At 37.7% G+C, this 60948-nt stretch overlaps 1 protein-coding gene across 1 annotated transcript; it reads left to right on the plus strand.

Moving 5' to 3' along the window:
• Positions 1 to 3816: 3816 nt before the first annotated feature.
• On the plus strand, positions 3817 to 60605 carry tp53i11b (tumor protein p53 inducible protein 11b). Its single transcript, XM_028042262.1, has 7 exons — positions 3817 to 3927; positions 39053 to 39190; positions 47383 to 47441; positions 47544 to 47592; positions 48761 to 48857; positions 56156 to 56257; positions 57409 to 60605. Exons 2-7 carry the CDS (start codon positions 39062 to 39064, stop codon positions 57540 to 57542), a joined length of 570 nt encoding a protein of 189 aa, XP_027898063.1. The 5' UTR covers positions 3817 to 3927; positions 39053 to 39061; the 3' UTR covers positions 57543 to 60605.
• The last annotated feature ends 343 nt before the right edge of the window (positions 60606 to 60948 follow it).

The following is a 60948-nucleotide window of genomic DNA, read 5'->3' on the forward strand; positions in this document are numbered from 1 at the left end:
CACTATATGGCGGCACCGTGCTTCCAGTACAATCATTCGTGTGTTTGAAAATAAACTATCAGACTCCTTCGCTGAATTAAGAACAGAATAAGGCAATTTGTGAAAGGAGTGTATGACTTTTTGTACAAATTCTCCTTTCAGGCCCCTTTACTTTGATACCCCTAAATAATGTCCAGCTCAACCAGTTGCCTTCAGAAGTTGTAAATGTAGCAAACAGACATTTGCAACTTCTGAAGGCAACTGTATAGAAGTCGCCTTTTAAACAGTACTAAACACTAATTTAATCTCAGCATAATTGCACTTCAGAGGTTTGTCAGGGAACATTTGTCAACAAATTGGTCATTAAGGAAAAGAACAGAGAGGTAATTTGTAAACTTGTGCAGCGTTAGCTTGTAAATCAACATCCAAAGCTTTAAATATCTCTCTGCTCAGTCAATCTAGCTGAGCAGAGAATGAAAAGAGTTGGTCTTAATTTTAGGTCTACCAAGAGCATAAGCAATGCAAATATGTGGAATAAACTGGGTGGTCAGAGGACACTAAAACTAAATGTTTTATGTGTAATGTGAGGAAGAAAATTTCCTGAACAGGAAAAGATGGTAGTGGCAACATTATGTTCATTCTCACTGATTGAACATAATCAGTGTTGCATAATCATGCAATCTCAAAAATCTTGAGCTGCTTTGAGTTCCTATTTTGACAGATTTGCAGAGTGGGCAAACCTTTAGAGTCATTCACCATCAGCTAAATTCACCTGCAAACCAATTTTTAATTTCTGCTATTATGAAAACAAAAATACAGAGAGTACTTTGTCCCAATAAAATACACAGAAGTTTGAGGCTGTCATGTGACAAAATGTGATAAAGTTCAAGGAGCATGAATACTTTGCAAAGCACTGTTAAATATTAACCATCAAAGCTACTGTGTCTCCAAGCTAATTTTGTAATGAAAACTTTCCAACTCAGGATATTTATGTTCTAAAATTTCACCTATTTTCCTCCTTAAATCTGTTTTGTTCATCTCCAGCATTTATCCATCTATCCACCTTCTAATTTTTCCTGCTTTGCAGGAACTATTCTGAAATGAGAGAGCTTCTTCTCATTCTCGTGTTGGACATCTTTGTTAGAAATATTGCCCAAATAGCTTTTTGACAGAGCAACATTCAGGTGCGACCCACTCAGCCACAATTCAGAAAAACGATCCTGCATCTCCCTCTGAGGACAGTCTTCATTTATCAAAACAGATGACGAAAGAGTGAAAGAGATCAGAGCGCAAACTGGCACACAAAGATATTTCCTTTTGGTCATGGCATCAAAAAAGATCCGAAAATATACATGTGCAAAAAAAACAAGATTTATTCCCACCTCCACCTGCAATTAACATATACTGAGAGCTGTTTTGCCCAGAGAAATCTATTTATGTTGCCATAGAGCTGATCTATTTAATGTGAGCCACTTCATCTCGCTGCCAACATCCAGCAAATCCTCAGTGGTATTTTCTCCAGCAGTAAAGCAGCAGCCCTTCACGAAACTGTGCAGCTTGTTTTATTAGCACCTGGATGCTGTTACAAACACAGGAGATCACAGAAAAACCACTCCTCCATTCAATATAGATATATTTTTTAACTTTTTACTGTTGCTTCAAATGTTATGTGAACTGTTAAAACATAGAGTTGTCCATTTTTAGAAATGTCCTGTAAAACATTTGAAGGTGGTTTAACTTGAAAATGAAAGTCCACCTGCTGCCTTGAAAATGCAATTTAAGTCAACAAGAAAATTGTTTTGGTTTTAACTCAGAAATTAAAGTTCATCAAGTTGATTTAACAACAAGACACAAGTTGTCTAAACATTGTTTTTTAACTTCATTAATCTTGAATTGTGAGTTTTAACTTAATGCTGCAATTTAAACCAAATAATTATTTCACAATATGCAAGAAAAAAAAACTGTCCTCACCCAGTTAAAGAGCCACATTTCTCTGTTATTTTACCCACAATATCAAGTTAAAATAAATTCTTATTTTACTTTAGAATAATTTAAATTCTTGTTTCAAATTGCAGGAACCAAATTTCTGATCTGATAATGAATTTTATTAAACATCCCAATGAATTCAGCTCAGAAACATTTAGTGTGAACAGGACATTATCCTCAAGCTTTGCTAACTGAGAATTGCATTAAAATGAACATTTGCCTTAATAAAACACAAGAGTCAGATCAATGTAACGCACTTCCATCTCAGGAGACAAAAACATGCCGCTAAGCATTCTGGGAAATAGTTCCCACTCCTGTCTTTTTCTTGCTAACCTAAAAACTCTAGTTTATTCAACTCTTGGAGGTTTGACTAAGTTAATAAAAAGTTAACTCAACTTACTGCTGTAAGTTTATCTTTCACAAACTCACATTTAGGTTCAAAATCTAAAACTGGATCAATTTATTTGACTTAAAGAGTAGAAGATAGTAGACACAACTAAATGTGGCCCAAATGTTTTATAGTGTAAGAAGTTGCTGACTGTTTTATTTTTCTCACTTTGTAAAATTGTCAAGACCCCTTTACTAAACATCCTTCGATCAATCTTGACGGTTTATGAGATAATTAACAAAGGAAAAGTATCGTCATGTTCAGTTAATCTACGCGGTCTCCCCTACACAGGCTTTATCCAAAAATTAGGAGGTAAGTATGCTGTGATTTATTGCATTGTGGGCAGGAGAAGTGGCTTTGCATTTCATCTTCTGTTTATTCATCTCTTTAGAGTTTCTAGTCAACCAGTGCCAGTGACCTGTTACAAGTCCACACTAAAACCTCACCAAACAAAAACAATAAAACAAACATCTTTTATTACATTTCTTTGCCTTTACACAATTGATGAAGAAATAACTTACATTTATATGGTTCAAATATAACACATTAATCAAACAAATATAACCAACAAATTAAGTGTCTTTGCACAAAGTATGGCATTGGTATTACCGACACCAGCTTAAATTTGACTTGGTATTGTAATATAAACCAAAAATTAAAATATTAAACATGACATTGAGCTAATTAATGTAGCTGATTCTAACCTCATTATGTGGAGTACCAGCCATTTCAAGTCACACATTTTAATAGGAATGTCATGACATGTCAGTATCAGGTCCCACATCTTGCATCTTTTGATTTAGCCATCGGACCATGGAAGATCAAAATAAGGAAAGTCCATAGCAGATGAAAACATGTCAGGAATTATCTGGATACACAAACTAGTATTGTCTCCGCCGTTGTTACAAGTTCTACATGTCAACTGTTTAAATATTAAATTATAATTTCCAGAACACTCTGTCACCTGTACAAGCATATAAGTTCATGTTTTTTAATTTTTTTATTGACAGTAACACAAGGGCTACCATTTGGAAGCCCTGTTTTAATTATCTGAAGAGATTTTGTTAAGTAAGTGATTTCGTTTTTTGTGCTTAACATATGAAAATTTTACTTGGATAAAATAAGTTCTAGACTTGAAGTTTGCTTTAAATATTGATATTCTAGTTTCTAGTATATATTTACTCATAATAAGTAATATTTTCTTAGCATCAAGCTTTTATATCTTACTGAGATAGTTAAGTAAGAAAAATATTCTAACACAAAAACATCTTGGTGAGAAAAAATATCTTGTCAGAAAGAAAACAAGCATAAATCTCCTTAATTTAAGATATTTAATCTTACTAATATTTCGGTTTTTGCAGTGTGATTTGTGCTTACACTTTTTCCTGTGCGCACTTGTTTTTGTTTTACGGTAACAGCAGGCAGGTTTGTTCCCGCGCACTGCTGTGTTGTATTACGGCGGTGTATTGTTTGCTGCCTCCACGAGCTTCCCCACAAACTGCTCGCTCGCGCTCCCGGTGAACACGGATAACGTTCCCGTCGGTCAAACTCCGGATCCCGCCTCGCTCCCCGCCGTAAGTTACTCTTTTTCCCATTCCGTTTGTTTTCGCCGTCTTTATCGCTCTATTTGCGTCAAACTACACTTTTAATTTGTGATGCTTCGCGCTTTTGTTTATTGTCCGTCCATATCTTTGTGGTTAAATATTAAACTGCTCCATTTAAAATGTAACTAATGCGGGATGTTTGTGGCTGGAAAGTCGTTTAAAGGTGGTTTTATTTGCATCAGGTGCTCGGAGTTGTTTATTTGTGCTCATATGATTTTTAATAAAATGGAAAGTATCAGAGTAACACAGCTTAGTGATGGAACTTAACCGAGAGCAGTGAGGCTCCGTTTGATTTTTCTGAATATCAGCAGCAGATTATCGATAATTACCAACACACACAACACGGACCATGTTCTCCACGGTGCTATTTTTATAGCTTTGCTTTGAGTAAACGCCTGTGCCGCCTCAACCCCCCACTCCACCCAACAAGTGTGAAGTTATAATGGAGCCAAGATAAAAATGTTACCCGGGATACTCATCATTTTCATGCCCAATTAAAGTCTTTCCTCTCCCTAATTTCATCTCTTCTGCTTCATTTTTTAAATGTGTGGCTTAAAAGATGAAAATAACTGAGTTTGCTAGTGCAGTAAAAACTAAAAATAAATTCGAATACTAACTACTTTTTATCTGATTCATGGTAGCCAATTAGCTGCATTTTAAAATAAATTGTGACCACACCACCTGCAGGAAGAGGGGAGCTCTGCTTATCTTTGCTGCTGCGGTGTTTATGTTAAAATGACATGATCTGTGTATGTTTCTGCCACTTCCCCTCCTAAACTTGGCTTAAAATGACTTTTAAATAAAACACACAGGACTATACATTGAGTCCAGGTTTAGGAGTGGTAATTCAGGCTGTTGTTGTCAGTGTGCAACACTTTTCCTCCCCAACCTTTGCTGTGTCGAGGCTTGTTCGTTCATGTTGTCAGGGAAGATTTCAGATTTGTTTCTTGTGGGCCAATCTGTTTAGGCGTTTTCTTCCTGAGTTTTTTGTTGCTAAGGTAATTTTATTTACATAGCACATTTTCAATAACAAAGTAATTCAAAGAGCTTTACATGAATTAGGAGGAAATACAAACAAAACCAAAAAAACCCAGTAAAGTACCAAACTACATATTGGTTCCCCATGTTTAATAAGAATAAGTAGTCCATAACTTATAAGCTATAACTTATGGACTTATAGCTTATAAGTTATAAGTCCATAAGTTATGGACTACTTATTAAGTTTTCTGGCTTAACCAGTTTCCCCAGAAAACCTGTTAAGCCCGTTGGTTGGGTGGCAGGGCAGTCATTCATCCAGCAGCCCGTCGTGTTTTTGAGTAAAAAATGTTTAAAGTTGGCAGGAAATTTGGAAATATCACTTGATAATTACGTGTAATTGGAAGATTAATCCCTGAACACCAACTATAAAGTCTTAAAAAATGCAGACATTTTAAAAATACTTGAATAGTAAAAGTAAAGCTTAGCCTGGTGGGGGCACAAGTAAAGCCTGGTGGCCCGCCAGGCTTATATTACACTGGGAGAAACAGGGGGTTTCTTAAGCTTGTTCTGGATTAGTGAGGTAAAAAAACAAAATATTGGTGAAGTATAAAACTACATGTTGGTTCCAGTTGTTCTGGGCTGAGTTCTAGATTTGTATAAAGCTAAATGTTGATTCTCCATGTTTGATTCTTGTTCTGGGTTGCTAAGTAACAAACTAACAGAAGTTTCTCCAGGTCTTGCTCTGATATTGAAAGTATAAATCTAATCACATTACAAAACCTTAGCTGAAAAAAGGATGTGAATTTCCTTCAACAACTCTACAGTAATAATAAATATACATTTTCAATGACAGATTTCACATCAACTCTTAATTAGTTTTTTAAGCTATACTTCAGTGCACTGAATGTTAATTTCACTAGTGTTAGAGGTTATTTATGAGGACTAATAAACAAAAACAATAATGGCTGACAACTAGAATTAACACAAAGTTTCAAGTGAATTTTGTTAGTTTTTGTAAACCCGACGCTGAAGAGATTTCTAAACAAGCTCTTTTTAATTTCACCAAGATCTTGGACATCCTCAAAGGGCCGGTTGTAGCTAAATGTATTGATAAAGCTACTATTAATAAGCTGTTAAAGTATTGTAGCCATGGGAGAAATATGATTAATTTCTTCACCCCGGTCTTGGTGGTGTAGATTGTTCTGCAGATGGATGGGACTCCCTGGTTCGACTCAGTCCGTCTGGAGATCGCTCTTGATAGCTGTGGCGGATGGTGCGATTGCTTCGCAGCTCCCAACAGGATATGGAGTTTAAAATAAAATAAAATCTCACAAAAAAAACAAAACTCTGCTTCATGAATTGCACCCAAAATACCCGGAAACCTACGTTGCATTGTCACTACAGCATACAAATACGCACCATTGACGAACACTTTTGAATTAAAAAAATATTAAAATAATAATAATAAAAAGTAGACATATTAAGATCTGTATTTGTTCCAATATTGAAAAAAATTCTAGATGAGGTTTTGTGACAATACCTCATTTATTCAGTCTAATTCTATACTTTAAGCTCTGAGCAATGTCATTTATTTTGCATTAGAATTCCTGATTGCATATTTTTTGCCATTTGGAAGAAGATATAAAGCAGTTTACTTTACATATTTGTAAACTGTAACAGTATGTCAACCTATTATTTTGTCAGTTTATCTATTTTACATTGGCTTTTATACTCCTAAATTCACTGACTGATCAAATTGAATTTGTTTTGTTTTTACATATTTGACCAAACTTGTGAAACTATTGGTTTATGTAAGTGTACTTTACTGGTGCAGAGTTATCAAATAAATGTGTAATTCAGTTCATTTATGTCTGTTTTTTTTTTAAAGGGAAATGTTTTAAGTCCATTCAGGGCTGTTTTTCTGTATCGGATCGGTATTGACCAATAATAAACCTCTGATATCGGTATTGGTATCAGAAGTGAAAAAAGTGGATTGGTTCATCCCTTAAAAACCAAAAAAAAAAAATTAAGTCTGTTTCATAGAAAATGAGCTATGTGAGATCAATATTGAAGCAAAGTCTGTTTTAAATAAGAAGAATGATGCAGTTCTGTCAACCAGTTCACATTTTTGCATACTTTTCTTGTTCTTCATTTCATAACTCGTGCGTTATTCTCAAGGCGGCAGTAACACTTTGTTCCTCCAGTGAAGAAGTAGAATAAGATCCAGGTTGCGTGGGTGGGCAGAGGTTTCTAATTGGATGAAGAAACGGCAGGAATGAAGCTGAGCTCCCATGTCCGTTCTCCCTGCTAATAGCAACAAAGTTCTGATGTTTGTTGAAACTGCAGATAGTCGTCATAGAGTGAGCTGAATATTGCTGTCTGTTCGTGTTACTGTGGTCGTGTTGATGTAGCTTTCAGCCTTTTCTCTGGCTTGGGTATTTCAAAGGCTGCTCTGTCCTTTCAACCATTTTAACCACCACACTGTTTTATGTTTACACTGCTCACATAGTGATGAATGGGAACAATAAGAGGTCGTATTAAACACAAAATCTCACCAAGTACTTTTGGTCAAGTTTCTAGTGCAAATATCTTAGTAAACCTGAAATAAGACAAACCAACTTGCAAGTAACTTTTTAGCAAGATATAAAGGCTGGTTTTAAGCAACTAATTCCTTAATATTGATGAAAAAGCACTAGCTTCTTTGGCAGAAACTTATGTCACTGTCAACGGACACTTTGCCGTTACCTAGCAACCCCAGCCCTGCCCAGGACGTCACCTAGCAACCCAGTTCTAGTTCCACTGGCAGATAATTTCACTTGTAACAAAACATTTCTCCCATGTTATAAGTTAATTTATCTGCCAATGGAGCAAGAACTTTTTCATAAATATTAACGAATTACTTGCTTAATACAAATCTTTATTTCAGGGATGTCAAACTCATTTTAACTTTGGGTCATATCAAAAATCTGGATGTTCTTAAAGGGCTGGTGGTGCCAAAATGTATAGAAAAAACCCATTAAATTGTTAGTATATAAATAAATAGCAGCTTGTTTCAGCATTCAATACGTGTTTCTTAAATCTTTTCACACTGATCAGTCCATCCAGGATTTTGATGTTTTTTTCCAAATCAAAATCAGATTTTGTGGTGCTAATTTAGAAACAGTAGTAAGGAATTTTTACAATATTTGTGCTAATGTATGATGTTAAATGTGACTTTTTATCAATCGCTGTATCGGTCACAGATATAACTTGACATCAAGCAGTCACTTCAACCCAAGGTTTTGGCCAATTTTGAGAAAAATGTCAGGAAAAGAAAATGTGGGTATCTGTTGAATTTTGTGTGTATTTTACAGATTTATGAAAAACTGGAGGGCCTTAACTGATGTAATTTGGAGTCTAAAGGGCCACATAAAAAGCTACGGCGGGCCAGATTTGGCCCCTGGGCCTCGAGTTTGACATGTGCCCTATTTCTTGTTATTTTGTTTAATTTCAAGTTTACTTGTATATTTGCACTAGAATTTTGATCAAAAGTACTTGGTAAGATTTTGTGGTTTTGCAGTGTATCAGGCTGGACTCGGTGGTGACATTTTTCGGCTTGTTTTCTCTCCTGGTTCGGCTTATTAAATTCACATTTTGTCACCTTCAGAAACCCTGTAAAGGACCTCCCTGCTTTTATCCCAAGTTTCCCTCTGATGGCGCTAATGTGGAACAAGCTTAGGAGTGCCAGACAAATGGAAATGTATTATGACCTCACATTTGCTGCACAAAGTATTGCATGTGGGCATTGCAGCACACTGGATTGAGGGTTGGGCCTCTTGAGCCGGGCAGTGAGGCAGAAGGACCCCTCTGAGAGTTACAGTAAGCCGTATAAATGGAGATGCTGTTTGGTTTTGATGCAGGACTGAATTCAGCCTCAGCGGGTCTCAGGGGTCCTTCACACTTTTTGTTGAGCTGGATGACAAAAGCAGATGGTAAACCCCTTTCAGCTGTAGATCCTTTTGAAATAACACAGTGCAGGGGCAACACAGCGGACAGATGCTCACCGAAGTACATGCTATGGCTTAGAAATATAATCTCCATTTTTTCATACCAAGTCAGATTTTAATAAATTTTTTGGTAAACATTTTTCATAAAAAAAATTTACAAAAAGTTTATTTTACTAAAAATAGTGTTTTGTATAAGTTTTTCATTTAAAAACATACTTTTTAAGGTTTTTTCTTTACTAAAAAATGACAAATTACAGAAAATATTTTCACAAAGTGGTTTTTATTTCAATCATTATTTCTCTAAGTTGTATGATGGTGTCTTCTGGTCAGGCTACAAAATTTTAATTTAAATACAGGAACATATTAGCAGAGAAAAATGGGTTATTAGTATCTTAATGATTTGACTTTTTTATTTTGGTAAATCACTGGAGCTGAAATTAAGTACGTCTTGGTTATGTTTTGTTATTTTCTGAATTTTTTATAATTTCTTCTTTGCATCAAGCATAATTTTTGTTTAATGATTTATCTACCTGTGTCGTGAAGCACTTTGCTCGTAAATAAATAAACTTTGATTTGACTTGAGAATAAACACTCAATTTTACCAGAAGATCGTTTTAAGATTATGATAAAAAAAAAAAAAGTCATTTTAATGAGAGATAAAAAGCTTTGATAGTGTCTGACATGTTCAGTGTTTGTGGTTATGTGCTCAAAACAGATTCGTTTGCTCCAGAGTTTCAATATTACTCATAATTAATTGATGCTCATATGTTTATGATAAGGGCTGCACAGTGGTGCAGTTGGTAGCACTGTTGCCTTGCAGCAAGAAGGTCCTGGGTTCGATTCCCGGCCCGGGGTCTTTCTGTATGGAGTTTGCATGTTCTCCCTGTGCATGGTGGGTTCTCTCCGGGTTCTCCAGCTTCCTCCCACAGCCCAAAAACGATGACTGTTTGGTTAGTTGGTCTCTCTAAATTCTCCCTAGGTGTGAGTGTGTGTGCATACGGTTGTTTGTCCTGTCTGTCTCTGTGTTGAGCTCAGGGAGAACTGTGTTTTAGAGTCTTCTGGGGTTTGTTTTCATACTTTCACTGGAATATTGTCATTGTTTTGGCTGCTGGCTTGTGTTTGGCCCTGCAAAAGCTCTGCCAATGTGTTATTACTTGTCTTTTAAATGCTTTATTCTCCAGAGATTACTAGTGTATTTTGATTTTAAAGATTTTACTTTTGTGAAACAGTCAATAGTTAAATGAGCATGTTACCAAACAGAGTCCCGGTAATAATGTGACATCTGACCTCAACAGTGATTTTATATTTTCTTTAAATCATTTTACCTTTTTTCTTTCATTTAGATGAAATCTTTTTCCTCTACACTCATCTTGCATAAGGTATGGACTCCTTGCATGTTGTTGTTCTATATCTGGAAATTTTGCGCATGTGCACAATGCTGGAGGGCAAAAAGACGATTCACTGCCGTCCATAGCCGCGCTGCCACGGTAGAAAAACTCCGTTAACTAAATGAAACCTGGAGATGTTGGTATTATTAATTTATCGCATTGAGACACAGCAAAGGGAAAAAATAACGTAAAAAACAACTCAGAACCACTTTTTTCTCACTCTCTGTGTCGTCTATGCAACGTACAGACTCTTTGCCATAGAAACTGACAACGCCGCCACTACATGTTTCAGGATTCAACAGAACAAAAGAACAGAACATTCAGTCCGTTACAGTTTTATGTTTTTAGGCTTCATTACTTTGCGATTAAGTGATCAGTGTGCTATATTAGCTGCCGCTGCTATTAGCTGAGCCAACGCCGCGGTGGTTGGTTAGCTAATTTAAACACCTGCACTACTGATAATCTGTCAGAGTTGATTAGGTCGCCAATTTTTTTATTTATTTTGTAGCCGAACTGAAACGCACTGAATTCCACATCACATCTACATGTTACGGTTGTCAAAGTCAAGCTACATTAACTGAACTACTTCCCTCTTCCTCGTTATTTGTTTTCGTAATTAAAACTTTTCCTGACCTTGTTATCTAGTTGTCATAGTATTGATAATTAGTAGCAAACCACGGAGTCCCCATTTCTTTTATATATCAGGCGTGTATTTAAGATTTAGCACGTTATTTTGATAACTTAAAAGCTAAAATCAATGCTAGTCACTATTAACAAGCAGATATTTGCCCTCCAATAGCGAGATGGGGGCGGGATCTTGCAGGCTTGACGTCACGCTGCAAGGGGTTCATACCATTCTAAACATGTACCTGGTTTACTTGGTTTGTTTATTTCAGGGAAAACTTTTACTGGAAGGTTTAAGACGGACACAACAAAGAAAGAAAACATCTCTTGTTAATTGTTGAAATGTTTCCCAGGGAGCCACTCACTGGCTGAAATCCTTCTCCTTCTCTGACTTAATTTTTAAAATAAAGAACTCGCTTTGGTTTGTTGTTTTGAGAACATTTAGTTCCCACTGAACCCACAACTTTAACTCGTTTTCTTTGTGATCGATCGCCTAAAATCTGTATTTAATTAAAGGTTTCTATTAAGTAGTTTCCTACTAATTGACCTGGAAAACTACAGATTTAATTTGAAAAGCCGAAAAATGCATCACACTCTTGTTTGTGTGATGTATGACCATGAACTAATCTGCCTTTGTTCTACACTAGATTGCTATTTTTAGCAGGCATTTTTTAGGTGAGCTTGTTGAGGTCATGGAGGTCATTGCTTTTTAATCCAACATTGAACCAGCTGGAAATGAGTCTGTATGTAGTGGATTAACTTTGAGAATTAAGGGCTTGCTGCTGCAGACGAGTAAGAGATTAAAGTGTTACAAACAAGGCCCAAATTATGACAAAAATCATTAGACTACTGTGGATTATGACTCAGTTGGTTATTAATTAACTACAAGCACACAATCATGCTTTAATTGGTTTGAAATGACAAAGAATTAAGACTATTATTGACAGAAAAAAATCCTATATGGACTTTTCACACTGGACATCCTTTCAGTGTGAATAGATGTTCAATAGTACATTTATTGTTTGCTGAAACAGCTCTTTATTGGTATTTTGGCAAATGAATAAGTTACATCAATACATTCTGGCCCTTTTAAGAGCATTCAGATTTTTGATGTGGCCCAAAATGAAAATGAGTTTCTCACCCCTGAAATCGATAATATGTCCAATAACACATTCAACAATTTCACTGAACTCCAATCCAGAACCGCACAGCATTCTGGGAAATGTTGGCAGAGGAAACACTAGCTGAACCTCTCCTGGCTAGCTAGGATCAACTCACTCGCTCACTCTATGGTTACCTAGCAACTCACTCATTCTTTGGTTACCTAGCAACTCACTCATTCTTTGGTTACCTAGCAACTCACTCACTCTTTGGCTACCTAACAACTCACTCACTCTTTGGCTACCTAGCAACTCACTCACTCTTTGGCTACCTAGCAACTCACTCACTCTTTGGCTACCTAGCAACTCACTCATTCTTTGGTTACCTAGCAACTCACTCACTCTATGGTTACCTAGCAACTCACTCATTCTTTGGTTACCTAGCAACTCACTCATTCTTTGGTTACCTAGCAACTCACTCACTCTTTGGCTACCTAACAACTCACTCACTCTTTGGCTACCTAGCAACAGCCTGTTGAGTAACTGGCGCAGCAGCAGTTTATGGTTCATCTATCGTTCCTTGTAACTGCTTATAGATAAAAGACAGGCCTGCAGGATCTTCTTTTTTCTGTGTGGTGCATTTTATTGGAAAATGCTCTGTCTGCCTGTAAACTACACTTTACCAAAAATCAAATTTAAAAATGTCAAACGTTTGAGGAGAAAATAGTTATTTCAAAAGCGGCACATAGTTTCTAATCTACCAGAAAATGCTCTTGGTGTATAATTGTGTAATTATTTTGGACATTGAGTAATATTTTTTTCAAGCTGAGGTTCTGTCTAAAACCATTTCCATGACTGGAATTTTCTTTTAGTTTTTTTTGTTGTTATTTTTACCTTTAAGATTTTCACATGTATTTGTGTAATGGGTTTGTTTCTATAAGCCTGAAATTCCTATTGGATTATAGCTACTATCATGATATGAACCCCGCAAGTGTATTATTGCAAAAACACAAAATATTATTAAGTATTTTTGGTCTGGGTTTTAGTGAAAATATCTTAGTACACTTGAAATAAGACAAAACTAATGTACAAGTAACTTTTCAAGTTATATACATATATATATAGAAGCTTGTTTTAAATGAACAATTCTTGAATATTGATACAGTACTAGTTACATTGGCAGATTATTTAACATATATCAAGACATTTTTCCCAATTTATAAGTGAAATAATATGCAAAAGTACTTTGCATCAGTTTAAAAAAATACCTTTCTTAAAATAAGCTCCTATATCTTGCTGAAAAGTTACTTTAAGTTACATTTGTCTTATAAACTACACCAAAAATACTTGATAAGATTTAGTGTGTTTTTGCAGTGGGAGAAGAAGCAGAATTAAAGAACGAATTTATCAATTACTACTTTTTTTTTTACTGATCACATATTCATTCAGTTTCTCAACCTTGATGAATGAATCAAACCTGATATTCAGATAAAAGAAAGCATATTTTTAAAGTAATTTTGTGTAACAGTGAAGAACCAATTTGAGTTTATTCTGCTGTGACTGTTTGATAATTGGTGTGCTTTAAATTATTTTCTCATGCACAGAAGCAGAGCGATCTGCTTTTTGAACTTCTGTTTGGCTGCACTGCTTTAATCAAGTTACACAACTGCTGCTCCGCTTTTGTTGTATTGATTTCTCTGATGGAAAGCTGCTCTGAAATTGCATCTCTTCACAAACGATTCAGGGTCTTCTTAGCAGCAATTATTTATGTGCCTATTCACTTTTCCCCAAAATTAACATTTTTTTTAGATCAATGATGTCAAACTCAGTTTGATTTTGGGCCATATCAAAAATCTGAATGTTTGTAAAGGGCCGGTTGTGCCAGAATGTATCGATAAAACCCATTAGATCAAGAAATAGCTGTTTGTTTCAGCATTCTAAGTGTTTCTTAAAATTAAATATTGAACATCTTTTCACATTGATCACTCCATCCAGGATTTTGATTATTTTTTGTGTTTTTGTTTTTTTTTGCAATCAAAATTGCAGATTTTGTGGTGCTAACTTAGAAATATTTGTAAGGAATTTTTACAATATTTGTGCTAATGTGTGATAAATGCAGCTTTTTATTAATCGCCATATTGGTCACAGATATAAGTAAAGCTGAGGCAGCAGTCACTTAAATCCAAAGTTTTTGGCCAATTTTGAGAAACAATTTGAGTAAAATCAGAAAAAATGTGAGAATCTGTAGATTTTGTGTGGATTTTGCGAATTTGTGAAAAACTGGAGGAACTTATTGATGTAATTTGGAGTCTAATTTGGGCCACATAAAAAGCTACGGCGGGCCAGATTTGGCCCCCGGGCCTCGAGTTTCACACATGTGCTTTAGATGAACATTTTATATTTCACGCAGGAAAAAGTATCTACCAGATTGAATAATATACAGTATTTTTTTGTTTTAAATGAATATTAGTGCTGCTAAATTGCTCTGTATTGTCTCCTGTTTAATAAAAACGAGGAAAGCTGATGTTTTTGTGTCACTTGGTGATGCTGCGCTTTAATTAAGACTCCAAGCATCCATATACAGAAGTAATCCTGCGGTCACGGGTTTGTTTGGACCAATGTGATTCCCACTGTAGATAGTAAATCTGTTAATCATATGATCAACTTCCCACCCTAGAGGCAGTCTGTGTCTATTAATGCTTCAGGGTGTTGATGAAGATCACTTCTGTTTGTGGTTTTTATGTGAATCTTTGCTCAAAACTGTAAATAAATAGGTGGAAATTTTTTGTTATTATTTTAGCATACAGTTTTTCAGAGTGATAGAAAATTACTCTGAGTCAGTCACACAGTAAATATGCTGCGGTTTTCTTTCCACCAGACATAATCAGACAGTAAGCTTTATGTGCCTTCGCGTGACAGTTTCTTCCTTTCTTTCTTTTTTTTATGGTGAAGGAGAATACAGGACGCCATGTTGTTTAAGAGCCAGAAACCCCTAAAGCACATGTGTCAAACTCGAGGCCCGAGGGTCAAATCTGGCTTGCCGTAGCTTTTTATGCGGCCCTCTAGTTTCCAAATTACATCAATAAGTCCTTCCAGTTTTGCACAAATCTGTAAAATTCACACAAAAGCAACAGATTCCCACATTTTTTCTGATTTTACTGAAATTATTTCTCAAAATTGGCCAAAAACAGAGTTTGAGTGACTATTGCCTCAGCCCTATTTGATGTCAAGTTATAGTCCGTAATTGATATAGCGATAAATAAAGTCACATTTTAATCAATCAAATTTTATTTGTATAGCACTTTTCAGAAATAAGGCATTTCAAGGTACTTTGCATCATAAAAACACAAAGCCAGCAACTGAAACATTACATTTTGCCACCATTACACATCAGATTATTGATTAACATCACACATTAGCGCAAATATTGTAAAAAATTCCTTACAAATATTTCTAAATTAGCACCACAAAATCTGTGATTTTGATTACAAAAAAGCTACAAAAAAAATCGCAAAATCCTGGCTGGACTGATCAGCATGAAAAGATGTTCAATATTATTTAATTTTAGGAAACGCTTGTTGAATGCTGAAACAAACATGTATTTATTGATATTTTAGCAGCTTAATGGGTTTTATCGATACAATCTGGCACAAGCGGCCCTTTAAGAACATTCAGAGTTTGATATGACCCAAAATGAAGATGAATTTGACACGCTGGCCCTAAAGGAACTAGATGAACATGAAAATGCATTCAGGCTGAGTTAAAGGAGATCAGATGAGGACGCAGCCTTTCTTCTGATTAGGTGTTTACTTCTTGGGGCTTCAGCACCAGCCGTTCAGGCACTGATTTGCCACCAGGCTGAGGTCGATTGCATCGTTTGTTTCCGTGTAAACTCTGGATGGCATTTGAGCTGCATGGTAAAAACCCAATTAGCAGGCTCTCATTTGCCGAGAAGTGCCTCTGGAATGTCTGGAGATACGGTAACTAAATCATTTGTGATCGGGGAGGAGAAGAGCTCTGACATTTTTGTTTAAGAGAGAGCAGGCACGATATGTTCTGAAGTAATTAAAGCTCTGCAGAACTGCTTTACTCCTATCTGACAGCAGAAACCCAGAATAACTTTAATTTCCAGCGTACATGCATCCATATGTTGGTTAGAGCTGGGCAGTAATGTGGGATATGAACCCACATTACTGCCCAGTACCAGCAGAACGTTTCTAAACACATCATTGAATTTTATCTTATGAAGAGTACGTCCTGTACAGCTCTTCCTCTGCTGCGTTTTTCTGTTGCCTACTGTCAAAATGGACATCTATAAATGTAACAAATGGATGTAAACAAACAATCCACTGCATTGATTACACAACTCTCTGTTTTATAGAAAGACACAGTGGTGTCACTAGGACCATTTTAGGGTGCCTGAGGCCCAAATGAAATATTCTGAAACCTGAAAAAATATATGGAAAAAAATTATTATATATATATATATATATAGATAAAATCTTTATTGTTCTTTTTTTAAGTGTGACTTTTTATTCATCACCGTATCGATCACAGGCCATATCTTGACATGAAGTAAGGCTGAGGCAGCAGTCACTTAAACCCAGTTTTTTTGGCTAATTTTGAGAAAAAATGTCAGTAAAATCAGAAAAAATGTGTGAATCTGTTGATTTTTGTATGAATTTTGTGGATTTGTAAAAAACTGGAGGGACTAATTGATGTAATTTGGAGTCTGGAGGGCCACATAAAAAGCTACGGCGGGCCAGATTTGGCCCCCGGGCCTCGAGTTTGACACGTGTGACTTAAGGTGTAAATTGAATCGTCTGCCACGGAGATTTCATACAAAATGTGCATCACTTATCTGGGCGGCATTTCATACCTGCTTTGAAAACCGCTAATTTAATTTAAATAAGTTTCCAGATTCTACTCAGTTGAACGAAATACGATCGCCTACTATGTTCATACAGGGAACAGGTGCCCAAATAAATGGAAAATATGGTGTAAGGCAAAGTTTTCAATTGAATTATAAGTGAGATTTGACCATTTGTATTAGCATTTTATATAGAAGTATTTAACTTTGAGAACAATAAACTATGATGCACTGGCAGAAGTAAATTGGTGTGAAATATTTTTGGCAGAAATGGGCTGAGTACAAAGGTTTTTGATTTTATTTATTAAAGTATTTTCAGTTTTCTTGCATTTTACGTAGATTTTAAGTGTGAACAGCATATTTAAGCTTTCGTTTATTATGTTATTAATCTACTAAATGCTGATTTAACTGCCCGGTATTACATTATTCCCAGCTGCTCTTAAAATTATTTATTACTGTAACACATTTTGATACGTTTATCTTCTCTTAATGAAAGCACTAATAATAAAATTAACATATTACATCATAATCCAGCCCGAAGTCACTTAAGAGATTAATCTATACCTCAAACACTTAATTTATTAAGAGAGTTATATTAAAGTAAAATGTTATAGATGTAAATCATCTATTAGTGCAGCTATAAATGTATGTCTACATGCTATTTAATGCATTGTCCAGCAGACATATTAACATAAATAAACAGATTAAAAGGCTGATGCTGCACTGCAGCTCTCTGGTTCTCCTCTGGCTGCTTCAACACAGAAACATTCACTACACAGTTTACTTTATCGCTAGTTTTGTGTTTACATTTCTGCTTGAATGAGATGTCGGCTCAAACCTTTTGATTTTAATCCAGAAAAACCAAGATGTCTCATTTATTGTTGTTAAAAGTATCTTAAGTGACTCTTTATGTCAGGGGTGTCCAAAATTGTGTAAAAAATAGAAATATTAAAATAAAATAAAGCAATGCAAGTTGTCTTATTTTGATGTTTTTGGTAGAAAATTGATATTATTCATTGTAGATCGGAAATTACTTTTTTTCTGTATTAAAAAAATTGAATTTAGTTTTCAGGTTTTTTGGCGGGCTTGATTGAACAAAAAGAACTGAGTCCGTTTTATTTCAAAACACTATTTAGCCAAGTTCAATAAATAAATAAAAGTCCCTACATAGTCGTGGTTCTGCTTGTTATGAAAGAGACAAATACGTTGTGCTATACTTGACATTTTCTATTGTAAGACATTTATGTTGGTAACAATTATAATTTTACCCTAATTAAAAATAAAAGGTTTGCATCTGGCCAAATGTGTATCATTCTTGAATTGTAGATGGGGGCTGCACAAAATCACTCCAAGTGCCACAAATGGCCCCTGGGCCGCACTTTGGACAACCCTGCTTTACGCCATGAGAATTTTTTTACTTTGTAAAATGAAGCGAATCTTTTTGATGTACATATCTGGCCTGCAGTTTATTTTCTAAGTTTTGTTAAAAATGGTAAAATAAAGCTGTCAATAAGTCATTAACCTCCACCTGGTTACTTCGTCTCCTTCAGATATCATTAATTATTAATGTTCACTCTAAGAAGTTTACCATACTTGGAAAGATTAAAGCAAACATCAATTACCTCAGCTCAAATGTTTTGCTCTGACCCCAATTACCTTCTTTTTAAAAGTATTTCCCTCCTCATAATGAAAATAAAAAGCGATTCAATTAGCTTTAGTCTTCACACTCTGCTGAGGTTGTAGGCTACTGAGCAAAGTCTCCACAATTAAACTAAGTGGCTGTTCTTTTCCTAACACTTTATTAAGGCTTGAACGCGCCGTGACATTCCTGCATGAAAGGCGTCACGCAGGCGCAGACGTCAGTCAGAGTTTTGGAGAGCCGTTGAGGTTTGGGAGTCTGGCTGGGTCTTTCTTTGCTCTAAGTTTAAGCAACTCAAGCACCTTTTGAGTGCGTTTATGCCTGTCTGCTTGAGAAGATGAACGTGTCTACTAGCTCTGGAAAACTACACTTCCTGTACTGACCCTTTGCACGTGACGTCATGCTCTTCACGCCCGCGCCGCCATGACGTACGTCCTCTTCCGTAGAAGTTTGCGGTGGTAACGTAACAAAATGTGAAGAAGCTCGGTGATTATTTCTGCTTTTAAAAGGCTCTGGATGGAACACCATAGGAACATAAAAAGTGATTAAAATCGATGCGACTGCGTTGGCCTCGGCTTTCCACGGCGTGTGTGACGCTGCGCTTTAAGAGAAACCCGTAGTACCAAAACAGCAGCCACTCAGAGGAATCCACCGTTAATCTTTGCTATAATCACGTTTCTCACATTATCACAGAGAAACGCAGACATGCTGCCGTCTCATTTTTATCCTTTAAGCATCTGCTGCTTGAGGACTAATTTTCTCCAGTTTTACTCACTCTGCTCTGCGAGATTCACAGAACTGCTGGGCATTCAGCAGTTCATGCTTTCAGTCAGTCAAATGACGGGTCCGTTCAGTGTGCGCTCAGGCCGAGTAATGATGTTGGACGAGCTTTAGCTCTGCAAATGGCTCTGGTAAAACCAATCACAGTGATGTGTGGCAAAACGCTTTGAAGGAGGCAAAGCTTTATTTTTTCATAAGCTGAGGTAACGGCGTGTAAAATCAGCTTTAATTGTTGATGCATTAAAAATGTTAGTTCTTAATGTTAAAACTCCTGTAATGCCTGCATTTTAAGGCATTTCATGTTTTTGTTATAAAAAAAATGTAAACAATTTTGAAAAAGTTACAATTTTAATTTAAATTAAGGTGAAAGAGAACCAAAAGTACAAGCAGTATATAATTGATATTTATATATTGTATAATTTTTTTGAACAAACATTTTTTTTTTTCCCAAGTTAAAATTTTTATTTTTAAGTGAAATTAAGAACCAAAAGTATATACTTCCCAGAAGTTTATTATAGTAATTTTAGTCAAAAGTCAGGTAATATTTCACATACAGTGATATGTAACATCACTGCAATATTATATTTATTTAATATTAGATATAAACATAAAATTAAAACATTTTCCCAGCAAAGCCCATAAACACATGGGCAAGAGAAGATTTCTCTTCATATAATGCAAACATTTAAAAATATCCAGACATGTGTAAGTCTCAAGTAGGCTCTGTTTTCTAAACTAAAGTTTTTAAATTTAAACGTTAAATGATGACACCACCACTCATGTTTAAATCAGTTCTGTGAAAATAAAAGACAAATGAGGAAATAAACTGATGCATCTGCAGCAGAGGATTGAACAGCAACTACTCGCCTGTTCTGGGGTCATCCGGACCACCGTCATGCAACGGTTCTGCACAAGATGTTTACATATCCAGGACAGGCTGTTTCTCAAAAGGAGAATAAAAACAGAATAGACATTGAAAAATATCTCAATAAATCACCATTAAGCTAAGTTTTTTTCTGCAGTCCTTTTTGTCTCTCTGTAGACAAAAAGGATTTCTTTCTGTAAACTGGTTGATACTTGAAAGTCCAACACAACCAATAAAATTTCTTGCTTTTAGCAGTAAAAGTTGACTATTTTTTTGTTTTAAAATTTTTTTCTCTTGGAGTTAGTGTGCCAAGTTTGACCAGACCCTTAATAATTATTGGCTGGCTGTCTAGTTGTTTTTTTGTGCTAATTGGTTAAATGTTTAAAGAAATACTCTACACCTTTCTTTTAAATCGCTTCCACTCATTTTATTTTAATTTGAGGGTTATTGGTCCAAAGTATGCTATATGTTAGAAAGCAAATGATGGTTTTTATAGGATGAGAAAAGGAAAGTATTGCACTGCAAATTTTCATTTTCTAGTAAGACAAAGAAACAATGTTTGAAAATCATGTTTACAGAAATAAATAGGATTTCAGTTTGGTGTTTGCTGTAGGTTTTAGATCCTGGTTACTTTTGTTTCTCACACTGCAAAAATATAAAATCTTACCAAGTAATTTGGTCTGGTTTCTAGTGCAAATATCTTACTTCACTTGAAATAAGAAAAAATTAACTTACAAGTAACCTTTCAGCAAGATGTAGGAGCTTGGTTTAAGTCAGTTTCTTAATATTGAAGAAAAAATACTAGTTTTGTTGGCAGATTAATTCACTTATAAAATGGGAAAATTTATTGTAAATCAGTCTGTCAATGGAACTAGTAATTCGTCATTAATATTAAGAAATTATTGACTTAAAACAAGCTTTTATATAAGAAATTTGCACTAGAAACTAGAACAAAAATACTTGGTTAGATTTTCTTCCATTGCTGATGAAAGTCTGAATAAAATGGACCATTTCTGATCAGTTCTGCTCCGTTTTGCTCCACATTTAGCCCTCCATTCCTGTGAGGTCAGGTGCAAAAACAGTCTTCTGTTAAAGTGGCCGACTGTCACATGTCATGTCGGTGAATGCATTTCCTGTTGGAAGGACTTTTTGAACTCAGTTTGGGGAAAAATACAGTCAAAACACTTAAATCAAAGATTTTGATTATTGTACGAATCAGTTTCTGCTCTGATGGTGTGACATGTGCGTGCGTTGTGTGCGTGGAACATTATTTTCATTTCCTCCTGTTAGGAGATTAGAGTGACCGCGTTGGCTCTGGGTTGGTTGCGCCTCAGCTGCGACTCGTTGCATCCAGCCTTTCACTGAGGACGGCTTCAAGATCGTAGTTCCTGCTTAAAAGATACAGATTCAACATTACATCATATCTCCATTGTAGCTTCATTAGGTTGCCAATATCGAACAGATTAAAGATGTTACTACCCACTATAATGATGAATGTAATTAGATTTTTATAACTAAGTGTGACTGGCCTCAAGAAAACAACCTGTGAACTCCCTGCTCTCCACTTTTCAAATCATGTGAAACATGAATTACACACTTTTCAGGAAATTTCAGGGTCATAAACATATGAATTGATATTATAAACGCGTTGAGGGCTTTACTGTGACTCCTGCAGTGCAAAAAATACTTTGAGGTAGAAATGGATGGAAAGAAAAATTAGGATAACATAGGATAATATTTCTCAATAAGAAATAAATCAATTAATCGCATGATAAAGTAAAACGAGCAACATTTTTTCCATTTGCATGATTTATTGTTTTTCCCTCTTCTGGCAGAAACTTTAACATGTTGATTTTGGTTGTAGATTTTAATGTGTTTAAAATGTATAAAAACAAATCGCCTTTACAAAAGTCCGAAGCTGAAACTTTTTTATTCTGACATTTCTGTGATTCTGACGCACAAGCAGAATCCGCAATCAGCAGCAATGGACGACATTCTCTTTGCTCCTTGCTAACGGATTAATTTTTGCTTCAAAAAAACGATCCGATGGGGTTCTGGAAAAGACCACTATGTGCAAGTTGTGTAAAAAGGAGCTGAGTTATCTCTGAAGCTATTTATTAGTAGGCGTCTTTGAGAAGAAACCTTTAAAGGGTTGAAAAGTGCTGTACAAGTCTGTCGTTTCATTCATTTAATTGAAGCTTAAAGTAGCATCTCGGTGCTAAACATGTTGCAGCAGCACAAACGTCCCCAACGTTGATATCAGGGTCCACAGTTCACGTTTTTAAAGAAGTATTTTTTCAAAGAAGTTACTTAAAAGAAACTTAATGTGTATAATAACACTTTGCTCTAATCTGATAGTTGGATAACCTGAAAAACATTTAAAATATCTGTTGTTGAGGTCAAGTGTATTTATTCAATGATTTAGCTGCAAAAAGTGTTTTTGAATTAAAAATGTTGCTTATTTTATCTGTGGTTTTTAAGACCCTGTATTAAAATTTGGATCAAGTCCCATTTAATCTTAATTAAAATCATTCTTCATTTTCCTTCCACTTCACAATTGTGCTATATTGAGTTTGCAGTGTTTGACTTCTAAAATCAAGACAAAAAAAACCAAATTGAGTTTGTAAGGTGGCAAAATGTGAAACATTTATTTTTACATGACACAATCTAGTAAAGGTTTCTCCTTTTCAGCTGTAATGTAATTTCCTAACTTTTGCAAAATGTTTGAATGAAGTGCCCTCTGCTCATTTTTTATGCATCTTGTTAGGAAAAAATTACCTTGCATTAATTGACAACCATTTGTGTACACGATAAGTCAATCAAGTGTAGAGTTTCAAAACGGGCAGGTTTTCGTCTAGATTTAAAGGAACTCAGTGTTTCGGCTGATTAGCAGTTTTCTGGAAGTTTGTTCCAGAGTTGTGGTGCATAGAAGCTGAAAGCTGCTTCTCCTTGTTTGGTTCTGGTTCTGGATGCAGGGCAGAACCAGAAGACCTGAGAGGTCTGGAAGGTTGCTATGACAACAGCAGATCTTTAATGTGTTGTGGTGCTGAGCCGTTCAGTGATTCATAAACTAACAAAAATATTTTAAAGTCTTAATAAATCTAAGCATGCTTTGGCCATCCATCACATTTGCCTTTCAAACTGACTTCTAAGTTTAGTTAAACATTAAATTTAAGGCAGGATTGTTGTTGAATGTATATTGAACCTGTTAAGCTTTACTAACAGTGTTAGCATGTGTACTTAGCATTTTAGCATTTGCTAGCTTGTTAGCTTTCCTTCATTTGTAGAGACTGCATCTGACTCAGAGGACACCTAACGCTAGCATGGGAGCCAACCTTCTTCCTCTGAGATTCTCACCAGTTGACCATTATCACATGCTGACATCACACACACACACACACACACACATTCTGGTGTGAAAACAGGTCGACAGACAGACAGGACATTTTCTTTAGCGGCTTTCAGTGCTGCATAATGAAACTTCAGTGACAGTCGGGCATTTAACGTTATGGGAGCTTTGGAAAACTTTCTAATATTCATCTTCAGTGTTCCTGCATAAACAACGTGCAGTTATCCAGTGTGAATGTATCGACATCCTTTAAGCTTTTTCAGGTCTTGTTACAGCCATGTGTGGTTTATTGAGATTTCATTTTTCTTTTTCCAAACATAAAAAAGAAAGCAAATTCAACTCAGAAGGAAATTAGATTTTTTTGTGTTTAAAAAAAAAAAAAAAAAATTAAAAACGGTTCAGATGAAAATCTGCATTTTAATTAAACCTTAAATCACTTTCTGCATTTAAAAGACATTTTTAAGTCATTATGATGTAGCAATATAGCATTGAATAAGTTATTGTTGTAACTTTTGTGTTTATGTCTAAAAGGGTTTTTAGCTGAATAGCTAATTGGCTTTTTTTGTGAATATGGGGCAAATATTATGTTTACACTTCTTTCTACTCCTTTTCAGTCACTATTTTTTGTGTCAAACTATTGATATTTATTACTGAGTGACTAAAATAAAAAATAAAATGAAAGTAGACTGAAGTGAACTTTTTTTTGCCAATTAAAATCTGAAAGGTTTATACATTTGTGTTGCTCTGTACAACACAAGTTCTCTTTTTGCTACCAGTTTTAGACGTGAAGATTGAACTTTACATGTCGACTTATATTGAACATTAAGTATCAAGTCTTTCCTCAGAATGATGATTCATTTAATTTGGAACTCAGTGTTTCGGCTGTTTCACAGTTTTCTGGAAGTTTGTTCCAGATTTGAGGTGCATAGAAGCTGAAAGCTGCTTTTCCATGTTTGATGCTGGTAATGTCAGAGTATGAACTCTTGCTCTAAGATCTGCCTGCAGGCCTCTGTTATGTAAATGCCGTCATTGCATGTGTGTGTGCCACATCCCAGTAATGAAACACTAACCCGGATTCCCATTTGCACATTATGCTGGTTGCTGATGCTGTCACAACTTTTGTTGGCTCATTTAAATCCTATAGACAATAGAAGCGCGTTTATCTCCCTCCAAGCCTGCATGTGTGTGTCCATTAACCAGGAATTACACGGCAGATCTTCTCTCACGCCTTCAGGAGGAGAAAATGGGACGCCGCAGAGGGCGACTGGTGATATGTCATGAAATGAACTCAATGTTGCCAAATGGCAGACTAACCAGAGCAAATAACAACAACCCGTCGGTTATTTTAAGGATTTCATTTTGACATTTTCCAAGCAATTAATTCCAGCAGAACGGTGACATGAGCAGCCGGGCCCTAACTGAGCGCGCTCCATTATCGAGCTCGGCTGCCTGGCAACCAGGTGAAAGCTTCGGCGCGCAACACAACCTGAGACAGGAGGGATCAAGTTAAAGGCTAGACGTAAATGTCCTGTGAAGGCACCTGGGGTGTACAGCTTAATTAGCTCTCTTGTTTACGTAAAAGTTTACCTTTTAGGTTACATAGTGAACAAGCGTCATCCAGAGAGCCTCTGGATGCATGGTACTTCTGTGAACAGTGCCTCTGCGATGTTTCATGTAGTAGGGATGTGCGATTATGGCACAAATTTCATTTCACAGTATGCATTGTAATTGGTGGCGATAACAATACATATCACGATATGATTTGTATAAAACGAACAATATAAATTAAAAAAATTACACTTATTGAGTGGGATGTGTATATTTTTATGTGTTAAAACTCATCTAATACTTGTTTTTGTTTATTTGTATGTAATACTTGTAACTGTTTTTATGAATTCCTTTAAAAAATCGCATTTTAAGGGAGACCTGGCAGCAGACTCCAGTCTCCAGCTTGTTTCACTGTGCATCTCTAACTTATTTTATAAGTTATATGTAGATTAAAAACCAAAATGTGTTTGTTTGAATTTATCATGTATTGTTCCGATTGAGGCCAGATATTAAACATGCCTCTTATGTTTTTTTTCTCTCAGGAAAAAAGAAACAATCAGTTTACAGTTGTAGTGGTTAATAGACTCCAAGATGCAAATGCAGCCAGAGTGCAGTCACATAATGATAATGATTTCTGTGCTTTTTTCCACCAACTAATTTATCTGACAGCACTTTCAAAAGCCTCGGTGTCAGACACTGTAGTGAATTAGTTTGTCCCCACATTGAAATTAAATTGCACAGTAATTTGACCCCTTTTTACCGTGATGGTGTTTGTACTGAACGGCATGTCGGAGCTGAAAGTCTTCTGCAGTGCGCCGGCAGTCATAAGGGAAAAATAATTGTATGTAGAGAATTTTATTCACTAATAATGATGTGTTGTGCATCATTAAAGCCTGCTTCATTAGATGATTTAATTAGCCCTGGCTCAGTAGTTACCCATGACAACAAGCTCTGCCAGTCGGATATGTCAGGATACCTGTGGCTCCATCATGGCTGCTGCAGCTTTTGGCTCTTTCACTTCAAGCTTCGGTCAGATTATGAGGCCTGGAAACTTGAGGGTTCAGCACAGTATGTTAGCGGTTAGCTTTCCACTGGAACAGGGAGTCTGGAAAGATTTGATAGGAGAGATAAATGAAGCTACTTGCAGTGGAGTTCTGGGGAGAAAAATGACTTCAGAGGCAGCAGAAAACTTCAGACTAGCAGAGGTTCACCTGTCAGACAAGCAGGCAGAGAAATGGAAGAATATTTCATATTAGACAGATTTCTATTGCATTTCAGATGTGACTAAAATGTAGGAAGTGAGCCTTTATGTACAAGTTTGACAATGTGCTGCTAGAGAAAATACACAATGAATTAAAGGTTGTGCATCCAATTCTTGTTTTTTCTCTCTCTGAAATTGTAAATTGGAAAAAAGAACAAATTAAATTCACCATTAAAATCAATCAGGTTAAGAGTAGAGATGCACCAATCCAATATTAATATCAGTATCGTTTCAATATTAAAAGAAATTCTATATCGGGTATCAGTAACAATATGCCTGATCCATAAAGACAAATCTATTCAGTCTAATTATATGCTTTTTGCTCTGAGCGACGCCATGCTTTATTATTTATTTACATTATATGTAGAATTCCTAATTGCATTTTCCTCCATGGGCTGCCACCTTATCGTGGTGGAGGGGTTTGAGTGCCCCAATGATCCTAGGAGCTATGCTGTCTGGGGCTTCATGCCCCTGGTAGGGTCACCCAAGGCAGACAGGTCCTAGGTGAGGGACCAGACAAAGTGCAGCCCGAAGACCCCAATGATGAGTAAAAACATTGGACTTGGTGTTCCCTCGCCCGGACGCGGGTCACCGGGGCCCCACTCTGGAGCCAGGCCTGGAGGGGGGGCACGATGGCGAGCGTCTGGTGGCCGGGCTTTTACCCATGGAGCCCGGCCGGGCTCAGCCCGAAGAGGAAACATGGGCCCCCCCTCCCATGGGCCCACCACCCGTGGGAGGGGCCAAAGGGGTCGGGTGCATTGTGTGATGGGTGGCGGCCAAGGGAGGGGACCCTGGCGGTCCGATCCTCGGTTGCAGAAACTGGCTCTTGGGACGTGGAATGTCACCTCTCTGGTAGGGAAGGAGCCGGAGCTAGTGCGTGAGGTCGAGAGGTTCCGGCTAGAAATAGTCGGTCTCACCTCGACGCATGGCTCTGGTTCTGGAACCAGTCTCCTTGAGAGGGGCTGGACATACTTCCACTCTGGAGTTGCCCAGGGAGAGAGACGTCGGGCAGGAGTGGGCATACTTGTTGCTCCCCATCTCGGCGCCTGTACGTTGGGGTTCACCCCGGTGAACGAGAGGGTAGCATCCCTCCGCCTACGGGTGGGGGGACGGGTTCTGACTGTCGTTTGTGCTTACGGGCCGAACGACAGTTCAGATTACCCACCCTTTTTGGAGTCCTTAGAGGGGGTACTGGAGAGTGCTCCTCCTGGGGACTCCCTTGTTCTGCTGGGGGACTTCAACGCTCACGTGGGCAACGACAGTGAGACCTGGAGGGGCGTGGTTGGGAGGAACGGCCCGCCCGACCTGAACTCGAGCGGTGTTCTGTTGCTGGACTTCTGTGCTCGCCATGGATTGTCCATAACGAACACCATGTTCAAGCATAAGGGTGTCCATATGTGCACTTGGCACCAGGACACCCTAGGCCGCAGTTCGATGATCGACTTTGTCATCGTTTCATCGGATCTGCGGCCGTATGTCTTGGACACTCGGGTGAAGAGAGGTGCGGAGCTGTCCACTGACCACTACCTGGTGGTGAGTTGGCTCCGGTGGTGGGGGCGAAAGCCGGTCAGACCTGGCAGGCCCAAACGTGTTGTGAGGGTCTGCTGGGAACGTCTGGCGGAATCCCCTGTGAGACGGAGCTTTAACTCCCATCTCCGGCAAAACTTCGAACACGTCCCGGGGGAGGTGGGGGACATGGAGTCTGAGTGGACCGTGTTCCGTGCCTCCATTGTCGAGGCGGCCGATCGGAGCTGTGGCCGCAAGGTTGTCGGTGCCTGTCGCGGCGGCAACCCTCGAACCCGTTGGTGGACACCTCCGGTGAGGGATGCCGTCAGGCTGAAGAAGGAGTCCTATCGGGCCTTTTTGGCCTGTGGGACTCCGGAAGCAGCTGATGGGTACCGGCGGGCGAAGCGGCATGCGGCTCGGGCGGTTGCTGAGGCAAAAACTCGGGCGTGGGAGGAGTTTGGAGAGGCCATGGAGAAAGACTTCCGCACGGCTTCGAGGCGATTCTGGTCCACCATCCGGCGTCTCAGGGGGGGGAAGCGGTGCAGCACAAACACTGTTTATAGTGGGGATGGTGTGCTGCTGACCTCTACTCGGGACGTTGTGGGTCGGTGGGCAGAGTACTTCGAAGACCTCCTCAATCCCACCAACATGCCTTCCACTGAGGAAGCGGAGCCTGGGGACTCTGGGTTGGGCTCTCCAATCTCTGGGGGCGAGGTCGCCGAGGTGGTTAAAAAGCTCCTCGGTGGCAAGGCCCCGGGGGTGGATGAGATCCGCCCGGAGTTCCTTAAGGCTCTGGATGTTGTAGGGCTGTGTTGGTTGACGCGACTCTGCAATATCGCATGGACATCGGGGGCAGTTCCCCAGGATTGGCAGACTGGGGTGGTGGTCCCCCTGTTCAAAAAGGGGGACCGGAGGGTGTGCTCCAATTATAGAGGGGTCACACTCTTAAGCCTCCCTGGCAAGGTCTATTCAGGGGTCCTGGAGAGGAGGGTCCGTCGGACAGTCGAACCTCGGATTCAGGAAGAGCAGTGTGGTTTTCGTCCTGGTCGTGGAACACTGGACCAGCTCTACACCCTCGGCAGGGTCCTGGAGGGTGCATGGGAGTTCGCCCAACCAGTCTACATGTGTTTTGTGGACTTGGAGAAGGCGTTCGACCATGTCCCTCGGGGAGCCCTGTGGGGGGTTCTCCGGGAGTATGGGGTACCGGGCCCTTTGATACGGGCTGTCAGGTCCCTGTATGACCGGTGTCAGAGTCTGGTCCGCATTGCCGGCAGTAAGTCGGGCTCGTTTCCGGTGAGAGTTGGACTCCGCCAGGGCTGCCCTTTGTCACCGATTCTGTTCATCACTTTTATGGACAGAATTTCTAGGCGCAGCCAAGGTGTTGAGGGGATCCGATTTGGTGGCCTTAGGATCTCATCTCTGCTTTTTGCAGACGATGTGGTCCTTTTGGCTTCATCAGATCGTGATCTGCAGCTCTCGCTGGAGCGGTTCGCAGCCGAGTGTGAAGCGGCCGGGATGGGGATCAGTGCCTCCAAATCCGAGGCCATGGTCTTGAGCCGGAAAAGGGTAGAGTGCCTTCTCCGGGTCAGGGGGGGTGTCCTGCCCCAAGTGGAGGAGTTTAAGTATCTCGGGATCTTGTTCACGAATGGGGGAAGAAGGGAGCGGGAGATCGACAGGCGGATTGGCGCAGCGTCTACTGTCAAGCGGGCGCTGTACCGGTCCGTCGTGGTGAAGAGAGAGCTGAGCCAAAAAGCAAAGCTCTCGATTTACCGGTCGATCTACGTTCCCACCCTCATCTATGGTCATGAGCTTTGGGTCATGACCGAAAGAACGAGATCGCGGATACAAGCGGCCGAAATGGGTTTTCTCCGTAGGGTGGCTGGGCTCTCCCTTAGAGATAGGGTGAGAAGCTCAGTCATCCGGGAGGGACTCAGAGTAGAGCCGCTGCTCCTTCACATCGAGAGGAGCCAGTTGAGGTGGCTTGGGCATCTGGTCAGGATGCCTCCTGGACGCCTCCCTGGTGAGGTGTTCCGGGCACGTCCCACCGGGAGGAGGCCCCGGGGAAGACCCAGGACACGCTGGAGAGACTATGTCTCTCGGCTGGCCTGGGAACGCCTCGGGATTCCCCCGGAAGAGCTGGAAGAAGTGGCCCGGGAGAGGGAAGTCTGGGCCTCCCTTCTGAAGCTGCTACCCCCGCGACCCGACCTCGGATAAGCGGAAGAAGATGGATGGATGGATGGATTTTCTGAATCGTTTGAAACAAGATTTGTTGCAGTTTATTTTTCCAAAATAAAGTTGAATAAACTTGAAATCCTAGTGAAAATTTAACACTGGAACTGGAAGATATTTTAAATATTCCAAATAAACAAAACAATAAACAGCAAATAAAATGAAGTATGCAAACAAAATAAAGATATTTGAGACCAAATCACCAGACTGAAGGCTTCTGTCATCCAGGTTTTGGTAGAAAGAAAAGAGAAACAATAAATCATCCAGACGGAAATGATTGAGTTCGTTTTAATTTTTCATTTATTTAATTTATTTAGTGCTTTTTGCTACAGACCTACTTCAGATTATTAATTTCTTTCTGCTAAATGTTAAGTTTTACATACAGAAGCGATTATTGCTGACATTTTTATCATGTATTGGAAAATCTGAGTGGAAAGGTACACAGTAGGCTCAAAGCTTTACAGTTTTTTATTTTGTTTGGCCTTTTCAAAACGTTACAGTTAAAGTTGGAAGCCCAATTCTCCCATTTGTGGTTGATTTGTGCTAATCTCATGTTGTTATCCCTCTAAAAAGACCTAACTCATGTCCCAGCTGTGTGTATGCACCATGTGCCAGGTTTGCTTTACCTCAACACACCTTTCCTGTTCCTGCGTTGCCTTCGCAGAGAGCCTGCTGTGTCAAGATGGTTTCTAAGATGGAAACATGAAACAAAGCCTGGCAGCCTCTGACTTCAGCCGCTCCATCTAAATCCCGTCCTCCACAGGGGCTCAGTGCAACAGATGGCAAAAATAAACTATCCCTCTACGTAGACCTGTACCAGAAACTGTGAAATTACACGCAGGAGTGTTTTAGACGGGGATGTCCAAACCTTTTTGTCATGTGGGCCAAAACAGTCAAGTCAAAAGTACTTGCGGGCCAAAACAAAGTTAAATAAATAAAGCAAAAAAGTAAAATAAAATCAAGCAATTGAAAAACTTTCAAATGAGTTTACATGTTTTCTGTAAAAGAAATTAAATTCAGTTTCCAAATTTTATGGGTTTCATTGGGCACATGTATTCTAAGAAATAAATTTAGTTATTGTCTTTCAAAATAGTTTAGCTAAAGTTTAAAATATTAGATAAAAGCTGATTTATGCACAGCAAAGTCGGCTTTTCAGAAAAAGTCTCTATAGACTTATTTTAAAAGGTTGGTTACAAAAAGACAAATATTTTATGTTGTACTTAACATTTTCTATTGTAAGAAAATCATGTTGGTTATAATTTTAGCCTGATTAAAATGAAATATTAATCATCTGCACCTCAGATGGACATGCAGAATTGTAGTGTAGGGCCACACAAAATCACTCCAGGGGCAACAAATGGCCCCCGGGCCACACTTTGAACACCCCTGGTTTAAGATGTAACTTTTATTATTATTATTTTTTCATTTGCTTTCCGTTTCTGTTGTTTGCCAGCGATACTTTTGGGCATCTAGCCCCAGATTTTCGAGTCAAACCAGGCGGGAGTTGAGGGAACTTCAGCTAGCATCTCTTGACATAATCTAGAGTGGATTTCAATCCCCTTGTCAAACAAATTACACTTTTTTCCCAACAATTTCTTCCACGCCAGCTGCTGGGATTGTATTGAATCTATTCTTGTTCTGTCTGTGACGCGTTTCTGGTATTCCTGGCTGCGGTCCGTTGTGTGATCGGTCCACCCCCAGCCTAACCGTTGGATAGGTGTTCATTTCTTGAGATTTCCACCCTTTTTTTCTGCAAATATGTCATTGCTCACAGCAAGCAGCTTATTTTTGGCCCAAAATGTCTCAAGTTTCCTCTGTGGATGACTCTTCCAATAAGGTCGTAAGTGTTACTGAAATGTGTAGGGCCAGTTGAGAATCTCCTAGATCTTCCTGACAGATCCTACTCACTTTCTTTGATAGTAGTCCTCCAATTCTCCAATTTTACTCCTAAATGCCAATTCTTTCTTAAATGAGTGTTTTTTTTTTTTTTATATCTGCCTTCCTTCTGTATGAGCATCATTTCCATGGTGCTTCTCTAGAGGCTTGTGTTGTCTGACCTTTTTTAACATCTTTAAAAAAAAAAAAAAGAGTCATGCTCCTACCCCAAAGATCATGGTTTCAAATATTTGAAAGGTTCCTTTCCTGCCCTTTCTGGTAATTAAAAATTTCCTTGGCGGCAGTAAGCCAGGAAAGGACAAGATTCATGCAGAGATGCTTAAGCGTCGGAGCATTTTTGAGCTGTTGTGGTGACATTCCTCTTTAATGTTGCGTGGAGGCCTTGGACTGTGTCTGTGGAGTGTCAAGCTGGGATGGTGGCCCAGATGGTGGGACCAGTGCGCGCTCCGACTGCCGAGGATTACGCGTATCAGCCACAGGAAAGATTACTCCAATCAATTCTGGGTTCAGGATTAGCAATGTAGCTTCCATATCGTCATGGCAACATCGGTGGGTGCAATATTTACATCACGTACAATTAATTTATTTCAAGTGTTTTAAATGTGACTTATGTTAGAGGCATATTTAACCAGCTGAACAGTGTCTCAAGTAGGACTGGATTATGGCTGAATCGTTTCATATCCGTCAATCAATAATTATTGATTAGGGTTTTGTTTTTTTTAAATATCTGAAACACTGCCAAGCTAGTAATGTGATCTTTCCTCTTTTATCCCCAGTTTTTAATAAACTCCATTGTTTATTCTTAAGCAGCTATGAGGCACGGTGGCAAAACCTTAAACTGCTGCTGTGGCAGTTACTCAGCAGGTTGCTGCTAGGCAACCAAAGAATGAGTGAGTTGCTAGGTAACCAAAGAGTGAGTGAGCTGGTTGATTCTACCAACCTTACTTGGCTAACCGTGACTTTAGGTTGGGTGGCTAAAGTCTTTCAAATTCAATTAAAAAATACTTTATTAATCACAAAGGGAAATTAAATTAAATATGTAAACCACCTTGTTGCTATGGTTACGCATCAAAACAAAAATAACAGAAATCTGAAAAACATTGCCAAAAATCAGTGCAACCACACAATGTCCAAAACAAAAAGGATCCGTTTTCCTCCAAAAAGGCAGGAATGAAAGTTTGAAAGAGGAAAAAATCTCAGTGAAAGTACAGAACCACTCCAACGTGCCGCCACCCTCAGCGGTCCAATTCTAGAAAAATATCCTCTGCCTCCATCCCCCAGAATGCTGTGCGGTTTGGAATATTCTGCCACACATATTTCTGATTGCGTATCTATTGTGATATATATTGTTATTGATTTATTGACCAGCCCTAATTAGGACCATGTCTGCTCTCTGCAGTAATGCAGGAGCTGCTTCAGTCTGTTTAAAGAAAAAGCGGAGCCAAAACTCTCAGTTTGCTATTCACTCGTAGTCAATAAATACGGATTTTGACAGAAAAAGATTCTGGGAAGTTTTGAAGAGTTGCTTCTCCTCCACATCAACAGGAGTCGATTTAAATGGTTCTGTCATCTGATCGGGTTTTTTCTTTCTTTTGGAGGTTTTTCTGGCACATCACATGGGGCGGAGACAAAAAAATTCATTCTCTGCTCTTCAAAATGAGCTGGAAAATGTTATTTTCAAACAGAAATTTGTTGGTTTCCGGTTACACCTGTAACCCAGTCACAGATCAATGTAAGACAGTGATCTGAGATTGGATGTAGATCTGTACCAAATAGAAGAACTCTACTTTAAACATTATTTTATGTTTTCTCAGGGGTTGTCCAGATTTTCCTCATGGTGTTATACTTCCTTGTGCTGGGTTGGAGCTTTTTCTCCTGCACCCACTAAAATAAAATGAACTAAAAGTAAGAGAGTATAGATGATGGTGTGTTTAGACAGGTTTTCTGCTGTGGAAAGTCATTCCTGCCGAGACTCTTGTTTGTTTTTTTCCTCATCTTGTGCTCTTGGCTTCACCAGCCTTTTCATACCCATTTTGGGCTTTTCTTAGTTCATAAAATGAAATGGGAGCAGAAAAGGACACTGGATATAGTATTTAGAGTAATTTTTAACAGCTTGCTGCGTTTTCACAGTTTATAAGAGGAGTGCTTTAATACGTGAAGCGCGGTTGGAGAACTGTGCCCTAGAGGAGACCTGCAGGAAGTCAACAGAGACCCAGCTGGACAATAACACTGTAATCTTACTGATTATCCACAATCCCGACAGCTGAGATCATAGTACAGTCCCTGAAATTGTTGTTTGGATGCAAAACATACTGTTACGATGCCAATAATTTGGGGACTTTTAAGCAGAATTACTGTTGAGAACTATATTTTTTGTTTTACTAGTGTTTGTTACTGGTGGAATAACACACTTTGTTGTTATTTTGTCTTCCTAAGCGTCCTCCCTGACATGACTGGTTTGGCTTTAGTCGTACTACGAGAGTAAATCCCATTATGTTATGTAACAACTGAAGATTAGAGGGCAAACTGGAAATCCCAGCGATCATTACAGCCGGTTCATTCCACGGCAACGATCCCCAGATGATCCAACAGTATGAAGTGTTTTTCTCTGCACAGGGATCTAGCAATGACTTTGTCAGCTTCGTTTCCTTCGTTTAATATGCTAAAACTAAGGCCTTGAAATGTCTCAAATTAATTAAAAACACATTACTCACAAGCCTTAAATTTTATTATTGAAGCACTACTTAATCTCTTATGTGTAGGGATTTTTTTTTCTCGTGGGAATTTTATGTTAAGTAAAAGTTTGAATAGTCTGCAGACGTCTTAATGGCGTCCTGAGATTGAGACCGCCAGTGATTGTAGAAGAAATAAACACTGAGATTAGATTAGATTGGACAGTCACATGGTTGTTTTTGTACCATAAGGTGCTGTTTGATATCCTAGACATGGCAGTGGGAGTATTTACCGGCTGCTTCTCCTGTTGTTTATGGGGGAAAAATGTGGAGAGTAACAAGGTCTCAAATCGTCTCGTATTTTGGGTAGCACATTTTCTCACAGTTGTTCCTCCACACCCACACACATCTTTGTTCCTAAGATACAATCATTTTTGTAGAACATCTTTTCAGTTGCTAGCCAGAGATCTCTGAAGGAGTTCACACCTTTCCCACAATATCCTCCTCATGTATTTAACAGATTTTCTTCTCAGCAGCACATGCTCTGTTGCAAAAGTTGAAAATGGAACCACGGTGGTATTATTGCCTGCTGCTGATGGACCCCTTGCAACATTTTAAGCCTGTGCCATAAAATGATCTCTTGTATTCCTCACGTCTGCTTCCCTGTACTTCCCTCCTACTGACAGTCCAGCGAGGCCATGAGTGTTATTGTTTACATCGACAAATTTTGTGCATGCGCACATCGCTAGAGGGCGAAAAGACGATTATTTTACATGGCGTCCATAACCACGCTGCCCAGAAGAACAACTCTGTTAACTAAATGAAGCCTGGAGATGCTGGTATTATTAATTTGTTGCCACAGCAACTGAGAAAATAACGCAGAAAACCCGTTAAAGATCAACTCAAAACCTCGTTTTTTTTTTCCTGCTCTCTGCCGGCTGCACTACACATAGACTCATTGCCATAACAACCAACAACAACGCCACTCTGCATATCAGGATTCAACACTAAAAAACAAGCAATCATTTCCCACACAAAGAACAGAACATTCAGTTCATTACAGTTTTATGTTTTTAGGCTTGATTATTGTTTTTGCGATTATTAATGATAGTGAAATAGCAAAATGTGGTAGATTAGCTACCGCTGCTACTAGCTAAGCTAACACTACAGGTGTAGATTAGCTACTGCTGCTACTAGCTAAGCTAACACTGCAGTGGTTGTTGATTAGCTCATTTAAACACCTGCTCCACTGATAATCTATCAGGGTTGGTGTTTATTTATTTTATAACCAAAGCACACCAAATTCCACATCACATCTACATGTTAAGGTTGTCATAGTCAAGCTAGCTTAACTGAACCACTTCCCTTTTCCTTGTTTTTTTTCTCTTAAATTAAAACATCTTCCTGACATTGCTATCTATACATCAGATGTACATTGTTAGTAGAGTTAAACTTTTTTTTTTCCAGATTATAATATTTCTAACACACTTAAAATGTTTTAAGTTCAGTCTCTTACAAAGTATTAATTTCCCACTTCAAATATTGTTTTGAATAAACACAAATCAGTTTTTTTTCTTTCTTTCTTTCTTGCTATCAAACTTAGAGGGTCAACTAAAATGCCCTGGGGTCAGCACCAGCTCCACCTTGGTCAAAGGTGGTTTCAGTCATGAAAGGGCTTTCAGTTCACAAGAGGGGATTGGTCCTTTGGCGGTTGCTAGGCAACTGTATCAGTATTATTCTTGCAAGTCAAGAGGAGCTGGTGGGAACGCCGAGGGGAAGAGACGACATGCAAGGGTATCTTCAAATCTGTAAGGAATGCTGGGTTCTCCTGCTTAAAGTGGGATCTGTCAACAGCTTCTTTGTGGATCTTGAACTGGAATTTCAGAAAAGTCTTTGCTGGAATTTTGAATTATTTCTGGGAATAAAATGGAACCTAAAACGCTCAGATGATGTCTTTGATATGGCGATGATTTGATTTCCCTTTTTAACCTGTGAATAGGGCACAGCTGGTGATTTTACAACATCAAAGAGGTTTTAGGTAGAGAATCAGCAAGCTGTTTATTCAGCAGATGTTTGGCCATTCATTCCCACTGAATCATCCGTTTCAGGAATATAAAACAATCATTTAAAAAAGCAAACAGGGGGAGGTCACCTCTGCTTTTCCTGACATTTATTTTATCCTCATTTAGCAAATATGAAGCAATTTTATTCATGTTTTCACTGATGCCTTTTTTAAATTTTGGTTTGCAAATTCTGCAAATATTGTTGAATATGTCTTTAATGTTGTGATTTGCAATAAATTGTCCACTTTTGGTTAATGGTGAATGTAATAATCAGAGGTCAATTCAGCTGTTGAAAATGTAATAAACTAAACCATTTCCACTGCAACAAGGCTTTATTGAAAAAGTAGCTTCTGCAAATGGTTTTTCCATTATACTAAATAACAAAATTGGAGTGACTAAGGATAAAACCCACAGTTAGCTCAGTCATAAACATTAGTTATGCTAATGCTAAACACCAAAATGCTATTAAGCAGAAGGTGATGCTAACGTGCAGAATTCAACCACGTAGATACCCACCATACGTCAACACGCGTTACAACATGGCGCATCGCCCTCAGCATGGTCAGATCTGTGACTGCACACCTTCCTGTGTGGTTGAAATTCAGGAAGCGGTTGTTTGGAGCAGACGTTTCACACACAGTTTCAGTTTGTGAGGTGTTGAATTTTATTAACTTTGCTGCCTAATCATTCAGTCAGAAATCATTCAGGATGCCAGGAGATTTTAAACTGTTTTAGATGCATCGTGGGTAGAGAATAAGCATCATTTGCTTTTGAAGAAATAATAATTTAGGGGAAGCAAAGTTAGCAAAAATGCTAAAGTGCTAAAGGAACAATTAGCTCTGCTATCAGCTGACGTTTTCCAGTAACAACAATCAATCATGGAGATAAAGCGACATTAATTTTCCTTTTAAAAGTTGTAAGCAGTTTTGACAAAAGAAATTTGCTTATCATTATTTGTTCTCTGGAAATCAGATTAAGACATTTGATCATAAATTATGAATTCTCTTCCTGGAATATATGCTGCTCTGTTTGTAATGACACTTTGTCTGGAAGGTCATTTGTGAAACTATACGTTATGTAGCCCACACAGCCATGTCTTGGGTCCATTATTAAGCACAGTAATTATGCCATCACGTGTACGTGGTGTACATTTTCTGCAACGCCTTTTAATACATGTTCACAGCCAGTCTTTGAATCTTTAATGTGTCCATTATCATTATTTTCTTAGCTGACTGGAGAAATGGTGAAGAGCTTTTATCTCCCGCAGCATGGAGGTTAAAAGCAAAAGGTTTTTCTTATACATGCAACAAAAGCCAGTTTTGGATTTGTATTAACCAGAGACGGTGGGTCATTTATCTTGGTAAAAAGCTGTTTTAATCGTAAAGCTAACAGTTGTTTCCCTCTTTCCTGAGGCGAAAACTCTGTTAGACATTTTCCTTATCGCTGGAAGTAAAGTTCAATAACTGCCCTTGTTTTTCCTCTCAAGGCCGCTACCCCGTGGCGGCGGCATCGATTTTTGGCTGCCCCTTTGTGTGCATGAGTGCACTCATGTTGGCACAGGCCTTTTAGCCTCCCCTTTAATTATGGGGCAGCTTATTGAGTCAGCATTGATCTCTCCTGGTGTAACTATTGCTTGTACCTGTTTAAATCCAAAAGGCAGTGTTTATGCTTCTCGACGGTGCCATTGTGATAACAACAGGGCAAACATCCAAGGAATCCTCTGTATCATTATTTTCTAAATAAACACTGTATGCAGCTAAGTAAACAATTGAAGCAACTGAAATGCTATTTTTGCATCAGAGAAATCAAAAACAATGTTCTTTGTAATAAAGAAGCTCTTAGCTGAGCTTTAATCTGTTTAATCACAGAAACATGTTGGCATAAGGTGAGAAAAAAGAGCAAATGATGAAAGAACCGCTCAGATAAAGACAAACAAATATATACTGTATATGTGTATATGTATATACTGTATATATATATATATATATATATAAAGTCATCAGTGCTGGTCATAACCTGGGCGTAATTTAACATTTCTGCATTAGGGATGTTTTTCGTTTTCATTCGCTTTGAACTATAATAATAAAATTTACCAGAAGTAAACAATAAATCTCACCTCAACACATCTGATGGTGTTCATTAAGACCGTTACAGGCAGAAATGAAACTACTTTCACTACTTCCTTGACTGTTGCCTTTGTTTGGAAGAGTCCTATTATGTAATTCTTGCATAACTAAAGTCCTGAAGGTATTTCTTCTAGATTGGTAGGTACTGGTTCCTTACTAGGGCATCTTTTCCCTTTTGTCCCAACCATTCACAGCAGTTTTTCTTTCTGTTCTAGGTGTGCACCATGTCATCTAAAAGTCACCCTCCGCTCATGAAGAAGCACAGTCAGACGGACCTGATCAGCCGTCTAAAGAGCCGGAAGATCCTCGGGGTTGGTGGCGAGGATGATGACGGGGAAGTGCACCGCTCCAAGGTTGGGACGTTCACGCCAAAAGCGAGTTTATTAGGACGAGAAATAGCTGCAGCTAGCGATTATTCTGATAATCAATCAATCGATTAAAAAAATAGGCACATTCTGCTGGTTTTTGTTTTAAATATTTTCTGTACAGTATTAGAAACACATCTGACTATTTTTGGATTAACCGATTAAATAAGCATTTTTATGTAAAATTGACATTTTTGAGCTTTACAAAAATATCAAAAACAAACTTGATGCCTTGATTTTTCCACAAATGTTTGAGGAATTTTTAAATCTCCATGGCAACCACTAATCAGCTGTGCAAAACGCGTGGTGGGACCAAGCCCCGCCTTTGAGGTCAAAGTTCCTCCCCCACTCAGCTCCTTCAGACTAGCCAGAAGCAATTAGCAAACACCTGGTGGAACTGAGCTTCTGCTGATCTCATTATAGGAGCTACTTATGGAACTCTGGTAAAAAAAAAAAACAAACAAAAAAAAAAACGTTATAGGGTTAATAGAGGAGCCATGTTGTGATGACTTCCTGAAGGCGGAGTTTCAAAAAGAGCAGGCGCTTCTTAAAGAGACAGAGGCCCAAATTCAAGGCATTCAGTTACAAGTTATATTTGATATATTTAATCTCAATTTTATAACAACTCAAGGAAACATAGTTGTTTGATTGTGCTATGAAATGACACCATGAGACTGGAAAACACATAATACTGACTCTTAAAGAATTAGATTGGAAATGTTGCCTAAAACCACTGGGTGAAGCTAAAGCTATACCACTTACTTACAAAGGATTTTCTTATTTTAATCTTAAATGCAAAATGTAAATAAAGCTCTGGGAAAAGCTAAGAGCCCATTAAAACCTGCTGAAAATATTAGCTTTGTGGTTTCTAAATGAATATCAACTTGTTTTCTTTACACTATTTGAGGTCTGAAAGCATCTTTTTATTATTTTGACCATTTCTTATTTTCTCCAAATAATCAATCAAATCAATCAAATTTTATTTGTATAGCACATTTCAGCAGCAAGGCATTTCAAAGTGCTTTACATCATTACAAACACAGAAACACAATGCAACATAGAATCAACAATCAAAACACAGCATTAAGTCAAGTTCCATCAATAAATTTGTAATTGATTACATTTCAAATACAATCCTAAACAGGTGGGTTTTTAGTCGAGATTTAAAAGAAGTCAGTGTTTCAGCTGTTTTACAGTTTTCTGGAAGTTTGTTCCAAATTTGTGGTGCATAGATGCTGAAAGCTGCTTCTCCTCGTTAAAAAAATAAAAACGACTACTAGTAGTAAATAGTTCATGGAATAGAAGAACAAGGTTAATTTTACTCAGACATATAAAAAGTAAAATCGGAGAACTGATCATTTTAACTGGTCTCTTAATATTTTCCAGAATTGTGTATTTTGTAGAGTTTTGACTTCACTGCTGCTTTGAGTTTATTGTTTCTTCAGCAAATTACCTATTTGAGTGGCGTTTTTTAAAATGCTAAATTAGCTGATTCAGTAACTGATTCGTCACCATTAACCCGATGAATCGCCTCAGCCCCTACAAACAGCTCTGCTATAAATGAAGCCATTCAGTTAAACTGCCATTAGTCCAGCAGTGCATAAAGAAAAGTGCCAGATGCCGATATTAACCCACAGAGGAGTTCTGGATTCCTCTTAAAAGCCGCAGTGGGCTGTTAATTGGCTCGTCTCTGTCGTGGGCTTTCGCCTCTCATGCTTCAGGGAATCTGGATCACGTAATGCTCTGGGCTCGTGCAGCTCCGCTGAGATATGGCCGGCTCCCCCGGGAGGCCGCCAGCCCGTTTCATCTCACGTGTTAGATTACTTCCTCTTGTGTTTATGTCCGTACTTATGGACAATGCAAACCAAAACATAATGGCTCCCATGCTGGTTTGTTCAAACAGAGGCGGAATATTTTGATTTCATGCCATAGCTGCAGGTTGTGGGTCATTTCTCTCCTTCCAAAGGACTCAAATATCACAGTTTTTATCTTTTTTTTTAAATGTAAGATTTCATCGCTGTGCGTGGCCACAGCAGACAGCTCTGCTCTGAAATATTAATCAGGGAAGCGAGCGGAGGGAACAGAGCAGAAGGGAGCAGGCATACGGCGGCAGCTGATGGCTTGTGATGAGATGTCAGCCCCCTTTTCTCAGCCCTCCTGAATGTTTGTTTTCTCTCTCAATGTTTTAGCACGGAGCCTAACCCAGACATCTGTCACACAAATCTCTTTCAGCGAGCGCAGTAGTGAAAACAGACGCATTTAAATAAATTCACTTACAACAGCGATGCATCTCTCCGTTTCTGACACAGACTATTATTTGATTAGACGCAAACTCTTCAGCACTGACTGGGTAAAACAAAAGCAGCAGGAATTACCAGTAAATCTTTATTTTTATGTGGTTGGTACTAGGAATGCACCGATCCACGTTTTTCAGTTTTGATACCGATATCTGAAGTTGGTATCAGCCGATACCGATTGGATCCAGAAAAACAGCAAAATTGATTTAAAGTGTTTCTTTTATTTTACACACAGACAAAAATGTACTGAATTACAAATTTAGTACAGCAGTAAAGCAAACTTAAATGCACCAAGAGCTTCACTAGCTTGGTCATTTGTGTAAAAACAACTTTAATTTATTTAGTCAATTCCGTTAGGAGTAGGAGAGACAATGTTAAATAAATAATAAAGAAACTGAAACTAATAAAAACAACAAGTTGACTACGTGGGTCGAACTGCAACAAACCTTTTGTTCAGAAAATTTAATTATTAAATATAATGTAAAACAAATAAAGCATAAAGTCACTCAGAGCATAGAATTATACTGAATAGATCTGCCCTTATGGGTCAGGCACATTTTCACCAATACCTGATATAGAATTTCTTGATTAAAAAATTGATATTGATTAAAAAAGTTCTAGTTCAGTTATAACAAAACGTTTTTCTCACATTATAAGTGAAATGATCTGCCAGTGGAACTAGAACTTTTTCATCAGTATTGAGGAATTATTTACTTAAAACAAGCTGCTACATCTTGCTGAAAAGCTATTTCTAATTTAGACGTCTTATTTCTAGGTGTCCTTCAATATTTGCTCTAGAAACTAGACCAAAAGTACTTGGTTAGATTGTGTGTGGAGTGAATTGTTTTGTCGTCGTTCTTGTGTGGACAAGAGGCCCATGGGATCGAATCTAAAAGTAAACGGCTAGCTTAAGTTATAGACTAAAGGAAACGGTTGGACTTGACCTTGTGGGACCCATAAACAAAGGAGGGAAGTGCGGCCTGCTGACCGTCTCTTCCTGACTTCTTCACTGATAAGAGTAACAGCAGATACTGTAACAAAGACAGCTGAGGAGCAATGGTAGTGTTGAATCGCCAGGCTCTGTTGCTTGTCCTGTCTATTGTTACCAACGGCTCCATTGACCCTAACAATGTACTGCTTTAGCGCTATGGTGCTGTAGCAACAAACAAGCCTTGAGTCAAGCCCTCATCATACTCCGTACCATAAATGTTTTGTGAATACTCTTCAACATTGGCTGCTTGACTGGCACACATGAAATAGTGACTGCTGTCGATCTGCTTAATGTGAAAACACTGGCAGTGACTCACTGTGGCCTCTGTGTGTTTTATTGGTACTTTATGTTCAGTATAAACACAAACGACTTTATGGTTTTAAGATATTTTGAAAATGTTTCTATCAGCTCTGCACTAGGCCTGTTGCAATAAATCAATTAACCGCATGATAAATTAAATTGTGCTCAATAATTTGCATGATTTATCCTTTTTTCTCTCTCTTTCTGCCAAACACTGGATGGTAAAAGTCTTCAGTCTGGTGCTTTGGTCTCAAATAGATCTTTTTTGACTTCAGTGTCAATTTTATTTGTTGTTTCTGTTTATTTATTTATTTTGGATATTCAAAATGTCTTCAGTGTTAAATCTTTGTTAGAATTTAAGGTTTATTGATCTTTGAGAGTGTATTCTTGCATTTTTATGCCATTACTATTATGTTACTTGAAAATGGTCTCAAAATTACATTATTGTTTATCGCGATAACTTCTGGGACAATTTATTGTCCAGCAAAACTTTATCATGACAGACCTGCTCTGCACATCTAGACATTAAAACTTTGGACAATTATTCTTTGTGACACAGTTTAAGCTCAGACTTGGAAGACATTTACCAAATAGACTTAGTAAAAACCTACTTTTATTTGGTAAAAGGTACCGAGTACTCAAGTACCGAGTAACTGATCAAATTATCAGTCATTTAATATTTAAATATTACATATTCAGACCAAAATATAAAGTTATGTCAAGATTTTGGTATTTTAGGACGGAAGTAACTAATTCATTTACTCAGGTAAATGTAACTAGTTTCTACTCGGCTCTGCATCACACCAGCTTTGTTTCGTCCATTTAATTGAATTCCAGTTCGTTTGTCCAGAAAGTCCAGTTCATTTGGGAAGGTGTGAATACACTTTTAGTTGTATTCACCTCTGATCCGGACCAAAGACTCTGGTCCTCCTACAAACCTCTGTTTTGTTGTAGTTTGTCGTTTAAAAGCTTTAGAGGATGTGAATATGTTCCTGTGCTCTGACTGTTTTTGAATTATTTTTAATCCTCTGAGTCTCTGAAACCAGCCGGTTCTTCTCTGGATCTAACCGACTGATGTGAACACGAGCCGTAATTAGGCCTGTTTGCGTCTCTTTCCTGTTTTTCTTTCACACCCACAGGCAACCCAGAGCCATCAGTTAACTCTCAGTCCCCTTTGAGTATTTGTCATGGCGGTCATGAATATTTATGTGTTCCTGTCAAAAACAGCCTCTGGAGCGCGGCACAGGAAGGCTGATTCACCTGGTCATGTGTTTGCAGCTGGTGCACCGGGACCCACAAACAGGCGCGTCAGCTGCACAGCCAGGAAGGATGTAATGGTTTCTGACTGAAACTTTTCCTCTCGGTAATTTTTAGGTTTTGGCTCCAAGGGACTCCGTTTTTTTTTTTAAAGCTCCCGTTCAAAGATGGCAGCAGCCGCGGGCGAACGTTTAGAAATAAATCAAAGGGAATGTTTTTTTTTGGCTTTCTTGCTTATTTGCAAATTCTTGAAAAACAGCTTCTTGTACATTTAAAGTAATAACTATGTAGTCTCTATCAGGCCGGTCGCAATAAATCAATTAATAGCATGATAAATTAAAACGAGATCAATAATTACCATTGCATGATTTATTGTTTTTCTCCCTTTCTACCCATAAAACTTAAAATGTCTCCCAGTTCCAGCATTAGATGTTAATTAGAATTTCAAGTTTATTGATCTTTAAGGATGTTTTTGCATCATTGTCATGACATTACCAGTGAAAATGGTCTCAAAACAACAATATTATCGTTTATCGCCATAACTTCTGCAACAATTTGTCGTCCAGCAAAACTTATTATGACAGGCTCAGATGTGACGTTTATCCAAATTTAGATTTAAATTGTAACGTTTCTTCAGCACACTGCAAACACACAAAGTCTTACCAAGTATTTTTAGTAGTTTCTAGTGCAGATATCGTAATACACTTGAAATAAGACAAACTCACTTAAAAGTAACTTTTTAGCAACAAATACCAGCTTGTTTAAATTATTATACTGATGAAAAATTATTGGTTCCATTGGCAGATTATTTCACTTACAACAAAACATTTTTTCCATGTTTACAAATTAATTTATCTGCCAGTGGAACAAGACGTTTTGATTAATATTAAGGAGTTATTTACTTAAAATAAGCTCTCATATCATCCTGAAAAGTTACTTTTAAGTTAGTCTTACTTGAACTAATCATCTAGAAAAATGTAGTCTCTTTTCTTTTATGTAAATCTATTTAAATTGTTTGTGTATAAATATTAAAATATAAATATGAACTATAGTGCCATTTTTAGCTAAATCCCCTTTTTTATTGCTCAATTTATTTTTCTGTGCACCTTTCAAGCATCAGTGGACAGATACGCTGCTCCAGTTGTATGTTGGTACAGTGACAATAAAGATTTTATCTTAAATTGTAAAACCCTCCTCCTTTTGCCTGAGTATCAGAGCTTTTCTTTCAATCACTTTGATGTTTTGCGGTTTTGTCGAACAGAAAATTACTTTCCAATTGATGCTGAGCTCCCAGTAAACACGGCGAGACAGAAAGTGATTTATCATTTCTCTCGTGTTGCGTTCTTTATGTATTTTTAGTTTCTGTAATGCCGTCTGACTCCAACGCTGCTCCTCTTCAGAGACGACGCATTTCAGGATGAAGGAGTCTAATTGATGTTGGAAACTCAGAAAAACGGTTTTCTTTTGTTTTGTATAATCTAATGTGTGTTTTCCCCCCCTAGAGATTATAAAAGTTTAAAAAAATAAACAGGTGGTAGGATTTAAGGAGAGTTGTTGGGGTAAAACCTGGCTGAGTTTTATTTTTAATTCTGACTTTTACTTTCCTTTTTTTTCGGGGGAAGTTTATTTACCCCTTGCCCTTCTGTATCTCAGTCTGAAAAGGAAAATCTAAATTTGTCGGCGCATTTCTGAGAACATAATTTCCAGTTGCTTGAGGACAAAACTTCTGCTCTTTGCAGATAAAAAACAGAAATAACCTTTCTATGCTGAACGTACGGCTCTGCACACAGAAAACTTAAGTATTTAACAGAGGGAAGCTTAAAAGACATGTTGTTCATCTCAAACGGATTCTGAATTATCCAGCGAACATGTTTTAGTTTAATTTTTTTGTTTTGAGTCCTATGGGTTGATCAGAGATGCATCTATTAGAGATGGTGAAACCAATTTCTGAGTTTGTAAAGTTCCGACCTGTAGAAATGGATCTCTAGGTCATTCTGATTTCTCTTTTGCAAATATTACAGAACAAACTTATTTTTAAACAGACTATTCATGTTAATCGCCTGGCAGTGGTTACTCCACGCCTCCTTGCATTTGAGGAAACAGAGTTTGAATCAGAATTTTCAGGAAATTTCATGTTCTGGCATCGTCTAAAAGATATGAAAGGAAATGCTTGATAACCTTGGCCTGAGCTTCCTCAGTATTGGAGCGTGGCAGCTCACTGTTGGAGAAACATTATGGAACACAATGTTTGTTAATGTGTTTATCAAATCGTTGTATGGTACCTGGTGCCACGACTGCAGCTATTTGGTTTCTCATTCAGGATATCTGAATTGCTAACATCCAGGAATTACAGTTTTAGGAATTGTGTGTTTGTCTGTTTTCACGTTTTGTTGCATTACATGCACAAACATTAATGTATTTTACTGCGATGCTGTCCGACTTGCACAGCATAGAGGACAAAATGTGGAGTGGAAGGAAAAAGCAGTCATGGTTTTTACAAATGAAAATCAGAAAAACTTGTAATTCCACCTGCAAAATCTTCTGCACATCTAACAGAAACCTTTGACCGTTCCTCTTTGCAAAAAGATTAAAAGTAATCAGATTGGATTAAATTAACATGCATGATCTATTATTTATGACAGATTTCAAAGTCCAGCTAAAACTAGTATAATTTACAGTAAATATTATAACATCTAAAAATATATTTAGTTAAAAATATGAGTACAATTTTGATCTAATATCCATTGCTTTAGTTATTTCCTGAAACAGTTCAATGGTAGTTGTTTTTTAGTAATACGGTCATTGCACTGGATTTAATTAAAGGGTGTTAGAGTAAGAGGGGGATAAATGACAATGATTTTTACTTATAAAATACTTCTACTTTCCAGTTATGTACCAGTCTGTGCCAGTTTATTATATAAAATACCAATAAAACTCATTTCGTGCTGCAGTGTTTTGGTTTCTCTCCATCCACAACAGAATTCCTCTGAAAGTATTTTTTTTTCCAGCTCCAAAGTTTTTTCTTTTTCCTTTTGGCAACTTGATTATTCATTAAGAATGCATTGTGCGATGTTATGAGAAACAGGTCATTAAGGAGGTGAGGACTTTCTGAGTCTCCAGTTAGCATAATAATCTGTTCTTCCTTTCCCCAAGGTTGATTTAAAGTGCTTCTTTTTAAGAGCTGTGCAGCTTTAAGTACAGCTACAGCGTATTTTCCATCCCTGTTTGTCCAGCGTTATCGGATGCTAAATATCTGGCGAGATATTTGTGATAACATTTTCCATCTCATCACTCATTTCCTTTTTTTCTTCCTCTGCTGCCCTGTTTGCTCACAGATTAGTCAGATGCTCGGAAACGAGTTGAAGTTTGCAGTGCGAGAGCCGATCGGGTTGAGGTGAGACTTTGAGTGCTCTCTGACTTCACAGCAGAGTTTAGCACGCTTTTGTTTCCATTTGTTTTAAGACGGATTCATTTGGCATGTTTTTTTTCCTCTTAGGGTTTGGATTCTCATCTCTGCTGTGGGTTTCACACTAATGGCCATAACGGTAAGTGTTTAAAAGCTCCACGGTTAGCTGTAACAATAGACTTTGTTTGAGAAATCTTTATTTTAGATGTAAAAACATTTAGTTTTTAGACATTTTAGTAAAATATTGTCACATGAACGTCGCCATGTTGTTCACGCTGCAATGCATTCTGGGTAAATGACATATAATAGTCCAACTGCGCTAGCGCCGTCCAGCCAAAGCAGTGATTAACATTATTAAGCCTTTGCAAATTGAACCAGAGTGGTCCAGGTCCAGTGGCACCGTACTACTGCCTCAAGAGCTCCATTAGCATTTAAAGAGCTTCTAACGCTCTGGTGGCAGCAGGGTTTAGGCGCTTTGTGGATAAAAACTGTCAGCACTGCATTTATTTTTAGCTTGTTAAGGTAATGATCCTTTGTCAGTTTTGCTCGTACAAGTGACTCAAAGTCTTCTGGAGAGAAATGTTGAGAGCACAGATTAGGTCCTTTAGAAATTGTTTGGCTCCAGCTCTCTTCCACTGCGCTCTTCTGTTTTTTTTTCATGTGTCAAATTATCCAGATTCGTGTGGGAAGATATCCAGGTCCAGACAGTGTGGCATTATCTAAAATTACACCAGTCAAACACAATATGACAAACAGCAACTCGGGTAAAGTTAGCCTTCCTGTGTTCACTCGGTAGACTCCAGTACAGAATGGACCTAATGACGTCATCAACCCAGCAGGTGAAAACATGGCGACGTCCATTGGTGGAAAATATAACAAAAGTTATAATTTTTTTTAAATAATTATGATTGTTGGCGTATCAAAAACAGTAATTTTTTAGTTAATAGGAAAATTACAACATATTTAGGCCAATATGTTAAACTAATCTTGTATCACTTTAATGCAGGAGCATTTCAAACGTCGTTCAGTTTTAATTGACACCATCAATAAAAAATGTGCAGATAATAAAAATTTTGCAAAACATTAGACACAGAGCTATCTCCAGAGTCATCATCAGTGTATTACTGAGCGTCATCCGCACACACAACTTCCTCTTTGTCAGCCTCGCTATCAAATTCTCAATATCCTCAGTGTTCTGGGTATGAGCGGTGACACTGACTCACAACCCAAAAGACTTTGGGAAGCACAGAATGCTACTGTGTTGATATGACAGGACTGTGTTGAGTCTTTCTTTCCCCCCCATACAGGCTCTGGTGTTTCCCAACCAACTCTACGAGCTTGTTTTCGAGGAGGAGCTTTCCACAACTAGCATCTCTGTCCGCCTTTATGGAGCAGCGCTGCTCAGTAAGTTTCAAAATGTCCAAACTCACAAGAAAGACAGAAAATAGACCCGATTTCCCATCATGCCCGGTGACTCTGAAGGCTTTCTCATTGTTGGCACTGTGTGTCACAGTTGGGTAGTAACAAGTTACCTTTACTTGAGTAACTTTTTTGGGGGAAAAAATTACTGTACTGTACTTTTTACTTAAGTAATTTTATTATGATACATCGCTAATTTTACTGGATTAAAATTTCTGGGTTCCCTACCTCACTGCACTGCAAAAACACAAAATCTTACCAGGTACTTTTGGTCTAGTTTCTAGTGCAAACATCTTGGTAAACTTGAAATTAGACAAACTAACATGCAAGTAACTTTTCAGCAAGAGGTTTGTTTTAAGTACATGTTTATTATTGATTAAAATTACTAGTTCCATTGGCAGATAAATTAACTTGTAACATGGGAAAATGTCCTGTTATAAGTAAAATAACAAGGAATTGTTTACTTAAAACAAGCTGCTAAAAGGTTACTTGTAAGTTAGTCTTATTTCAAGTTTACTAAGATATTTGCACTAGAATCTAGACCAAAAGTACCTGATAAGATTTTGTCTTTATAGTGTGTGAGTAAGTTCACTGAATGAAAAACAAGCTTGTTTTAACAAACAAAATCAGGTTTTATTAGTTTTATAAGATTTATATAGAAAGAAATTCATTTGAAAACATTTTTTTCTTTTGCCTGATTATGTTTTTTATATGAACCATTTTCATTTTGAGCTTTTAAAATGCCAAAATTTCCACTTAATTTTACATTTTGGTCCATCTTATGATTTAATTCTTAAATATTAAATAATTGATCACTTGATCAGTTAGTCAGTACTTGAGTAGACTTTTTACCAAATACTTAAACGACTACTTTATACTACTTGAGTAAAAATAAGCTAAAGTAGTGCTACTCTTACTTGAGTACAGTTTTTAGGTACAGTGCCCACCTCTGCAGGGTTTTAACATTTATTTGTGCAAATGCTATAAATACTCATTGCTCAACTGCATGTGAATTTTTTGCGATAATGTCTTCTAATGCATTCATTAGAACTGGCACACACTCCTCATTCAGACGTGACATAAAGAGCTCTCTCTGTGCTGGAAAAGTCTCTCTTTCAGGCCCCAAGCAGATGCTGCTTTAATCTGATACAGTTCAGTTCTCCAGGAAGGAAGACGGCTTCAGGCGTGGAGGAGAGAAATTCTCAAGAAAACTAACAGCTAATGCTCCAGTCGCCTCTTGTTTCGGTCGCTTCAAATGTCAAGTTTAAATCCGGGGGGAATTTGGTGGGAAATGGCAGGACTGCTGAGGCGCAGACACAAGGAAATGCACTTTGTTTCATTTTTCGCTTTACTCTAAACCAGAGGTGTCAAATTAAGATCATGAATGTTCTTAATGAGCCGGATGTGCCAGGATGTATTGATAAAACCCATTAATAAACTATCAAAAAAATAGCTGTCTGCATTTTATAAATGCTATTTGCTATTTGAGGAAGCAGTGTTGGAAAAGTGAAAAATAACTGACTCCTACAGAGAGTTGGTGAAACTTCAACCCAACACTTTTCTCAATTTTTGTGGAAAATTATCAATAAACTTAAATTGTACATTAGCATAAAAACTTGATTTTATGTGAATTTCCACAATCACGGTCTGGAGACTAGAGGGCCACACAAACGGCTAGAGCGGGCCAGATTTGGCCCCCGGACCGTGAGTTAGACACATGTGATCTAAACTCTAAACGCCCCCTAGTGGTGCGTAAGATGTTGCAACTGTTTATCAGAATCACAGCAAAATTTTAAAAATAGCAATTCTCAAAGAAACGGAACAACTGGGACGATAAGAATTAATAAATAAATAATAATGATGATTTAATTAATAAATGATACATAAAGTAATAATAAAATGAAACTGATAAATATTTATTTGTCTTAACATGAGCTGAAAGTGTGACGCATAAGCCTGGCTTACCAAAATATTGTGGTTAAAAATGGTAATGTCAACTTGATAAAAAACTGTTAAATTAATTAAATACAATAGATAAATAGAGTTAGTAGAAATTGGACCGCAAAGCAATCCAAGTCTATTTTTCTTTTCTTGTGCTTTTAAATCACAAATAGCTCTAAAATGTTATTAATGCAGACAACACTTGGTAATAAAGAACAACTTGTTTTTTTATTTATTTCCATGTGTTTGACATCTTTGGAAAGATTAAAAACTTCGCTTTCATAATCTGTGAATAACTTAAAATGCCCCGAGTCACATTTACCAAACGGCATGGATGAACAAAAACAACAATACGCTAGTAAAAATATTTCAGTTTCAGGTTGTATTTATTAGGGTGTCGTGTTACTGCAGGGGAGTTTCATGTTAGGCGGTCCGTGAGGTTTTGTTAAATACCTTAAAGTGGCCTGAAAAGGTCTGAGAAACGCTGCTCTAAACCCAATAAATCGAGGTTCATTTTTTTATTCTGCTGTTCTGTGCCGGTCGTTGACAGGCGACAGACACTGATTATAAATAAATTATGCTGTGCCGGCTTCGCCCTGCTCTTAGACTGTATTTTAGAGACGAGCAGCAATCATTTTAACGGCCCTAATTTGAGACCAGTCCGTCAGTCAGGCGATTAAATGGCTCCATGAAGAAGAACTGGCAGCGATTAAAGGCCAGGGAGGGAGAAAAGAAAGAGGAGGATTTAGCTCACAAACTTCTCACCTCTTCACAGCAGTCTGAGCATTTTCCAGAATTTCATCACTTTAATAACTTTGTCCCACTTCTGCTCCAAACCCAACATGAGACATGCACTGTAGTCTAACTTTAACATTTCTGGATTAAAAATAAGCGATGAGCCGGTGAGAATCTTAGGTAGTTTAAAAATCTCTGACCTGACAATACCAGTTTTAGCTAATTTAATTTTCTCTTTCAGAAGTAAAATAGAACATTTTTCTGCTCTTGCAGGCATTAGGTATTTAAAGCTGCACAGTATAGTCTTCACCACTGTATCTGCGTGTGCAGCATTTGGAAGGATATTATATTTAATTGCAAGTCAATAAAATAACTGGATTTCCATGGATTTCAATTCTCTCTCTCCATATGTGTTATCAGTGGCTGAAATGCTAACACACAGAGCAATGGGGAGCGATGGATAAGAACCACAAACAAACAAACTAATTATCGTCATTGGTTGTAATACTCTCAGATAGTTGTAAATTTTTTCATCATGTACCTTTAGAGCAATCTCTGCCAAAATTGTTTCATCATTTTAAAATGGACGTTGTTATGGTTAGCACTCATAGAGCTACAAGAACGATTATTTCTTTGTCTATTTTGTAAAGCGCTTGTGTCAAACCCGAGGCCCGGGGGCCAGATCTGGACCGCTACAGTTTTTTAATGTGGCCCTCTGGACTCCAAGTTGCATCAGTAAGTTCCTCCAGTTTTTCACAAATCACAAGGATAAATTAAATATTCAGGTTCAGTTTAAAAATTATTATAAAAATTAATAATAAAATAGCCTTTACAGTTGCTTGGCAAAATAATTATAAACTTTATTTCACCACTGTTCGCTGTATTTACAGATGCAAGTCTTGCTATGGAGTGTTTTCTAACATCTGCTAATTAGATTTGGGACTTAACTTTGACTAGGCCATTCCAACATGTGATTATGCTTTGGTTTAAGCCATCCATAGAAGCTGTCAGTGTATTTAGGGTTGTTATCCCTATAGGTCACATGTGTCAAACTCGAGGCTCAGGGGCCAAATCTGGCCCGCTGTAGATTTCTATGTGGCCCTCTACACTAAAAAAAACATCAATTAGTTCCTCCAGTTTTTCACAAATCTGCAAAATTCACACAAAATCATCAGATTCCCACATTTTTTCTGATTTTAATGACATTTTCACTCAAAATTGGCCTAAAACTTTGGGTTTAATTGACTGCTGCCTCAGCCTTATTTCATGTCAAATTATAGTCTGACCGATACGATTAATAAAAAGTCATATTTAACATCACACATTAGAGCAAATGTCATAAAAATTCCTTTCAAATATTTCTAAATTAGCACCACAAACTCTGTGATTTTGATTACAAAATTCTGGATGGACTGATCAGTGTGAAAAGATGTTCAATATTTTATTTTAAAAAACACTTATTGAATGCTGAAAAAATGTGTTGATATTTTAACAATTTAATTAGTTTTTAATCAATACATCGTGGCACAACCGGCCCTTTAAGAACATTCAGATTTTGATTTGACCAAAAATGAAGATGAGTTTGACCCGCTGTCCTAACTATACGCCCTATAGGACAGTGTGGGAAAATGCAATAATAAGTGTTTTATTGGAGTATTTTGATCTCATGAGGACAATGTCACTCATTTTGAAGCCTTTATCAAACTCATGTTAAGAAACACTGGGTTGGTCAATTTCCTCAATGCCAAAAACAAAACAACATTGCATTCAAATAATCCAGATGCTTGTTTATGAGTGAGGAAATAACTGCAAGGTTAAATTTACTCATATCAACATTCAGAGCAATACCTTTAAATGAAAAACAGGAAGTGATGCAGGATGTGGTTTCTGACAGAAACGGTGTAGATTATGATTTCCAATAAATATTGTTTTTACTTCTTCACTTCATTTCCTGACTAAAACTTAAACAGCCAGTAACATCTTCCAAACGTAAGAGTGTTTTCACACCATGACAATTACATTTACTCTGTAACGTTTACTTAAAGTAACCTAATTTATATACTTTTAGGAATATTTTTACTACACTGCACTTTCTACTTATTGCTGCTCTTGCTAGTGTAAAATTTCTGGATTCTTCAGCTTGAATGAAAAACAAACATGTTTTAACCAAAAATCCATGAGACACAGTCACACACCTGCAGTTTTTGTTTATTTCATAAATAAACTGATTTGAAAAAAATATATATTTCACCTGATTTTGTTTTTTATTTATATGAATTATTTTAATTTTCATTCTAAAATATCAACATAGCTTTTATATTTTTGCTCTGTCTTATTGTGCGATTTTGAAATATTAAATTATTGATAATTTGATCATTTACTCAGTACTTGAGTAAACTTATTACCAAATACTTATTTACTCTTACTTGAGTAATTTCTTGGATGAATACCTTTTACTTTTACTTGATTAAAAATATGTTCAAGTAGTGCTACTTTTACTCGAGTACAATTTTTGAGTACTCTGTCCAGCTCTGAATTTAGGTGATCTTAGAAATTGTGCCAGACAATCTCAGTTTTGCTACAGCAGGGGTGACTAACTTTAAAAGTAAAAATAATAAAAACTGTCCTGTCCTCGAAGAATCGGGTCAATCCTCCTTGATCTTTATTCATCTGCAGATGCTGGCAGGATGTTATTTGTCAGATGTATTTTCTTGTGCCAAGATTGTTAATCCTACCAACTGCTTTGATGCTCAGCTGAAAAGTTACAATTTCCGCTAAAATGCTAATGAATATGCAGCTTCCTGATATCCCTTTTCACCAATGTATTTTAAGATTAAGCTAGAATTTGCTGCAGAGAAAAAAAAGATCTTAATAAACCCAAAAATGGATCGTAGAGATGATAAACTGATTTGGAAAAATTTTCTTTTGCCTTTTATTTTTTGTTATGTGAATTATTGACATTTTAGTTTTGAAAATATCAAAATTACCACATAACTTTATATTCTAGTACGCCTGATGATGTCATTTCTAAATACTGAATGATTGATAATTTGATCGGTTACTCAGTACTTTTTGTCAAATACTTTTTTACTCCAACTTTAGTCATTTCTTTACTTACTTACATTACTTTTTAGTTTTATTTGGGTAAAAATATGTTGAAGTAGAGCTACTTTTACTTGAGTCCTATTTTTTTTGGATCTGAATTTAGGTGATCTTAGAAATCATAAACATAACCAATGCCTGGTTACAGTTTTGGTAAGCTGAAACTATAAGCGCGTCACGGCGAGGCGATATGAGCATAAATCATCGCTGAGCTCCATAAGGCCGGCTAGAGCCGGGCTTCATTATGATAAATGTCAGCAGAGCTTCAGGGAGCAGCAGAGAGGGAGGGGGCATGTCTTGCAAGACGAGGTGCAGCAGTAGGGGTGAAGGATGGAGGCTCATCTGCCACACAGATGGATCCTGGCAGGGAGAGGATGCAGTCCATCAGCCCTCCCACCTCGCTGCCCACCCCTTCTTCTTCTTCTTCCAATGGACCCTTTGCAGCGTGACGTCACACGCGCGAGATCCCTGCTGGAGGGCAAAAAGCTGCTGGCTGATGATGACTGCCATTGGTTTTAGCTGTTAATTTGTAAATATAACACGCTAAATCTTAAATGTGTGTGTAAAAGAAAAAGGGAGTCGGTGCTTTGCTACTAATTGTCAACACTATGACAACTAGATAATAAGGTTATAAAGAAAAAAAAACGAAGAAGACGGAAGTGGTTCAATTATTCTTGCTCGACTTTGACAACCGTAACATGTAGATGTGAGGCGGTGTGTTTCAGTTCAGATACTAAATTAAAAAACTCTGACGTAGCATCAGTAGATGATACGTCAGAGTTTAAATTAGCAGTGTTAGCTAAGCTAATAGCAGTGGTAGCTAATCTACCACAGAGATCACTTATTAATAATCGCAAAATAAACATGAAGCCTATAAACATGAAACTGTAACAGACTGAATGTTCTGCTCTTTGTGTGGGAAATGTTGGACTGTTTGTTTTTTTGTGTGTTGAATCCTGAAACACGTAGTGGCATTTGTCTGTTGCTATGGCAACGAGTCTGCTCGGAGGGTGGCCAACGCAGAGAGCGAGAAAAAAAAAAAAAGGTATTACGTTGTTGTTGTTTACCGGTTTTTCTGCTTCCCCCCCTTTGCTGTGTCTCACTGAGATGAGTTAATGATGCCTACATGGACTGAACGAAACATCTACAGGTTTCGTTCAGTTAACGGATCGGAAAAGAATCGTCTTTTTGCTCTCCCACAGTTGTGCGCATGCACGAACGTCCGGATGTAAACAATAACAGGCAGTGGGTTCGTAGCCTCGCCAGTTTCAGCGGAGGAAAGCGGACCTGAGTAATACGATATACCATTTTATGACACGGGCTTTTAGAAAGCTCAGATGTAATGACATGATGAACTGTCATCCTGCTTCAGCTGAAGCGTTTTTCCATTTATTAGTGATAAATGGAAGTCAGCGCTCCCCGGAGCTTTTCTCTTTGCTCCGGTTTTATTCCCACGCCTCTAAACCCTTAACCTATGAATTCTCTTTGATCGTTTCTTTTTCCAGGCCTCGCCCTCATTATGTGGAACGGTCTCTACACAGCAGAAAAGGTCATCATCCAGTGGACTCTGCTCAGTGAAGCCTGCTACTTTGCCGTCCAGTTTCTAGGTAATTAACAGGTCTTAAGTTACCATGTGCTGTTCAAATGCCCTCTAATTTTACTTTGATGAACATCGGATGAGTTCAGACCTCAGTGGGAGGGAGTTTCATCATTTATGGACACGTGGACAGTGCCCTCTTGTGGTACGTTTGGAGAATCACAGCTTTGAATCAGATTCAATGTACTGTAAGGTTTCAACATTTATTCACACCTCCATTAACTTTTTCACATTATAGCTGAACTTTGATGTTTTTTTGGGGGTTTTTTTTTAGAATTTTATCTGATAAACTTGACAGTTATACACTATTTTCTGTTGATTTAAGGTAGATTTTCACAAGCTTTTATAGATGGTTTAATTTGTATTCTGCTCCTATTACTAATAATACAATCTCAGAATATTTCGTGTTTAAAAAAAACAACTCTCAAACAAAACAACAAGAAAGTAAATTTGAAGGACAGTTCCTATTGTAAATGTTGCCAGACATTTACACTAGGATGTAAAAATGTCAGGTATCAGATGGTAAATCAAAATCAAGATGTTAAGAATATGCTGGAAGCATCACACAGAAACCGACCAATAAATCAAAGTTTTTGTTTCCCATAATCATGTCTGCATATTTCAGCAACAAGGCAGTTCAAAGTTTTTACATCATAAAAATAAACACAAAGTTGTAAATCACACAGTGAATAATTGTCAAATGACATAACACATTAAATGTTGATGTTTCATTTATAATGTTTCAAAAGCAATTCTAGATTTAAAGGAACTCAGTGTTTCGGCTGTTTTAAGGTTTTCAGGAAGTTTGCCCCAGATTTGTGGAGCATAGAAGCTGAATGCTGCTTCTCCACCTTCGGTTCTGGTTCTGAGGATGCAGAGCAGAACAAGAAGACCCACTTTTGCCAACTGAGCAACTTTCTTGCTATATTTAGCAACATTTCAGATAAAAAAAATCAGAATCGGCAGGTCAGGCTTTTTAAAGCTCGTTGATTGGCCAGAAAACTGCAGTCGGTGCATTGACCATATAAAAGTTGTATTCTACATTTTAAGTGTTTTCTGAAAAGGAGAATTTATTCTCAGCCAACTTAAATAAAAATAAATAAGAGAATATATGTTCAGGAAATGGTTTTTGTTTTCCCTGACGTGGCTTTGTGTTTTCAGTGACTTGCGTCACCCTGATGGAGATCGGCATCCTGCCCAACGCCGCCATGCTGCTGCTCCTCAGTCGAGTTCTCTTCTTCGTGGTCACTGTCGCGTACTACTACCACCTGGGCCGCAAGCCCAAGAAGATCTGAGCCGACTGCGGCGCTTCAGGGAGGGGTGTTTCAGCACAAATCACAGCTGGGGATCAGGGGGTCTAATTGCTTTGTAAGTAAAAGGCCTCATACCCCCTTTCTGTGGGACCTGGCCTACGACAAACCCCACCAAAGTGATATTCAACAGACGTGCAGAGCATCACATCGCCACAACAGGAACAAGAAACCTCAGCGCAACACTGAGCGGCTGGGCTTCACACACATTCCTCCTCTGCGTAGTTTTGCGTGCTGGACGCTGCATCTGTGTGAAACTTTAAAGTGTACAGGACAGACGGCTACGTACCACCTGTCGGTGTTTCTCTACAGCTATACCATGTCCAGGTGAAGTGTTAAGTGTTTTTCCTTTCATCTACTGTTTATCACGCTCAAGGGTTTGTGCTATTTGTTGTTTTGTGATATTTTATATGTGAAAACGCGAACTGCCTCCCTCTGAATTTGCTAGAAAAATAATTAGCCGTATGCTTCAGATGAGATCAATGCTGGATTACTGACACAAAGAAAACTGATGGGTTGAGTATCCAGAAACTCTCTGTTCACCCGTTCAATCAAGACTGGTAATCATTTTACCGTTTAGTCTAAAAATTAGTGTCTTCGTTTTGAAATCTCTTATTTGTCAGGCTTTAAGCTGAGAGTTTTTAAAGCACAACTGACTGTCATGTTATGTGAACCTGTGAGGTGAATCGTCCCAGAGAAACCATACAGTTGTCTCTGCTGCCTGTGCACTATTAGGAGCAACTTTAACCTGACTGAAAATCAAACCCTTCATGTGTAATTAGCCGGTCAAATCAAGCATGTCATGTGCGTGATCAACACATAATAACCTGTTATAATCTCTTAGTTATGTAGCATAGCTTGTTTTTTTAATGCCCTGCACCATATCCGAAGTCTTGCCTTAAAACAACTTTAAAGAACAGTCATCAGATCTATGACTTGTAAATATGTAAATAAGTATTTAATATTAAGTGGTGTTCTTGTGAACCAAACAGGGAACTTGTTCAGTATTAGTCAATGATTATTAAAGGCTAAACCTTCTCTTAATGTGTCTTATTTTTGTACCTATTTAAATCATATTTGTTCAGTCATTTGCCACCCTGGTAAAGATCTGTAGGAAAGCTTTTTAACTAAAAGCACATTTTCAATTGTGAGGAAAAGTGTTAGTACACACGATAAAGAAAACAATAACTATAAATACATGTACAGAAATTAATAATAAACACAGTAAATAAAATTGCAAAGCCCATCAAAAATGTACGAAAAAAATTAAAGTTCATAACATCAAGTTCTAAAAAATCCATAAACTAGCGGAGACATTTTTTTCCACACAATAAAAACATCTTCATAGATATTTTTAATGAACATTGGAGCCCAAACTGTTAATATTACTAAAACTATCTTTGGCATCTTTTATTATAGCCCGAGCAGCTTTAATATATTCCTTAGATATTTTTGATGAATTATCTTTGATAAGAGACGTATTATCTATTATTACCATTGATGGATAATTATAGATTATCAGATTGAAGTTAAAACTCTGGCTGCTCTAAAACATTAATATTACTTCTAGTCAGAAAGCTGGTCAGCAGAATACAGATTTTAAATCTTTATATATATATATATATATACCTTAAAGTAATAATCTGTATCTGAAATAAATGGTTGTTATAAACTTTTGTGAGCTTTAGAAAGTTTTTTATTTTTATTCTTGAACCTGGCCTAATATCCACTCTACTCAGCATTTTCTGCCCGTCCAGCCTCTTTGGTCACAGTTTTTTATTTTTGGGCTTTTTTACTTTTTATTGTAGAACCAGCTGACTAATGGTTTTCTTTTCTGTTCTGGTGTGACATATGGCTAAAAGAAATGGGCACATTATATTTACACCCAAAGCAAACAGGAAATCATAAATAAGCAGACGCTGAAAAACTGACATGAGAAAGAAAATGCTCTATTTTTGTAGGAATTATCACTTTATTTAAGAAACAAATATTTGAAGCTAAAACTTTTTAGATGTCTTTACCATGGATCCAAAACATGCAGAGGATGTTATAAATTTCATCACCAAACTAATTTGTCACAACTTTATTAGCCGTCCCATCAGATTTATTGATGCAGTAACCAAAAAATATTCTTAAAACAAATCAGCACATTAAAACTTGCTTACCTAAGCAGATAGTTATATATATATATTTATACATTTTTCTATCTGGAATGCTTTACTGAGAGTTACAACTGCTTATTTGACATTAAAAAAAGCCTTTTTCATCAGTTTGAAACTTGAAAATCAAAATGGATTCAGACTGTAAGCGAGCCGAGTTTCTTCAGTGGTGGTCCATCAGGTTTCCAGTGGCCACATTAAGTCCTGCGCCAGAAGGGAGAGGTTCTGCGGTCAGAGGGGGTGTTTTTTTTGTTTTTTTTTGTTTTGGGTCCGCAGCTGCAGATTCAGCACTGAAGGGAAATGTGCGCCGTCCTCCCCCATGTTTCAGCTCAGATGGGGGAAACTGAAACACGGGTGAGGTATCCTGCACCCCTAAAAAGCCGTAATTATGCTTTTTTAAAAAATATTTTGCAGGGTTTAATTAGAAGCAGCTCTCCCGCGTAACATTGTGTTCCCCAACCTTTCGCTGCACTGCTTTGCGCTGACTAGCATAATTATGGAGTACGAAAAAAAGTGTCGTTCCGTTTCCATCAGTGCTCCAGGCCTCAAACGATCAGCCTGGCGAAATGTTCAAAGGTCTGCAAGGCAGGTCTATTTTTGGAGAGAACAGCAATTTTGCCGAGGAGGGCAGAGGAGAGGAGGCAGAGCAACTCTTTCATCATCCCTGATGTCGTAAATTAGAGATATGAAACTGGAAACTAGTCTTCAAGTCTGAAAACAGTGCAAAAATGTTTCATTCACAATGTTACGGACGGCGTATGTTTAACTGTTTTAAATTGTAGCAAAGTGTTTTCATGTATATATGTGGGATATTGTACATGATAAATTAATTGTGATTGAATTCTGATTATTAGTTTTAAATAAAAAGAACACTTGTTTATTATTGGAACATCTGAAAATGAAGTCATTTTGTTTGTTTTGTCAGATAAATAAAGCAGCAAAGTGTCCAAACTTTTTGTCACTTGGCCCAAAATTGTCAAGTGAAAAGTACGTGTGGCTCAGGAACATAAAAACACTAAAATCAGGCAAATAAAGTGTTTATTTTTTGGATTGCATTGCAAAACCACAAAATATTACCAAGTATTTTTGGTCTAGTCTCTTGTGCAAATATCTTAAGTGAGGTTTACTAAGATACTTGCACTTAGCAAACTTGACTAAGATATTTGCACTAGAAACTATACCAAAACTACGCAAGTGTAGATCTAAAATTTAAAAAAATTATTTTGCACATT

The sequence above is a fragment of the Xiphophorus couchianus genome, chromosome 2, assembly GCF_001444195.1.
Source record: "Xiphophorus couchianus chromosome 2, X_couchianus-1.0, whole genome shotgun sequence".
In the NCBI taxonomy this organism is placed as follows: domain Eukaryota; kingdom Metazoa; phylum Chordata; class Actinopteri; order Cyprinodontiformes; family Poeciliidae; genus Xiphophorus; species Xiphophorus couchianus.

Bases quoted from the DNA above. Each gene is read 5' to 3' on its own strand.
- tp53i11b (XM_028042262.1), top strand. From the start codon at position 39,062: ATGTCATCTAAAAGTCACCCTCCGCTCATGAAGAAGCACAGTCAGACG. The intron at 47,593-48,760 runs GTAAGTGTTTAA...CCCCCCATACAG, and splicing joins TCACACTAATGGCCATAACG to GCTCTGGTGTTTCCCAACCA. The intron at 48,858-56,155 runs GTAAGTTTCAAA...TTCTTTTTCCAG, and splicing joins TTATGGAGCAGCGCTGCTCA to GCCTCGCCCTCATTATGTGG.